The sequence below is a fragment of the Blennius ocellaris genome, assembly GCF_963422515.1.
Source record: "Blennius ocellaris genome assembly, chromosome: 16".
Classification (NCBI taxonomy): domain Eukaryota; kingdom Metazoa; phylum Chordata; class Actinopteri; order Blenniiformes; family Blenniidae; genus Blennius; species Blennius ocellaris.
In genome coordinates this window covers 17,293,174-17,364,480 of record NC_137665.1, presented here as the reverse complement: position 1 = coordinate 17,364,480, position 71,307 = coordinate 17,293,174, and the positions used below count along the sequence as shown (strand labels likewise).

Sequence of the window (71,307 nt, the reverse complement as noted above, 5' to 3'; positions counted from 1 at the left end):
GGACAGCGCTCCTCCGATGAATCGAGTATTAATATAAAAAACATATTTACTGGTATGACAGCTTTTGGGGCTTAACTCTTATGCAAGTAGACATTAAATGCTGCACGAAAAGGTCCAAGAAGAGGACATGGACAACAGAAAAAACCCGCCGGGGGCTCGGAGAACGACACTCAGGAGTGATCTGCTAGCTTCAACCGAGCTACAAGCTAGCCAAGCTCTGGATACAACAGCTGTTCTCGCTGCCATACAAGAAATGAGCAACAAAATGGACAGCAGATTCAAGTCTCTGGAGACTTCTTTGCAAGAGAACCAGGCTACACTGATCGAGCATGCTGGCCGCATTACCGAGGTAGAAAATAAGACGAGCGACCACGAGGACAGGCTACAAGAACTGGAGCAACAGGTGGAGAAGTGGGAGAATGCTAACAAGGCCCTACAAGATAAAGTTACTGATCTAGAGGCGCGTTCGCGACGCCAAAATGTCAAAATCATTGGGATTCCTGAAAATTCCGAGAAGGGGTAACCTGCGGACTTTGTGCCTAATCTATTCCTTTCACTTTTTGGAAGGGAACATTTAGCAAAGCCTGTCGAAGTGGATCGTGCACATAGGCTGGGCGCCTGGGCAGCTAACAATGCTAACAGGCCCCGTGGTTTGATAGCCAGGATTCACAATGACCGAGATAAGGAGCACATCATGCAGCTGGCAAAGCAGCAGGCTCCCCTAATGTATCAGGGCCAACGGATACACATTTTTCCAGACTTTCCTCCCGAAGTTATTAAACGACGGCAACAGTTTGAAGACTCCAGGAAACAACTGAAAGCAGCGGGTATTCGTACAGGTTTCATCTATCCTGCCCGTATGATAGTAACTCATGACAATGTCACGTCTCGGTTTGACACCCCGGAGTAAGCGAGATCTTTCACAGACACTGTGGCCCCTCGAGAAGGTACATCAAACGACTGATACTGGATTCAAGAGTTCTCCCCCGACACTTAAAGACTGTTATGCACAATTAGTGTGATTTCTCAGGTAACTATTTCCTACATGTATATATTGTCTTTGTCATCTTCCGTGACAGTAACTAATTGGAGTTTTCGAATTTTTGCTATATTGAAGAGGGGCTGGGCAGTGTTTTGACAGCTTAGCTTTGTACAGGGGAGTTCAATACTGTTTGACATCCCCCTTTAACCGTATGATAGGTGGGGTTTTTTTCCTACTTTGTTTGGGAAAGTGGGAAGGATGGGAGGGAGGGTGTTTGTACATGTTCAGTACAGCTTTTTGTTTCAGTTCCTATGTTTTGTATGGGTGACCATGTTGTCTGTAGATTATTTCTAGTCACTATGGTGAGTTGGAATATAAGAGGCTTGGGTCATCATATTAAAAGGGCTAAGGTTTTCACCAATTTAAAATCTTTATCTTCTGATGTAGCATTTCTACAAGAAACACACATTAGACCATCTGAACAAGCTAGATTAAAGTGTAGCTGGGCAGGGCATATATTTCAATCAACCTTCTCAAGTAAAGCATGTGGGGTTGCCATTATGATTAAAAAGAATATTCCCTTTCATCATATAAACACTATTAGTGACATTAATGGCAGATTTCTTATTGTGATTGGACAGTTGTATTCTATGCATGTTACCTTGGTTAATATTTATGGCCCTAACGTTGATGATGCTGGTTTTTTTCGTAAAACTTTTGATAAAATACCAGATCTTTCAACTACTAATTTGATTATTGCAGGAGATTATAATGTGGTTTTAGACTGGCATTTAGACCGATCCTCACAAAGACAGATGGGTCCCACAAACTCTTCAGTAACTTTGAACAGTCTCATTTCCTCAACCAATTTAGTAGATATTTGGCGATTACAACACCCAACGGATAGAGAGTATTCTTTTTTTTCTAAATTCTTACTCACGAATTGACTTCCTTTTGTTAGACTCTAAGTTATTACCCAGTGTGATAGATACCAAATATCATAACATCGTGATCTCAGATCATGCCCCTACCAGTGTTACATTTGATTTTAATCTGCCAAATCTGGAATTTAAATGGAGGCTGAGACCCTCATTAATTAATGATATGGATTTTTGTAAATACTTTTCAAGAAAAATTGAGGATTTTATGCTAACTAATGATACAGCAGACACATCTGATTCAATTTTATGGGAAACATTTAAAGTGGTTATGAGAGGGCATATTATCTCATATGAAGCTGCACAGAAAAGACAAAGAAATTTACGACTGAAGGAAATTGATGGGAAGTTAACGCAACTAGAAATAATCTACAGACAACATTGTAATAAGCAAAAATTACAGGAAATCGTTAATTTGAAATATGAATATAATACTATCTTAACTAAGCAGGTCAGCGATCAAATGTCCCGGCTCCGGCTACGCTATTTTGAACTTGGAGACAAACCACATACATTGTTAGCTCGTCAACTTCGAGGTCAACAAAGCAGTCGCGCAATTCATAGAATTACATCATCAACTGGGATAATCTTACTCAACCTAAAGCCATAAATGAATGCTTTTCAAAGTATTACCAGCAACTATGTAAGTCAAAGGCAAAAGGAGATACGGATTCTTGGCTTAATAATGTTTCCATCCCAAGATTAGACGACAATTCCAGGGAGATTCTGAACAGGCCGATAACTGTAGAAGAAATAATGGACTCTGTTAAATCATTGACCAATGGGAAGGCACCCGGGCCTGATGGCTTTGGAGCTGAATTTTATAAAAAATTCTCAAGGCAAATTTCACCACTCCTGCAAAGGATATTGTCCCATTCCTTTGTGGTAAATACACTCCCGTCAACATTATATAATGCAGATATCGCGCTTTTACTCAAGCCTGGTAGGGATGATGCAAACCTGGCATCATATCGTCCAATTTCTATGCTGAATCTAGACTGTAAAATTTTTACAAAAATATTGGCTAACAGACTAAACAAATGCATTGAGTCTCTTGTACACATTGATCGGACAGGATTTATCTCAAAGAGATATTAATTTTTCAATACTAGAAGGGTGCTTGACATTATGTATTATAAATTTGACGTAAGTTCAAAACAAGCAGCTCTATGCTTGGATGCTGAAAAAGCTTTTGACCAGGTGGAATGGGAGTATCTATTTAAAGTATTAGACAGATTTGGCCTGGGTGATCCCTTCATTTCATGGGTCCAGCTTGCATATCTTAATCCTACTGCTTCAGCAGTTACAAATCAGGAAAAATCATCACCAATTCAGCTTGAAAGAGGCACTCGTCAAGGGTGCCCTTTATCACCATTGCTCTTTGCGCTAGCAATTGAGCCACTAGCAATTAGTATTCGAAAAAGCGCGTTAATTAGGCCTGTTTCGATTGGGGGGGGGGGGGGGGGGGGGGGGGGGGGGGTGGAACACAAGATATCACTTTATGCTGACACTATAGCTATTTTTGTGTCCGACCCTGAACAGTCTGTTCCACATTTACTTGAATTAATAAACTCTTTTGGAGCTGTGTCAGGATACACTATAAACTGGCAGAAAAGTGATCTAGTGGCATTTGGAGTTGACCTGGATCCTGCTTTTGTGACTTCAACTCCATTCAATATTTCAAACACAGTCAAATATCTAAGAATAAAAATTACAAAAAAATCCAAGTTCACTTTTTAAACATAATTTCCTAGAAAGATTAAATGATTTGAAAAAGAATATAGAGAAATGGAGAACATTACCTTTATCACTTATTGGCAGAGTAAATACAATAAAAATGGTCTCTTTACCTAGATTTATTTATTTATTTCAAAATATTTCAATATGTATACCAAGGTCCTTTTTTAAACAAATTGATTCTACTATTTTACCATTCATCTGGGGTTACAAAGCACATAGAATATCTAAACAGCATCTTCAGAAGCCAAAGGATTGTGGAGGCCTAGGTCTACCTTGTTTTTTGTATTATTATTGGGCTGCTAATATTAGGGCAATGACATATTGGCAATTAAATCAAGCTCAGGAAACAGTAGCTGAGACTCCCTCTTGGTTTGTAATTGAGAATAGTTTAACCTCAAAAACATCTCTCCATGCAATCTTATTTTCAGTCCCTAGACCATCTGCAGCTTGCAAGGGAGAACACTTTATTCTATCCAACTGTCAAAAAATTTGGTTACAAATTAGGACATTTTGTGAACTACCAAACACTTCTGTGCATGCTCCAATATGGCATAATCATGCCTTTCCTCCTTCATTTACAGACTCAGTCTTTAAAGAATGGCATCGTAAAGGTGTAATATCTATAAAGGATCTTTACATCAACAAGGAACTTTGCTCTTTTGATCAATTATGAACTAAATTTACCTTACCCAATACACATTTTTTCCGCTTTTTGCAGTTAAGGAATTATATAAGACAAAACTTTCCGTCGTTTAACTCTTTACCGAATGACAACACTTTGTTTAAACTCTTACTAGGTCCCCAGATGCTTGTTAAAAGTGCCTGAAGCTAGACTGCTCGGGCTTGTCATATGATACCTCAATTGTCAAATGTGTGTGTCTTGTTGCTCGCTCCTCCCCTCCCAGTGACACCCGAGCAGGGAGGGGGAGGCGGGTTTTTTGAAGTAGAAAAAGGCTTCGCACATGCTCTCGCGTCCTCTCTTCCTCTCTCCTCCTGACTGGTAAGCCATTCTGAACATGATTCCATTCGTGGTACCTTGTTTAAGAAAAAAGGAAATTTCCTGTGAGGCCAGTATTTTCTATCTTTTGTAATAAACTCCTGTGTTAATCCATTCTCAAGGTTTGTAGGTCTCTAACTCACTGTTCAGTCCTGTCTCCTTACTCGGGGAGCTGACTTGTCCCTTCCCAGAGACAGGGTCTCTAAAACAGACGGACATGCTAAAGGTCTGATTTCATCGTTGGTAAAGTTCTTCTTACAAAAGATTGCTCAACCTGCAGTTAAGATCAAACAAATGTGGGAGGAGGATCTAAATATTGTAATTGAGGATGACAGGTGGAAATTATCATTAAAAACAATTAATCAATGCTCTATCAATGCCAGACTTCAGTTGATACAATTTAAAGTATTACACAGGTTACATTACTCGAAGACAAAGCTACATAAAATTTTTCCTCAAACCTCACCCCTCTGCGATAGATGCAAGGCAGCTCACTGCACATTAGCGCCTCAATTTTGGCTTTGTCCGTTACTCCAAGGCTTCTGGTGTTCTATCTTCAGATGGTACTCAAATGTACTGAATGTAAATATCGATCCTGATCCTCAGACTGCTTTGCTCGGCTACTCCAGCACTTTGGAAAATTTGGGTCATAATTCAGCCATAATTATTTCCTATGGCATGGTCGTCGCAAAGAGATGCATTCTAAAAGTGTGGAAATCAGACTCTCCACCACAATTTGAGGTTTGGCTCAGGGAATTTGTTGGGATTTTACACATTCAAAAGTTGAGGTATGAGGTCTCAGGAAATTCTCAGAAATTTCAGGCTGTATGGGGACCAATATTAAGATATCTGAAGCTGTAGTTGATCCCTAATATCTATAATTTACGTGGACAATGTAAGATTAGGTGGACATTCACAGATTGTTAAACAACTTTATAACCCCTTTATGAGTCTGTTTTGTTCTGATCTGTTTTATTTTATTTATTTATTTATTTTTGTTGTTGTTTCGTTTGGATCTGTGTATTATTTTTTCCTAATATTTTTCAAAAATACTTGAAGGAATATTATTTGTTCTTAAGGCACCTTGATATTTAATTGTATGGATGCTAATTAAGCAACATTTGTCTCTGCATTCCTACTGTGATGTTGTAATTTGCCTTGTTAAAGTAAAAAATACTCAATAAATATATATATATATATAAAAAAATGCGAGGATTAATGGTCACTGTTCTGACTTCTTGAGGATGGAGAGAGGTGTGAGACGGTGACTCGCTGTCACTGATCCTTTTCACCATCACTATTGAACCTCGGGCAGAAGCCATGTGCACAAAAGTGTATTCTAAATAAAAAGCATGTATCCCAGTGAAATAAAAGAATCTCAACTGACAGAATCACAAAACACATTGAATATCACGCACAAATGGGAATTGGAACTTAATGTTATAATTAAAGATAACGTATGGGAAGAGCTGTGAACAGACAGTCATAAAGGACTAAATAGACAACTATGGTAAGAGTTTGATTGGAAATTAAAAACGCAATATTTCAATACTACTTTTAATATTTCTTTGCAAAGACACCTTTAAGGGACACGTGCTGGAGGAACTGTGGAGAAATTGGTGATTATACACATATCTATCTTTTAGGACTGCACAATAATTCAAGCATTTTGGAAAAAGATATTCAATGAGAACTTGAAAGTATTCTGAAAGTCAATGTTCCCCAGGACCCTGTGGCGTACTTGCTGGGAGCCATAATAAAGAACAGAACAGAGATACTTACTGCGGGTGCTGACATGAATTGACAAGAAAATGATAACCGTGAACTGAAGAACACTAAAACACCACAGATAGCACAGTGGAGCCAGAGACTGAAACCGGTATAAATTATGGAACATAGGCTACAACTGAAAACAGAGATTTCAGAGTCATATTTGGACATTATTTCATTTCATTTCATTTATTTATTTCAATAGGGACAGTACATATTAATGGCCATAGTTCATATGTAAATATGTCAGGTTATCACCATAGGCTAATTTCCATCTGTTGTCCCAAGACAGGCTGATGTAACATGTTTCACAAGTAACAATATGACAAGGTCAGGGCAATACACTACAGGATTACATACACGACAAGGATTGGGGGGATCATTAAAAAAACCAACAAAACAGTAACTTGTCTTGTTTGTCTCCTTCGAATCCGCACAGACAGGAAGCGACAATCTTTCTTCCTGAGAAGAGAGAAAAAGATACACAGTGAGTTAGAAACCTACAAACCTTGAGAATGGATTAACACAGGAGTTCATTACATAAGATAGAAAAAGTACCGGCCTTTACAAGAATATTCCCGGGTTCTGGAGCATTCCACTACGAATAGATCTTGCTCAGAACCACGTCCGCAGAGAGCGACAGAGAGAGAGAGAGAGAGAGAGAGAGAGAGAGAGAGAGAGAGAGACAGAGCTCGCGCCGGAAATGCTGCCTATATTCTTTCTCCTCCTAGTCTCCGCCTTCCTGTGGGTAAAACTCAGTGGCTGTTTGAAGGGGCTGTTTGAGGGGCTGTTTGAGGGGGGACTGTTGTCTTGCCAATGAGCTTCACACAAACAAAGAGTCGCATTCAACCCCCATTGCATGTCAGCGGCCTTCCACCTAGGCCTTCCACCCTAGGCTTATCTTAGCTATTTGGCTTATCTTGGCTATTTATGACAAGCCAGGCCAGGCTGGGTTTGGTCACTTTTAACAAACTTCACATTTAAATGGAGCACTGGGGTCACAACAACTACTCTATCAAGGAAATAGACAGGATAGACAGTAGGGTAAGTGATAGAATAGGGGAGGACAGGGGAAAGAAAAGCAGAAATACTTAGATTTAGTTAAAGGAGTATGTACAGATCCAAGAAACCTACAGTTTTGTGATTAGTCATTGTTACATCAATGGAATTCACTGTATATAAATATGAGTTTAAATTATTAGAAGGTGACATTTTGTCGAGTTTAATTATCTTCTTAAAAGGAAATAACTTATTTAAAGTGCCACAGTGCATTGCAAATAGCCCCAGGGGTCTTTTACATACTTGTGTAAAACTAAGCGGGAGGTCTGGGCATCCCTGCTTCGACCGCTGCCTCCGAGACCCGGCGCCGGATAAGTGGGAGACAATGGATGGACGGTTAGTCACATGCAAGTACAACAAAGAAAGTAGGCCAAAAGTTAAAATATGTATAAGCAGGGATGCACCAATACCGGGATCGGGTATCAGTCCGATGCCAGGCATGATTACTCGTACTCATAAAATTTCCACCTATGCCACTTTAAAGGCCAATTCATGCGCCATAAGAACAAGATGATAGCTCGGCAGTGCGGAGTCCTGTTGAACAAAATTACGTAATTTAACTTTGGCAAGCTTCTTCTGGCCGAGCAAATTTGTTGCAGCGGTGACAACCGTCCTGCCCGAATTGTGTAGGTGCCGCACTGCCCAAACGTCGGCACTGACATGTGCTGCACATGAGTGTTCCAGCTCACGAATCACTATCAGTAATATTTTATTCATATTTGCCTTGTAACATCGCTACTTTCTGAGTCCCGCAGCTCGTTAAAATGTTTTGATGCACATGAACGCATCACTCAAAGCTGTCAGCTCCTGCAGTTAAAACCGGACAAACATCGTGCTCGTACAAACTCTCTCTACTTTAGCCTGACATATTTACATATGAAATATGTTCGTTAATATGCACTCGGGTGCAGTGTGGATTGGGTGGCAGTCGACGGCAGGGGCCTCGACGACCCGATCCCCGGACACAGACTCTGGCTTTTGGAACATGGAACGTGACCTTGCTGGGGGGGGAAGGAGCCCGAGCTTGTGAGGGAGGCTGAGACATACCGTCTAGATATAGTCGGGCTCACCTCCACTCACAGCTTGGACTCTGGAACCCAGCTCCTCGACCGGGGCTGGATACTCCACTTCTCTGGAGTTGCCCACGGTGTAAGGCGGCGGGCTGGAGTGGGCTTGCTTATTGCGAAATTAGAAAGAGACTAACCCTAACCCTAACCCACTAATCTCTGTTTTCAGTTGCAGCCTCTGAACTCAGCTTCCGTCTCTTATGAGGCTGAGGCTCGGGGGTCTCTTCACGCTTCCTTTTGCGGGAGCCGAGGCCTGAAGTTGATGGTGTTGCATTGTCAGAAATGGTCATCTGATATCAATTTCTGTCTCTTTCTAGGATTAGGGTTGGGGCGCTCTTCACGCTTCCTCTTCATGGAGTCGAGGCCTGAAGTTGACGATGTTGTATTGTCCAAATGCTCATCTGAACTCAACTTCTGTCTCTTTCTAGGCTGAGGCTCGGGGCTCTCTTTACGCTTCTTCTTGCGGGAGCCAAGGCCTGAAGTTGAAGTTGACACATCATTAGGATGCTCATCTGAACTCAACCTCCGTCTCTTACTGGGCTGAGGCTCGGTGCTCTCTTCACGCTTCTTCTTGCGGGAGCCAAGGCCTGAAGTTGACAGTGTTGCATTGTCAGGATGGTCATCTGAAGTCAACTTCTGTCTCTTACTGGGCTGAGGCTCGGGTCTCTCTTCACGCTTCCACTTGAGGCAGCTGAGGCCTGAAGTTGACGGCGTTGCATTGTCAGAATGCTCATCTGAACTCAAGTCCCATCTCATACGAGGTGGAGGCTCGGGGTTCTCTTCATGCTTCCTCTTGATGGAGTCGAGGCCTGAAGTTGACGGTGTTGCATTGTCAGAATGCTCATCTGAACTCAACCTCTGTCTCTTTCTACGCTAAGGCTTGGGGCCCTCTTTAAGCTTCTTCTTGCGGGAGCCAAGGCCTGAAGTTGATGGTGTTGCATTGTGAGAATGCTCATCTGAACTCAACTTCCGTCTCGTACAAGGTGGAGGCTCGGTGCTCTCTTTACGCTTCTTCTTGCTGGAGCCAAGGCCTGCAGTTGAAGTTGACACATCGTTAGGATGCTCATCTGAACTCAACCTCCGTCTCTTACTGGGCTGAGGCTCGGGGCTCTCTTTACGCTTCTTCTTGCAGGAGCCAAGGCCTGAAGTTGATGGTGTTGCATTGTCAGGATGCTCATCTGAACTCAACTTCTGTCTCTTACTGGGCTGAGGCTCGGTGCTCTCTTCACGCTTCTTCTTGCGGGAGCCAAGGCCTGAAGTTGACAGTGTTGCATTGTCAGGATGCTCATCTGAACTCAACTTTTGTCTCTTACTGGGCTGAGGCTCGGGGCTCTCTTCACGCTTCCACTTGAGGCAGCCGAGGCCTGAAGTGCATGGTGTCGCATTGTCAGAATGCTCATCTGAACTGAACCTCCATCCCTTATTAGGCTGAGGCTCGGGGCACTCTTCACACTTCCTCGTTACGCAGCCAAGGCCTGAAGTTGACGGCGTTGCATTGTCAGAATGCTCATCTGAACTCAACTCCCATCTCGTACGAGGTGGAGGCTTGGGGTTCTCTTTACGCTTCTTCTTGCGGGAGCCAAGGCCTGAAGTTAATGGTGTTGCATTGTCAGAATGCTCATCTGAACTCAACTTCTGTCTCTTACTGGGCTGAGGTTCGGGGCTCTCTTTACGCTTCTTCATGCGGGAGCCAAGGCCTGAAGTTGACAGTGTTGCATTGTCAGGATGCTCATCTGAACTCAACTTCTGTCTCTTTCTAGGCTGAGGCTCGGGGCTCTCTTCGCGCTTCCACTTGAGGCAGCCGAGGCCTGAAGTGCATGGTGTCGCATTGTCAGAGTGCTCATCTGAACTGAACCTCCATCCCTTATTAGGCTGAGGCTCGGGGCACTCTTCACGCTTCCTCTTGAGGCAGCCGAGGCCTGAAGTTGACGGCGTTGCATTGTCAGAATGCTCATCTGATCTCAACTCCCATCTCGTACGAGGTGGAGGCTTGGGGTTCTCTTTACGCTTCTTCTTGCGGGAGCCAAGGCCTGAAGTTGATGGTGTTGCATTGTCAGGATGGTCATCTGAACTCAACTTCCGTCTCGTACGAGGTGGAGGCTCAGTGCTCTCTTCAAGCTTCCTCTTGAGGCAGCCGAGGCCTGAAGTTGACGGCGTTGCATTGTCAGAATTCTCATCTGAACTCAACTTCTGTCTCTTCTTGGGCTGAGGCTCGGGGCTCTCTTTACGCTTCTTCATGCAGGAGCCAAGGCCTGAAGTTGACAGTGTTGCATTGTCAGGATGCTCATCTGAACTCAACTTCTGTCTCTTACAGGGCTGAGGCTCGGGGTACTCTTCACGCTTCCTCTTGAGGCAGCCGAGGCCTGAAGTTGACGGCGTTGCATTGTCAGAATGCTCATCTGAACTCAACTCCCATCTTGTACGAGGTGGAGGCTTGGGGTTCTCTTTACGCTTCTTCTTGCGGGAGCCAAGGCCTGAAGTTGATGGTGTTGCATTGTCAGGATGGTCATCTGAACTCAACTTCCGTCTCGTACGAGGTGGAGGCTCAGTGCTCTCTTCAAGCTTCCTCTTGAGGCAGCCGAGGCCTGAAGTTGACGGCGTTGCATTGTCAGAATTCTCATCTGAACTCAACTTCTGCCTCTTACTGGGCTGAGGCTCGGGGCTCTCTTTACGCTTCTTCATGCGGGAGCCAAGGCCTGAAGTTGACAGTGTTGCATTGTCAGGATGCTCATCTGAACTCAACCTCTGTCTCTTTCTAGGCTGAGGCTCGGGGCTCTCTTTACGCTTCTTCATGCGGGAGCCAAGGCCTGAAGTTGACAGTGTTGCATTGTCAGGATGCTCATCTGAACTCAACTTCTGTCTCTTACTGGTGTTGGGATTTATGGTTGGTAATTAGCATAAATAATTACTGTAAGTAATGGATTACTGAAAGTAATGGATTACTAAAAGTAATTTAGGAAAAATTGGAATTACTAATGAAGTAAACGGTTAGTTACTCATCAGCAACTCCTAGAGTAATTGAGTAATTACTCAAAAGTTAATAAATTATCAAAAATAATTTATTAATAAAAATTATTAATTTGCATAAATTGGTTATTTATCAAATAATAATTAAATCGGGGCACCACCAGCTAAGCTGGAAATAGCTAATACCAAATTTCAGTCTCGTTTGTCAAAAAGGGTTATTTAAGTAAAGTTAATATTTCTGTGTAAATATAACAATATTAAATAACAAGGAAGGTGTGAGCTTCGAGCACAGACTGTTACAAACCAGTGAATTGTCAACAATAAATACACAATGATAACCAAGAATCGATCAATTCAGTTAAAATGCGTTTATTAACAAAAAGTATTTATTCAAAAATAATTCATAAATTATTTATTAAAACAACACAATTAAGTAATAAACAATCAAACACGAAGATCTAATCTATTAAACAGCAAACACTATGTACAAAGAAAGAGGGTGTGTGTGTGTGTGTGTGTGAGAGAGTGTGTATGAGTGAGTGTGTGGAAGCCTGAGTGGGGTGTAATGACCACGAACGTCCACCAGGTGGCGGCAGGCGTTGGAGGGTCAGTGTGTGTGGGTGTAATGACCTCGAACGGACACTAGATGGCGGCAGGCGTCTAGTTCGAGGCAGTAACCGGAATGACCACTAGGGGCGCGGCGGCGCACGGAGGGAGAATGCAATGACTCGACTTGTCCACCGAGTGGCGGTCTTTCAAGAGATTGCAATCACCAACGCGGCCATCAGAGGCGCTTGGTGCACTCTTTCTGGACAGCGTGACGTCACTGTGCTCGTGCACGGCTCGTGAGCCTGCTCGGAGCGCGCCTGGGGGCTCGTGGCTGAGAAATCCCAGGGACAGTGAACTACACACGGTCACAGAAGCGGGTGCAGCAGCGCGCGGCTGCTTTTACGCGATCGTTTATGAGGAGAGGAAAAATGAAAAGGAGGGAGGGAGAAGGGCAGTGGACAGAATCTGTTCAGCTCTGCACACTGTCTTGGACTCCACAGTCTAGAAAGGGTCTGTGCAGGTTGAGAGAGAGAGAGAGAGAGAGAGAGAGAGAGAGAGAAGGTTCGCGTGGATGTAAATCCAACGCGCAGACACAGATTGGTTGAAACAGGGATCGGCGTCCCTGACTTCAACACAATAATAAACACACAGCAATATTACACAGTCACGTTATTCTCATTGCCTGCCCAGACTCTAAGCCTTACTCAGTTTGATGAGGGTGAACGTGCTGCGGCGGCCGGGAAAGTGCGTTGATTTCCCGGCTGGAGCTTGTTTTCTCTCTGGCGTCCCAGGTAAACAAGCTAAAATGGTCTGTGGACAGGGAAAAGTCCACAAGATGATTCCAGGATGATCAAGCGCTTCTTTTGAGGAGGGGGGAGAAGAAGCGGCTTCAGGTCTGCATGCGGGAGGAGGGTGCGCTGGCAGCTGCACACTCGGACTCCGGTGAAGAAAGAAAAAAAGGAAAAAGGGAAAAGTAGAAGTAGTTCCACGGTGGTTGTCGGCTCGTCCGGCCGGGTGTGGAACTCCGGGCCCGGTCAGCGGGCACACGTGGCACTTCGTCTCCGTGCGAAACGGATGCGTCTGTCTTTACGCAGGTTTCAACATTGGAGAGGCAGAAATCACCCCGGCGGGGGTGTTTTATACCTCTTGTTGTGGTTTCGTGTTACCGGTCGGCTCTGGGTCATGTGGACCAATCCTGACGGAGGGCCCGCCCTGGACCTTCCAGCTGGTGAGGGAGCTCTCAGGCTCCCCCTGCCGTTGGCCTCTAGTATTGCACCTTGGAAGGGGGGGTCCAGGGGGTGATCACGTGACCAATGGCAGACTTTTTCAGTTGTAGGCATGTGGTCCTTTGTTCTCAAAACGTGGTCTCCCCTCCCCCTTCCATGAGGTTGAGTGGCCCCCAACATCCCCCCTTTGGTCCGAAGAGTGGGATGCGGATCTCAGGCTTTGGAGCAAACCTGGGCCGAAACGTCTATGAGTCTGTGAATGTCCCAATGTCCTGTGGAACACAAGGTCATTTTCTGTCCAACAGTTCATACATGAGGTTATTGTCCGAGCAGGGCAAGGCTAGTCTGGGCAGGGTAAGGCTAGTCTGGGCAGACCTACTATTCCTGTTCTAACTATCTAAGCCTTCATACATTTCATTTCTTACAAGTGCATCACCAGAGAAAATGAAAGAGGTAGGAAAGGGCAGGAAAGTTGAAGAACAGGAGGGAGATGGGTTAGTAGGCAGCTCGAGGACAAGTTTACAAAAGCGGAGGTACCGGATACAAGGAGTAGAGTCTGACCTGTAAACTGTGGATGTGGTTGCACCAGTGAGCAAGTGTCCAAAAGCCACCAGCCGTCTGGGGGGTTTTGGTGCACCTGCTCCGGTTTGGAGTGAGAGTGAAGTGTGGTGTGTGGAGGTGCACGTGTGTGTTCCCTTCCAAAACCCAACTTTCACTACAGAGGCTTCAAACTGTACACATTATTTCTGTTAATAATGGCTAAGTTTTGAAGAAATCACAACTCTTGGCTCTGTGGTTTCACAGAGGTTAAAATAGCACTGCCGAGACTGTCAGATGTATCTGTGAAGGTTGTATAACCGTGGTGGTGTTAGTCTTGACAAATTGCTCAACCCGGGTTAGTGGAGCTAAGCAAGGTGGTTCTACCTGTACTGAAGCTGCTAACGGAGGAGCTAATCTCCCTTCGATCTCGTGTGAGATTTCTGACTATACACAGGGGTTATTTCTCCTAAACAATACTTGACTGAGTCTAAGGCATGCTAAGTGGTGTTAACAGAGCTGGATATGCGTTTACAGTGACTATATTTCCCTGAATGGTTCAACTCGAGCTTTGTAACTGCTCACGTTGTCTAAGGAGGCAGGGTTAGATTTCTGATGGTGGCAGGGGTTAGTACATGCACCTGCTGGGAGCTGAGCATGCTGGCACTAAACCCTACTGATTAAAATCTGTTATGCTCCTGGAATGGAGGTTCTCCCCCCTCGCTAGGGGAGGAGTTGACCTTACTCCGAGGGAGTAAATTGATTGAGTGGCTCTGCAGTGCAGGCCGTGACAACACTGACCTCTTCTGGCTGGTCCAGAAGGTGCAGTGTAAGGTCATATCTCTACCAGTCATTCTTTGGAGGGAGTGGAACCTGTGGAGTGGTGTATGGTGGACCGATTGGTCACCAACACCCGTTGGAGGCTCACGTCTCCATCTGCACCACCGCTGTTGCCATACCGGAGTATGTGGGTGGTGCTGTGGTTGACTCGGTCAACCTGGGAAAATGACTAGGAGTGGTATGGTGAATGGAGGTTGGCCTCCATTACCAAAATGTCATACAGGGCAACCATGACACTGCGTGTGGCATGTGTGCCTGTCTGAGTCGACCAAAGATGGGAAGCTCCAGTGGCTGAACGCTTGGTTCAGAAGGAAGGCAGCAGCCGGAATGGCTGTGTCAAGATGGAGGCTCCCAAGTTATGACACGTTAGTCGGGCTCTGAGGTTTTGACTGGCGTGAACTCTCCCTGCTGGGGTTCAGTCCCATCAGCGCCACCTATGAGCCCAATGAATTCAGCTTTGGTGCGGCCTCCCAAACTATGCTGAGAGCAAGTTTGGTTCACGCTACCAGAAGTTGATAAAGGACGTGTCGTGTCTCGGCTAAATGTTCCTCACAGGTGCAGTGACGCATGAGGAAGTCATCCACATAGATGAGATTGCCGTGAGCAGCAATGTTACTCATCATGGTGTGGAGAAGGGTGGTAGACACCGATGGTGGGTCTAAGTAGCCGAAGTGGCACCGGTTCCAGGCGGACTGGCGGTTGCCAAAGGAAGAAACTAGCTGATACTGGTTAGCGGGGACCACCTTTGTGGTTCCGCGCCGCTTTACCACGTATACAGCTAGAAAGAGTATGTACTGGTGTACAGAAGATTGTGGTGCCTCGAGGTCAGTGGGGACGCACGCCAGGTGGAGGTCTGTGACCCCCCTTTCGTGCGACACCCGCGCGAAGATCGTGTGATAATCGCGGAAGACCTCAATGGATGCATCTCCTCGTTTCTGCTGTGTAAAGCGCTAGCTTTAGCAGGGTGTGGCTCGGTCTTTGACTCGAAACCTGAATAAGGTTCTTCTGGTACAGACGCGGTCTGTTTCCCTGAAGTGTCTGTATTCTCTGGTTGAGTCATCGGAGCGTGCACAACCAGGTCACCTTCAGTGCTCGGTTTTGTTCCATAGAGAACCTGTTCGAGGTTAACATGGTGAGCGCTGGTAATGGTTTTGGTTGTGGGAATGAGGAGAGCGGTGTCATGCGTGTCGTCACTGGTGGGGGACGACAGCAGGTTGTCAGTGAGAGGCACCATCAGTTCAAGATTGTGAAATGAACTGTCAGTTGACATCTCTAAAGGTGGAAATGTGGTCACTTTCATCTGACTGTGTGTCAGATTGTGGACCTGCAGGTTGGCTGGACGATTGTTCAGCTCCAGAAGAGGTGTGTCACAGATCACCGGGTCGGGATCTGGACAGCGAGTCGAGGAGGCACATGAACCAGGGACCTTGGTTAAGGTCTGAAGTGACCATGCTGAAAGTGAGCGGTGGCTCGGAACTTTGAGCAGGCCGGCGTCGGTGGCCGATCTCTCGGACCAGCGCGCCAAAGGTGCCTCCGGAACCGAGGTTCCATCCATGTGTGCACCCCCCACGGTGTGGTGGGCGTGCAAAGAAGTACTCATGTAGAAAGAAGAACTCACGTCCTTCAGTGACAAGAGTAAAGAGTGGTGTGCTTGAACTGGGTCTCGGCTCGTCACCTGCAGCGGATGCTGACTGTCAGGGAGCCTTGAAGTGGATTGGCTGGGGTCAAACTTTGGGAGAGACCCAAGTATTGGTAGGGGACCTCTGGACTGGATGGCATCGACTCTGCTGTTTAAAGCTTGGTGGCCTGGTTCAGGGCCAAGGGGAGTCGGGCTGGTGACTTGGGACCAAAGGCGCCATTGGTTGCAGTCAATCAGCACGGCCAGTCGGTTTAAGAGGTCCTGACCAATAAGCAGTTCCTCTGTGTTCAGGTCAGTGACATAGATCGGATGTGTCACCGACATGTCCTGGAAAGTTATGTCGACCCAGACACGTTTAGTGATGGGAGACACGTCCTGAGTGAAGCTTCTGATGTTTATGCTACACTCTTCCACCTGAAGTGGCTTTCCTAGGGCACGCATGGTTCTAGCAACCTGCGTGAAGGTGGCTGAACACATGAGGGTGATTCCTGACCCAGTATCAAGCAGGGCGAGGGTGTCTACACCCCCTACCATCACTGAAGTATATACGCGGTTGGCAGTGCCATTGCGTACAAGATCACCCAAGAATGTCAAAGGGGGCTCCTCTATTGGTTCTGAGGGCCTGTTTGACCTCCTGGATCTCCTCCTCCTCCTCCTAACAAAGCAAACTTTGTGTGCGGAGGGGAGAGGCGACCGGCCTAGTCATGCGGTCAGGGGCCGGGAGTCCGGTTCCTCAGGGGAGCCGGGTTCCTTCTGACCAGGCGGGTTCAGGTCCTGCATCACCTCCTTGAGGCAGGTTTTGATCCACTGTGGGACGTCTGCGTCCCAGTGGTTTTGGGTCTGACCTCGGCCTTGGTTGTGAGACTTACCTCTCCGCTGGGAGTGGTGAGGTCTCGGTCTGCCTGATCTCTTACCTCTGGGCCGTTGTCCACCTCGTGGTCGAGGTTGTGGACATCTAACGGGTCCCCCATCCACAGCAGGTGTGGGGGAGGGGACCTCGTGACCTACAGGTGACAGGTTCGTGTTTCCGGTCGCCTGCGTTCTCAGGACGCCTGCGTCACCATCATGGTTTTCACCTGAACTGTGACGCAGCTCCCACACCATCTGCGCGTGTTTGCGGAGGTCTTTCATGGTGGGGTTTGTAGTCCTGCAGAACAGAGCGACATCGAACCGCACACTGTTGTGGAGGTTGTTAATGAAGAGCGATTTTAAAGTCTGGTCTTCATCCAACCCCGGTGCACTGCGGCCTTGGAAGTAGGCGGCCCTAAGGCGCCTATAGTACTCTCTGGGAGGCTCCGCCTCCTTCTGAGTAATGGCAAGTGCACCAAGGGTTGAAGAGGCAGGATCATTGTACAGAGAATACTCTTCCCTAAGTGCATGACAGAGGGATGAGTAATGGTCTCTGACGGCAGGTGGGAGGGATTCCATGTAAACATGGACGCTCCTGGACGTCGTCTTCCAGAGAAGCTTCAGCTTCTCACGTGACGAAGGATGAGGCAGGTCGAGGAGGCAGCGTTCAACCTCCCGGAGGTAGTCCTCTATACTAACCTCCCGGTTGTTTGGGTTGAACTGCTCTATGTCCTCTGCAAGGGACTCAAGCTGGCGGGTCCGAAGACCACGTTCCCTTGGGGGACCGGAATGGTCCGAGTCATCTGAGCTGGACCCCCCTGGTTCTCTCCGGTGGAGAGAGTGAGGGTCATGATGACCAAGAGGGTCTCCAGTGAGTGGAGGACCAAAGCTGATAGCACGGTGAGGTGCTGCAGAATAACTCCTTTCATTCTCCTGAAAAGGAGTGAAAGAGCTGTGAGAGCGCATTGTGGTGCGGCTAAGCACCGGTGGATGTGTGTCAGAGCACACCGGGACCCTGCGGTCCTTAAAGTGAAAAGCTGGGGGGACTGGGTGTCGGTTCAGTGGGATGCAGTCAACTCCCACAACACTGAGCAGGTGTCTTGTGCCACGCCCCCCTGGCTGTGTGTCAAGCCCCCCCCTCGCCATGGCTGCGGGGAAGCTTGATGCAGTCTGTCCCCCTGACGGGACAGCTCCAAGTCTACACTCACCTGTGGTGGGCGGTCCACCTGACTGGACCACCTCAGGATTGTAGAGACCTGGAGGAGGCTGTCCACCTGACTGGACAGCTTCAAGAATGCGCATAACTGGGGTCATTTGTCCATCTGACTGGACATTTTCCAGACTGCGGAGGTGTGCTGCATCTCTGCTGAGAGCTGCACCAGGTTTTACCCCAATGTGGTTTGGCTCATTGTGCTGAGAGCCATAACCTGACTCATCGTCTGATGAATCATCAGATGATGTGTTTGTTTTGACTTCTTTCGCAGAAGTTCGGATTAGTAACCCAATAGGTTCCGTATAAGGAGCCTGAACATCCCTGGCCTGGATCTCCTGTCGCAGGCGGGAGTTCTCCAGCTTCAGCTGGGCATGGTTAATCCTCAGCTGCGAACTGTAAAGTTGCAGCTGGGAGAGCTGCTCTTGAGCTTCGAGAGCTTGCAGCTCGGCCTTGCGCTGGTAGAGCAGTGCAATGTGGCCTAACACATCCGGAATGGTAAGCTCTACCTGACCAACCGGGTTTCTCACATAGCTTAACAGCTGCCTGATCTCTGCTTCACAGGTCTCTAAGCTGTAGCTGTTGAGGTTTCTTCTCTCCTGTGTGGAGAGGCATAGGAGACCAGCGACCACAGTCTGCAGGGCTGGGTCATGTGGCTCCCGAGGAGTCTCTGCTCCGAGCACGCAGTGTCTCTGACTACTCATGGTAGGAGTCACGCGAAAGCTGTGTTTTGAAAAGTGCCAAAATGTTGTTAATGCACAGGTGATGGTTACACCTGTAGCTTACAACTCTAAAGGTTGCTAATTGCTCTAACTGTAACCTCTCTCAAGTTAACAGGGTGGTGTTAGCACCTTGGGTGAGCAATAGCGGGTTAGTGTACATTTATCTCTATGGCAGAAATAAAAGAATGCATGAAAATGCAAGAAAGAAGGCTTTACCACTTCACAAACACAATTGACTTTGCTTAGCAGTGCTGTAACGTGTTCTTCGAAAAACTAAGTTCTGAGAAAAACAAAGTTATCGATTGTAAAACTAAACAGACAATTCTGGATAAATTATGCAGATATTGTGACAATACTGGTTTTAAAACATCCTCACACGGGCGGCACCATTATGTTGGGATTTATGGTTGGTAATTAGCATAAATAATTACTGTAAGTAATGGATTACTCAAAGTAATGGATTACTAAAAGTAATTTAGGAAAAATTGGAATCACTAATGAAGTAAACGGTTAGTTACTCATCAGCAACTCCTAGAGTAATTGAGTAATTACTCAAAAGTTAATAAATTATCAAAAATTATTTATTAATAAAAATTATTAATTTGCATAAATTGGTTATTTATCAAATAATAATTAAATCGGGGCACCACCAGCTAAGCTGGAAATAGCTAATACCAAATTTCAGTCTCGTTTGTCAAAAAGGGTTATTTAAGTAAAGTTAATATTTCTGTGTAAATATAACAATATTAAATAACAAGGAAGGTGTGAGCTTCGAGCACAGACTGTTACAAACCAGTGAATTGTCAACAATAAATACACAATGATAACCAAGAATCGATCAATTCAGTTAAAATGCGTTTATTAACAAAAAGTATTTATTCAAAAATAATTCATAAATTATTTATTAAAACAACACAATTAAGTAATAAACAATCAAACACGAAGATCTAATCTATTAAACAGCAAACACTGTACAAAGAAAGAGGGTGTGTGTGTGTGTGTGTGTGAGAGAGTGTGTATGAGTGAGTGTGTGGAAGCCTGAGTGGGGTGTAATGACCACGAACGTCCACCAGGTGGCGGCAGGCGTTGGAGGGTCAGTGTGTGTGGGTGTAATGACCTCGAACGGACACTAGATGGCGGCAGGCGTCTAGTTCGAGGCAGTAACCGGAATGACCACTAGGGGCGCGGCGGCGCACGGAGGGAGAATGCAATGACTCGACTTGTCCACCGAGTGGCGGTCTTTCAAGAGATTGCAATCACCAACGCGGCCATCAGAGGCGCTTGGTGCACTCTTTCTGGACAGCGTGACGTCACTGTGCTCGTGCACGGCTCGTGAGCCTGCTCGGAGCGCACCTGGGGGCTCGTGGCTGAGAAATCCCAGGGACAGTGAACTACACACGGTCACAGAAGCGGGTGCAGCAGCGCGCGGCTGCTTTTACGCGATCGTTTATGAGGAGGAGAGGAAAAATGAAAAGGAGGGAGGGAGAAGGGCAGTGGACAGAATCTGTTCAGCTCTGCACACTGTCTTGGACTCCACAGTCTAGAAAGGGTCTGTGCAGGTTGAGAGAGAGAGAGAGAGAGAGAGAGAGAGGAGAGAGAGAGAGAGAGAGAGAGAGAGAAGGTTCGCGTGGATGTAAATCCAACGCGCAGACACAGATTGGTTGAAACAGGGATCGGCGTCCCTGACTTCAACACAATAATAAACACACAGCAATATTACACAGTCACGTTATTCTCATTGCCTGCCCAGACTCTAAGCCTTACTCAGTTTGATGAGGGTGAACGTGCTGCGGCGGCCGGGAAAGTGCGTTGATTTCCCGGCTGGAGCTTGTTTTCTCTCTGGCGTCCCAGGTAAACAAGCTAAAATGGTCTGTGGACAGGGAAAAGTCCACAAGATGATTCCAGGATGATCAAGCGCTTCTTTTGAGGAGGGGGGAGAAGAAGCGGCTTCAGGTCTGCATGCGGGAGGAGGGTGCGCTGGCAGCTGCACACTCGGACTCCGGTGAAGAAAGAAAAAAAGGAAAAAGGGAAAAGTAGAAGTAGTTCCACGGTGGTTGTCGGCTCGTCCGGCCGGGTGTGGAACTCCGGGCCCGGTCAGCGGGCACACGTGGCACTTCGTCTCCGTGCGAAACGGATGCGTCCGTCTTTACGCAGGTTTCAACATTGGAGAGGCAGAAATCACCCCGGCGGGGGTGTTTTATACCTCTTGTTGTGGTTTCGTGTTACCGGTCGGCTCTGGGTCATGTGGACCAATCCTGACGGAGGGCCCGCCCTGGACCTTCCAGCTGGTGAGGGAGCTCTCAGGCTCCCCCTGCCGTTGGCCTCTAGTATTGCACCTTGGAAGGGGGGGTCCAGGGGGTGATCACGTGACCAATGGCAGACTTTTTCAGTTGTAGGCATGTGGTCCTTTGTTCTCAAAACGTGGTCTCCCCTCCCCCTTCCATGAGGTTGAGTGGCCCCCAACACTGGGCTGAGGCTCGGGGTTCTCTTCACGCTTCCTCTTGAGGCAGCCGAGGCCTGAAGTTGACGGCGTTGCATTGTCAGAATGCTCATCTGAACTCAACTTCCGTCTCGTACAAGGTGGAGGCTCGGTGCTCTCTTTACGCTTCTTCTTGCTGGAGCCAAGGCCTGCAGTTCACAGTGTTGCATTGTCAGAATTCTCATCTGAACTCAACTTCTGTCTCTTACTGGGCAGAGGCTCAGGGCTCTCTTTACGCTTCTTCTTGCGGGAGCCAAGGCCTGAAGTTGATGGTGTTGCATTGTCAGGATGGTCATCTGAACTCAACTTCCGTCTCGTACGAGGTGGAGGCTCGGTGCTCTCTTCAAGCTTCCTCTTGAGGCAGCCCAGGCCTGAAGTTGACGGCGTTGCATTGTCAGAATTCTCATCTGAACTCAACTTCTGTCTCTTACTGGGCTGATGCTCGGGGCTCTCTTTTCGCTTCTTCTTGCGGGAGCCAAGGCCTGACGTTGATGGTGTTGCATTGTCAGGATGCTCATCTGAACTCAACTTCTGTCTCTTATTGGGCTGAGGCTCGGGGCTCTCTTCACGCTTCCACTTGAGGCAGCCGAGGCCTGAAGTGCATGGTGTCGCATTGTCAGACTGCTCAGCTGAACTGAACCTCCATCCCTTATTAGGCTGAGGCTCGGGGCACTCTTCACGCTTCCTCTTGAGGCAGCCGAGGCCTGAAGTTGACGGCGTTGCATTGTCAGAATGCTCATCTGATGTCAACTCCCATCTCGTACGAGGTGGAGGCTTGGGGTTCTCTTTACGCTTCTTCTTGCGGGAGCCAAGGCCTGAAGTTGATGGTGTTGCATTGTCAGGATGGTCATCTGAACTCAACTTCCGTCTTGTACGAGGTGGAGGCTCGGTGCTCTCTTCACGCTTCTTCTTGCGGGAGCCGAGGACTGAAGTTGATGGTGTTGCATTGTCGGGATGCTCATCTGAACTCAACCCCCGTGTCTTGCTGGGCTGAGGCTCAGGGCTCGCTTCACGCTTCCACTTGAGGCAGCCGAGGCCTGAAGTGCATGGTGTCGCATTGTAAGAATGCTCATATGAACTGAACCTCCATCCCTTATTAGGCTGAGGCTCGGGGCGCTCTTCACGCTTCCTCTTGAGGCAGCCGAGGCCTGAAGTTGACGGCGTTGCATTGTCAGAATTCTCATCTGAACTCAACTTCTGTCTCTTACTGGGCTGAGGCTCGGGGCTCTCTTCACGCTTCCACTTGAGGCAGCCGAGGCTTGAAGTGCATGGTGTCGCATTGTCAGAATGCTCATCTGAACTGAACCTCCATCCTTTATTAGGCTGAGGCTCGGGGCGCTCTTCACGCTTCCTCTTGCGGCAGCCGAGGCCTGAAGTACCTGGTGTTGCATTGTCAGAATGCTCATCTGAACTGAACCTCCATCCCTTACTAGGCTGAGGCTCGGGGCACTCTTCACGCTTCCTCTTTCCCAGTTGCTGATCAGGAGACCCCTGAGCTTGACAAGCAATGTCGGGAAGCAACTGGGGGGACTGACTGAGAGTCTCAGGGTGAAAAGGATGAGCAAGGGAGCACCAACCCTGCTCCACGTCCTCCCATAACTCCTCTTCATTGTCCAAGTCCTCTTCTTCATTTTCGATGATGGGGATGTTGCCATTTTCGTCTTCATTATCAGAGATGAATATGGGGTCATTCACAACCTCTTCTTGAATAGCTGGGAGGCCCATTGGGTCAGCCTCATCCTCATCCTCTTCATCTTCCTCATCCTCTTCATCATCCGCATCCTCTTCATCATCAGCGTCAGTATCATCATCATCATCATCATCATCATCATCATCATCATCATCATCATCATCATCATCATCATCATCATCACTGGACCTGATGAGTTCTGGTTCGAGGGTGAGGAATCCATCACCCGCTTCTCTAGGATTCAGTCTGAATATGATAGTGAATTGTTCCGGTTCGATAAACAGGTAGTTGTTACCCAATCGTCCAAAATCCATGAGGAACCACTCAAGGCCATCATCCTCATCCATATCATCCCCGAGGTTGTTATGCTCCATGGGAATCTGGATTATTCTTGGGACGTCCTCATCCCCTTCTGGTTCATCCCGGTAAATTTGGAGATAGTTATGTATTTCTCTTGGCATCTCGATGAACCTCAGGACGTTTTCCTCCTCAACTGCATCAATCAGGAAAAATACAGGTATGTCATCCCCGTCAAGAAGATGATTTTGCGGTACATCTCCTTCTCCATTGTACCCGAAAGGTCCATCTGTAATGGAAGAAATATCAAACAGTTAAATTACATGAAGGTCTCAGAACATGTGGGGTCATAGAACTGAAAGTTTTGCAAAGAATTTGATTTGCGTAGGTATGGCTCATGTCCTTCCCAAAACACACATACGTTATCCACAAAATAACCAGCAGTGCAGTAAACAGCTCAATCAAATATAATAGATGACATTGTGCTGCTGAATATTTTTCAATTTACACTTTCAAACAAGAGATCTTAGGATGACCATCACCTGCTGCAGTGATCATGCCTGCATGTTTTAAGACAATAACTCTGATTGCATGGGGACACATGAAGCATCTTTTAAGGTTTAACCCCAGTTTACATATTTTGACCAGTGCAGAACAAATACTAACAACATTTCACCTCACATTCTACTGTGTAATTGTTAGTGACGAATAAAGCACTTAATGACAATTAAAGCTGCAAGCAGCATTGGACGGGACCTCGCGAAAGACTGCCCGTCGGAATGACACAGCGCTGATGGAACATGAAATGTTTTTCCAAAACTTCCACCGACATGAATTTACAGGCCTTTGTCAGTTGTGTACGGATTACAAAAGGAACATGGTCAAAAGTTAGGGGGCGTGAGTTGTAGAGCTCGACGAGACGAACACATTTCGTATTCATTGCATATGTGTACGATATTCCTACAGACCGTGGCAGGCGATTTAGTTTTTATAGGGGGCGCTAGAGAGCCATTTTTGCACCATGGGGGTAGGTTTTGACATTTTAATACATTTTGTGCCAGTCTCTACGATCGTGCCAAATTTGGTGAGTTTTTGAGCGTGTTTAGGGGGTCAAATTAGCGATAATAGACACATTATTTCTGCGCGAAAGAAAGCGGTATAAAAATAATAAGAAGAAACATTTGAAAAACAATATACAATTTCGCCACTCTGAGGGGTCAGTGGGGCCATGAGGGTGACCAGATGAGTGCGGGGCCTCCTTTGGCCCCCACTGTTGGCGACGACGAATTACAAAAGGGACCTGCCGTTGGCTGGGCCTAGGGCCCAGCTGTTGGCGAGGTCCCTAAATATAGCAAATCATCTGATGTTAACTATGTCAGCAAGAAGTCAAACCCTCGGCTTTCTATGAGTCGGTGAGAGCTGCCACTGGTGTTTGAAAGCTGGAGTAAAGAAAAATGTTGAATTCCTACCTTCATGGTTGTCATTGTTTTCTGCCTCCCTCGGGTGTTCCTGCTGTCTCTCATCAGCCATTTCTTGTATATCAGGGTGTCACTGGTCCAGCAGATTTATTTGATCTCAATAAAGATTCAATGTGCAGTAGCTCCTGTTCTTGTGTGTGTCGATTTGTTGTGTGTCACTCCAACAGTGTCCTTTCAAAGAGACTTCAAAGAGGTGTGATGTCACTCTTTCATGTAATTTCTTATGTCAACTGCAGTGTGAGTTCTGCATGTAATTTCTTGTTATGATGTCAGAGATGAAAGAAACATCTTGCTTTGATCTGGGAGGTTCTTTCCTTTCCTTTTTTTCTTTTTCTTTCTGAGTGGTGGGAACTAACAGAGCGATGGAACCAGCAGATGGCGATAATGCAATTTTAATGGATGGAAACTGCTTTTAAATCCAGAAGAAGTTCTCAGAGAGACAATTTGCATTTCTTTCTTTCTTTTTCTTTGTTTTTTTTTTTGAGTGGTGGGAATGGTACGGACTAGCTGAAACCAGCAGATGGCAGTAGTACAACTTCACGTATGCCAGCTACTGTTCAACCTAAGTGAAAAAGAAGAAGTAGAAAAACCCATTTTAAAGACATCAGAGCATGTCTGAGAGGCAGCAGTAAAGTATTTTGTACGGAATTGTCTATGTCAAACCAAAAAATTCAGCAACTGGAAAAGAAACAGTGTCTAAAAGAAAACAGGGAAGCATATTTGTAAATTTCTTAACCCGGGTAGGAGGAATATGCTCTTCAGTATGCTTGAACCACGGCTTCAGATCATGTTGCCCAAACTGCCAATTTGCCAGAAGTGACAGCCGTCATTGCTACTTTGCGAGCCTCTACAGTCTAAACATTCGGGTATAAAGCCGCAAGAGGTTGCCAGATCTGACTCACTGTTTCTAGTCCAAATACAGTGCTTTGGTAATACACTTTAAATACAATGTTGTTGGACCTCTGAAAATATGAAATTGTTGAAAACTGAATAATAAAGGACCTTTAAATAACTCCACTTTACAGCTCTACTTATTGGCAGTGAGAGGTTGTTTGACAAGTTTTTAGACAAGGTGTTAGGAGTGGTGGTGCAAAGGATTCAAGCGCCGACAGGACCAGAAAGGAAAATTGAGAAAAGGATTTCTTAAGAGTTTTTCTCCAGCGGAGCGGCAATCCTTGGTGAGTGGCATTGGAGCAGAGGTGGGCGTTACAGAGACGCGATCTTTCCAGCAGGGCTGAGCGGCGCACACCGGGACCCCCCCCCCCCCCCCTTTTAGATGCAACCAGTGACACAGAGTTTATCCAGCTCTCCACTGTGGCCGGAGTTCTCAGGAATCATTTATAAGTTGTAGCTGCATTTATGTGTAAATGTGCGGCTCAAGTGCAGAGAAATATCGCCTTTTTTCCCCCAAATACCTGGTTATTTGTAAACATGGCCCAAGTCTCATTCTGTGTTTGGACAGGCTGGTGTCTAAAAAAAATTCACGACAATGAGAAGAATTTTTGAATAAATCCTGACATCTACTGTTGATAATCTGTTAATAGCACAGCACATGCAATGTCGGCAACTTTCCTCACCTGTTCCAGTTTGCGATAAACCAAAAAAACGTATAATTTTTCAGTTTTATGCTGCTGTTCTTTGCGTACAGAAAGAAAAGTCTTTGCTTCAGTACAATATAAAAGTTTATTTCATGTTTCACACATTTTAACATATTTTTCTATAATACACTTTGCCATTGTACAAATTAGTCTCCATAAAACAAACTGTACAGCCAGTGGTTTAATCATTTTAATTTGTAAAGGACCAGAGGCTCAGGCCATTTGACTTTCCAACTGATGGAATATTCTGGAAGCTGGGCCCAGCCCAGGCTTTATTTTCTTTACATAATCATTGTACAATATCTCTGTTCACATTTTTGAAACACAATATTTCTTCTGCACAACTTCCTGACACCGGGGATGAGGACAACGCCCACGTGAGAATAATAATGGCTGAATTCCATTTTAGCTGCTTTGGTTTTCAGAGTCCTGCTTGGTTCATTTTCAAAGTGAATAGGAATATTTGGACGTTTTTTCAAGGATTTAGCCTAGCATATTAGCATAGCGCATTAGACGTGTGTACTGCATTCACAAAAGAAACAAAAAAACAAACAAAGCCTGTACCCCCTAAAAATGTAAATCAAGTCAGAATAAGTACCCGTCTGTATGAAATGGCAGCAATTTCAGCAGACGCACAAACTTTAACAAAGACTCAACAAACGTTCGACTCCTGAAAAGTCTTCAGACGTCTTGCACGACCATGGCAGAGACGGCGCGACTCCAGGCAGCGTCCACGTCGGTTACAGCTCATCTCGTCTTCCCTGCTCAGCTTCGCCGTCCACCTGAACTTTTAGTTCGTGTTCCGTTATCTTCCCGTCTTTATCGTGGTCCTGGTTATTAAACATGTCCTTTATGATGGCGTCGGCGTCGGAGCCTGGTCGCAGTCGACCTTTTCCCTCTTTAATTTGGAGCCAGATGAAGGTGGAGAACTGTGCAACGTACCGGAGAGGAGGACGTTAGACGAGGCGAATGTTGACTTGCTGAATGAAATCTTCAAGCCATCATTTTGGCCACTCACCTCTTCAAGAGGAACTTCTTTGTCCCCGTTGAGGTCCATGGCAGGAAAGAGTGGGTCGGGGCTGTCGCCGAGCCACACGAACATGTAGCCGTCGGGGACGCCCTTCTGCAGCTCCACTAACTCCAGTTCGAAGAAAAGCACGGCGCTCCGGGGAACTCCTCCGGCTGTACGAGCCATCACACGGGAAACCCGCCGTCACTCACAGCAGCGCCATAAAAAAAAAAACACAGAAGTCCGAGCGTCTCTATAAAGACTCACCTCCATTTTCACCGTGTCCCCAGTGCGGAGGAACGACCACTTCCCTCCTCTCGCCCACGCACATGCCCCTCAAACCTTCCTCCAGGCCCCAGATCACCTTATTCGCCCCGAGAGTCGTGACCGACGGCGAGTCCATCTGGTCCCTGCAGGAAGTGACGCGTCCACAGTTATTGCGGGGAATTCAGAAGCGGGATCCGTGGAAAAACCTGAAGCCATGCGGCGTAACAGCCAGCGGTGATTACATGCAGAGGATGCAGAGTGAGGTGCGGAGGAAGCTCACGAGGAGTACAGCAAGGTCCCGTCCATCAGGGAGCAGTTGTAGCGGTACTGGATCAGGTCGTCTGGCTCGCTGCTCGCGCTGCATCCCTGAGGCTTGTGGGTAACTCGGACCTCCACGGGATCGTTGGGGTTGTGAAAATCAATGACGTGGATGTCGAAGACCAGAACGGCCGAGCCGGGGATGAGGTCTCCTGAAGCAGACGGAAATAGCACCCTGTGATCAGCTTGTTGCAGAGAGAGACGTCACTCTAAAGCAGAGTTACAGTGGGGGGGGGGCTCACGAAGAATTCTTTGGTAGAATCGTGCCCTTTGGGTTAAAAGCATGAAACTTGACACATAGACGGCATGATTGTTTTGGGATGCGGCTCCACCTCAGCAACCTCCCCTGGTCATCGTGATGGCCATTTTTTTGCAAAATGGCTGCCAAATTAGTAAAATGCATATAACGTTAGAACTATATATTGTGGAATCATGATTTTTGTGTCTGCATGTATAGTTCTGAGGCCAACAAAGCCAATGGACACAAAAACACAAGATATAGTCAATAATACCAAACAGTGCATTCAAAATAAACAGTAATTAATGAACTCACAAGGTCCTTCTTTCAGCAAAACAGACAGCCAAAGCGTTGATGGTTCTCTACTGCATGGCATCTCATTGCTACATATGATAATCAAGTGCGGTCATGGCTTGCCAAGAGTGAACCAGTGAACAGTGATGCATCTTTCAAGGCTTTAGTCCGATAACGGCCGCCTGTTTCATTATTAAAACCCGGAACAAGCGGCCGTAATCGGACTCGCATGGATTCTGCCTGGACACATTAAGTGTTTAATATATATATGATATAAACAGACTTTGGCCCTTATTTTGTGTGTTACAGGTGCAGGAACACAGACAAATCGAAGCAAAGACATAGTGTTGTGGCGTTGGTGGTGGTTTAGACCAAAGACAACTAACCATGTGAAAGCAATATGAGCTTGTAGACATGGCGGCTATAGATGCCCAGTATCATGCTAAATGCTGAACAAAACAGTACAAACAGGCACTCTCAGGGAAGGGCTTGGCAGAAAGTGTTACATGGCATAGCTTTTGCTTTTGCTGAACTCCTCTCATACATAGAAACCAACAGAGTCAATGGAAGCCAGGCCAGGCATGTGTATATTAAATAATACTTCCTTCTTAGATTAGTCTGTTGTTGCATCCACTGGCTTTGTTGACCTCAGAACTATACATTTAGACACCAAAATCATGATTCTACAATGTAAACTTCCAAAATTATATGTATTTCGACCACCAGGGGAGGCTGCCTGCGTGGATCCACATCCCAGAAATAATCAGTAGGGTTCATGCCTTCCATGTGCCAAGTTTCATGCTTTTAACCTAAAGTGCACAATTGTTGCCTTTACCACACCACTATAGTGTCCAGCTCGTCTCCCTCAGGTGTTTTGTTGCCGATTCTTCTTAAAACATTTTTTTTCCTCATAATCTTTTTAAATTGATGATATAATATTTGACATATCATAAGATATTCCACATATTTCATTTAATCCCTAATTAAAATTCTAATTAAACATGAACCCAAGGCCCCTCAGAAGAACAATAGAACGTAGTGTCTTACAGCAACGATAGTAAAATACTACCATATGAGCGGACATAAGACGGTAAAAAAAGATAAATAAAAAATAAAACAAATATATACAGCCATAATAACAATAATAATAATAATTACAGTACTTTAGGCTACATAAATACGGTAAAGGAACAACAATGTCCTCGAGAAGGAAGTTGCTGATTCTTCTTGTTCATCATTAGTAAATAATAGCAAATCGTTCTTTTCAAGACGAGCGACCATCCAGATTAAAGAGCATCTTCCCTCCACTAAGTGACGTGAGCCCAGCTGAAGCTGCGGACACTCTCAGCGTTCACAACGCTCCTCTCACTGAGGGAGACGAAGAGATCGTAGACGGACCTCGTTTCGATTCGCGGGTCAAAAACTCACCGACTCCGTCTTCGCCGTACGCCAGGTGAGGAGGCACCGTGACCCGCCTCTTCTCGCCCATGCACAGCCCCTGCAGGGCCTCGTCCATCCCCCGGATCACGTACCCCATGCCGATGTAAGTGTTGTACGTGCTGTTTCGCTGGTAGCTGTCAAAGCGAGGTAGACGTTGAGGGGGGGGGGGGGGGGCGTAGAGCCAGGATTTGAAATGCCGAGAACAGCGCTGGTCTCGGGTTTACCTGGAGTCGAAGGGCGTGCCGTCCTGGAACGTGCCGTTGTAGTGGTAGCGGATGTAATCGCCGCTCGCCGTCCGGCGGCTGCAGCCTGCAGGCGCCTCCTTCACCTGCACCGTCACCGTGTCGTTGGGGTTGAACACGTCAACCAGCAGCACCTCGAACACCAGCGTGGCCTGAGGAGGGACCGCAGTTCCTGTTCAGAGGGAGGAGGAGTGGGAATTCAGTTCATTCCTTCATTTATGTAACATTTACCAGCAGGCTTTCTGTCTTATTCTGACTTTAGCGTTGCACGAAGCTGTACTGGAGTGCTAGAAGAAGGTGCAAGACGCTGTACGTACAGAGTCACGGTCAATATCAAAATAAAAGCCACCAGCAGACTTTCTTTTAAAAAATGTTTAAAAAAAACAATTTAAAAGTCTGATTTGTTTCTTTTTTTTTTATCGGTAATCCATCATAAATCACTGATAAATACAGATTCATTTACTTTACAAGTAAACGTCGACAGGCCGGACGTGGCCTGAAGGAGAGTAAATCCTTCAAAAAGGATTTCTGCAGATTAGTTTTGTCCTTCAAGCTTCAAACATTTCAAGTATTTCTCTTAAATCAAACCATCTGCTGCTTCTGCCGCTGCCACATCACTCATGTGTTTCACTCACTCCGGCTGGAGACGGATTGTATTTCTCTAACTTTACTTTGAACGCCACTCAGTCGAACAAGCCTTCAGAACAAAACCAAATTCTCTTCAACCACACGAGTGTGGACAAAACAACCTAAACCCTGCAGGTCGTCACATTTCCTTTCCATTTCTCAAAACTAAACTGACGTCTGAAATCCCACAGCCACGACTGGAATATTCGGTATCACCGTGGCCGCTCTCTCCGTATCCCAGGAACGGCGGGACGATGACGACCCGCCTCTCTCCGACGCACATGCCCAGAAGCCCCTCCTCCATGCCCTGGATGAGGTCGCCCTGCCCGAGGTAGGTGTCGTAGGTCGCGTTCTTCGTGTGGCTACATGAAACAAAAGTCAAAGTCGTTGAGGAGCACAGAAACAGAGAACAGAGAGCAACGGACACTCCTGCGACGTCTCACCTGGAGTCAAACGCCTCGCCCGACAGCAGCGTGCCGTTGTAGTGGTACCGGATAAAATCCGACACGGCGGCCGTGCGGTTGCAGGCGCTGGGTTTGCCGAGCTTGCGGATCTGCACCTTGTCCTCGGCGTTCCAGATGTCCAGCAGGAGGACGTCGTACACCAGCACGGCGTCGGGGGGGATGATCCCGCCCGTCCCTATGCTGCCGTAGGCCAGGTGCGGGGGAACGGTGATCCTCCGGCGCTCGTTCACGCACATCCCCTGCAGACCGCGGTCCATCCCCGTGATGAGCCGGCCCAGGCCCACCTGGCTGATGAAGGCTTTGCCTCGGTCGTGGCTGCAGTGGCGAGAAGAGAGAGAGAGACGAAGAACGATGTCCCATTCAGGAAATCACTGTCTTCTGTGTGCACAACATATTTAACACTCTTCCGTGCCCCTCTTTCATATTACCCAGCACATCTGGTGCTGTGTAATACCACTTTCTACCACCAGATGGTGTCGTGAGGCACTGATTTATAACTTTTTTTTTTTTTAACTAAACATATTTGAATGATTTCTTGGAAAAAAATGTCACCTTCAACCAGGAATCCAATCCCAACCTCTTGCCTGGCACCCTGGGATACAAAATTATTTGGGCACCCATTGGGCAAAACAACAAGGCCCCGTTTACACGACGACAACTGCAGCCACAAAATTTTTCTGTTGCACTTAACCAGCTTCCAAGGTGGAACTTTTATTTTCACAATCCCGATTTCCCCCCCATGCACCCCCCCTATAAATCGCTCTTCTGCTCGTACGTGACAAACAAACATGGCGGCCTGCAGAGTGGCGTGACTCCAAGCCTCATCGTCCATATTAGTCATTTTACAGTCCATACAATGTTTTGGTATTCTGTTAACGTTTATAGCGTATTGTTCTCTGCACACATGAATGTGTAATTTCATTACAAAGACAGACAACAGTGCCACCTTGTGGCACGGAATGCCGACTACATCATTTTCAGCATCTCTGCCGTTGCCACGTACACTTTATTTTGTGAAACCAAAGAAGCATCGTGACGTCTCAGAAGAGAGTGAGGGGGTACGAGGGGGGGGGGCACATATCTGTATTTGCACCGGGGCCCTCAGAGTTCTTGGACCGGCCCCGACGTCAATCATACACAAACTGCACATGCTCTCCAAAACGACTAATTCAGGTATTAAGTTATTTTCTGGCTGCAGTAAATCACAGGGTGACTCTGGGTTCTTTTTTTTTTTTGTTCTGCAGTCGCTCTGTCGTGCAGCAGCTTTTCAGTAAACATGTTAAATCTCACTTCACCTGGAGTCAAACTTTTTCCCGTCTACATGGAAGGATCCGTTGAAGTGGTACCGGATGAAATCCTCCGTTTGCACCTCCCGGGGACAGACCCGGGGAACGTGGTACCGATCCACCAGCACGTCCACCAGCAGCTCCCCGGTGCTCCTCGCCCGGAACAGGTGAAGGAGGAGCGGCAGCAGCAGCCCGCAGGACCCGATCGCTTCCATCTGGAGGAGCAGCGGGCTGGAGGGCTTCTATCGGGTCCGCTAACTGAGGGGAAAGTGTCACGACAGTGTGACCGTGACGCTAACGGAGAGCACAGCGACTACATCCGGTTGTCAAAATAAAAACCCTCGAAATAGTATCGATCGACGAAATCGGGGCAAACAAGGCTTTTTAAGGTCACATATTATACAGTTTTTTGTTGGTTTGTTCACATTCAGAAGTCCAACAACATTATATCCATAGTACCTTTCTCCAAATCCAGCCTTAATCTGGAATTTCAGTCCAAGACCATGTCCACATGTGCCAAAACCATCTTTGATTTTTGTTTTTAAATGCATAAAAAGTTTCCCGTCCACATGGGAAACATCTGCATGCATGCCACACCATGAAAACCACGCAAAGTTATGCAGCATATATGTCAGGCCTATAGGTGGCGCTGTAACTCAGCCACACAAATATACCAAAAAAAACAGAAAAAGACATGGAGCCTGCAAAAAACAGATAAATTGACAAATCTATCATCTCGCCTTATTAAACTGAGGAGCATCAGTAGCTTGTGTAGCTCCATCTGGAGCATGTAGTGTAGTTGTTTGTTCATAAGTGACGTAGTGGAGAGGGTCACACAACCCTTATCCTAACAACTTTAACTCTTAAAAGATTAATTTAAGTAATTAAATTTTTACTTCAGGATTTACTCTTAACTTGATGCTAAGCTCGATATTGACTGAAACTGTTTGCTGTTATCAATTAAAGCAGGAGGAAATACATTTTTTTTTTTAAATCTCCCGGAATTAAAATGCTGCTTTTATTCTGAATGACAATTCCTGACTTCCGTCCTGTGTGCTTGTCGTTCTTTTTTCTTTTTTCTTTTTTAACAAAACTTCCAAGCAATGACAATAACTTCGATAATACAGTCCAAACATAGAAGACATACACACACATTAAAAAAAAAAACATACACTAGGGATTTTCATTGAGTTTACATTCTTTTTCAAAAGTATATCACTTTATACTATTTTGCTTCTTCATAAATTTAAGAGATTTAAAGTACAGACAAAGCTCTTTGTGAAAAAAATGTTGAAATTTAGTCTGGTCTTCATATATTTATTTTTGTGAATGAACAACTTCCCCATCATCAGTAAAACATTCAACATTAGGTCTTGCAAGGCTGTCAGCTATAAGTATTCCAAATGAAACATTATATTTGTCCAGATGAACTGGGATGCAAATTTAGATGAAGGTGTGCTTGTTGTTCCGTCTGCTTGCTGCTTCTTCCGGGTGCTGAGCTTCACAGAGCAGCAGGAGGAGGGAGGGTGACCCCGGGGGTCTCCACCCACTTTTTTTTTTTTTTTTTATGGAATCCTGCAAACGTGTAATGCCTGGCTCAAGAGGCCCAGCCCCATGAATCCACGCACGTATGCAATGAGCCTTAAAACCACAACCACGGGACATGAAAAACGTCCCTCAGAGGCAGAGTTTAACACCGACGGCTGGAAAGCCTGACCCTGAATCGTCAGGCAGCCCGCAGGGTGTCCAACACGTCTCTGCGGTTAAAGCTTGCCCCGAAGTCATGTGTCAACTATGCAAATGGTTTAGAAGCTCGCCATGTCTCAGCTTGCCAGTTTTTTACAGGGTGTGTTGGAAAAGTGCCCTTCAGACAAATCTCATTCTTCACTGATGAGTTGTAACTACGTCATTTGAAAGATCTTCTTTGCTGTTTTATGTGTTTCTTTCCCCTCACGGCTGTCTTCATCTTAACTGTGACTGTTTGCTGTTGTATCTGCTGGATGTTAAAACTGTGGGAATCTCGCTCTCTCCCTCCAAAGAGCCAAACTTACCACGTGTCAAGCCACACATATTTATTACTTCTTAAAATGGAAGTAAAGGGCTCCGCCTTTCACAGTAAAGGAACTCAAACTCGTCTTTGACACTTGTCTTATATTTTAGGAGAAAAGTCAAGAGAGACCTGAAAGTTGGCCATTGCACAGAACGGGCCTTCCTGATGCACAGTTATCAAAATGTTAATCAGAACTGGAGGGGCGTGGCCATACCTGAGAACTCGTCATGAAACCGGAAGTGATGTGCAACTCTGCTCCACAGGCTGCACTCTACCTGAAACCTCTCATGTGCTGCCCTGAACACGTCCCAATGCGAATATCCATACAGTCATAGCGCCACCTTGTGGTAGCAGGAATTACAAGGTTTTTTTTGACACTTTGATGTATTATTCTTATCCCGTTTTTGCCAATTTCAGGCTCAAATGTGGCGACATAGACCTTGACAAGCTGATGATGAGCCATGAAGAAAATGGTGACCTGTCTTGGAATGGCGTGTCTGTGGAGGCGCCGCAAATTTCAATGTGAAAATTGACGTGTTTATGACCTCAGCTGCATTTGATCCAACCAAACTTCATGCTGGACATCAGGCCCGGTCTGAAGACGTCCACACTCGTGCGTTTTGACTCTGACACCTCGGAGTTTCAGTTGTCCACGGCAACTCAAAAGAGACACATTTACTGCTTTATCAGGGAGGAGGATATACTAGCAATGGAGGAAAATAGGCAACATAAAATTGGTCTCTGCACCCAGAGTGTGTGTGGCTTGTTAACAACACTGTTTTCAGTGTCCTTGCAATTGCCTTTAAAGGCTAAATCATACTTTCTGTGTCCGAAGAGTCCGCAAATGGTCCACGCCGATCCCTCATGACAATTTTTGGGGACTGTGTGGACCCGTGCACGCTGACGACGCATGTGTCAGAGCCGACTGGGCTCTTTTAGCACCGGTATCCCCGTCTGTACAATCACAATTTAGCAGAATAGCCAGATGGTTCAGAACTCCGTGAAATACAAACAACTTTAGGAAAGTAGGAGGACGCCGGCCACCAGAAGTCGACACGTGTTCGGGATCGGGACATTTTGGAATGCGTACCGACTTGAACCCTGAAGATTCGTATGAATGGAACCACATATGCATCCGAGGTCTGCGTGGAAGTCCGGAGCGGTCTGTAATGGAGAAAGTACGCTGGACTTTGCAGTGGCCTATTCAGGCCCGCCCCTCCCCACACGCAGAACACGCGCTGTGCGTAGGGCCCCGCGAGCCATGGGGGGGCCCCATTTTGCGCAAGTGAATTGAATTTCCCTCGGGATCAATAAAGTATCATCATTCTCTGCAAATGCGCAAAGGATGCGCGTGCATTTTGCTGAGAGGCGCGTAGAGCACCGCCACCAAGTCAGCCCGAGGCAGGAGAGAGAGAGAAAAAAAAGAGACGCAATGATTGAAAGCGCGAAGCGTCACCATCTGACCAATCAGCGGTCAGACGGGCCGGCAGGCAGTTGTTTACAGGTGGAGAGTAGACAGAGAGAGAGAGAGAGACGGCTTCCAAACGTCAATACGATTCGGGAGCTAGCAAAAGAAAGAAAAAGTCCAAACAAGAAGAGGCTCGTGCTTCACTTGAAGGTGGGATGTTGTTGAAATAAAAAGAAAAAACTTTGTGGCATAAGCTGTTTATGCCACAAAGTTTTTTCAGACGTGTGCATCTGTAAAGTTCTTGTTCCACTGTTGATAGAGGCTGTTCATTTGATTCGTTAGTAATTGTAATTTGTTATTATTATTATTATTAATATTACTGTTATTATTGTGTTATTGGAAGGGGGGGCCCAAAATAAAATCCTGCTTAGGGCCCCCACTTGGCAGGGGCGGCCCTGGGCCTATTGGTCCATTTGGGGTTTGGCTTCGGCCAAAAGGTCACATCAGCCACACGTTGCCATAGAGAGCCAATGCTTTTATTTTGAAAACCCTGCCAGACGTTGTAGTTTTAGGTGTTTTTCGTCTGGAACTTTCTCTCTCAGACTACGTGCAAGCAGACATGAAGAAAGAGGAAGCCCCCCCCCCCCCCCCCCACTCCCACACCCCCCTCATCCAGAGCGGCTCAGACTGCTCGTGGCAGCCGGCTGAGGCGATGCTGCTCCTGGGAAGCCTGTGTCTGACCGTCCTGCTGTCGGCCGAGGCTCAGTACGAGCAGTACAGCTTCAGGAGTTTCCCGCAGCAGGACGTCATGCCGCTGGACTCCGCGTACAGCTACGCGCTGGAGCAGTACGCGGCGCAGAACTGGGCGGAGAGCGTGAAGTTCCTGGAGCTCAGCCTGCGGCTCCACCGGCTGCTGCGGGACAGCGAGGCGTTCTGCAGCGGCAACTGCAGCGCCGTCGGCCGCGGGGAGGAGGACGGCGCGCCCGCGGACGGCAGCCTGCGCGTCGTGCGCCACATCCTCCTGAGAGCCGCGTGCCTCAAGAAGTGCAAGGCGGACCTCCCGGTGTTCAAGCTCGCGTACCCGCGGAGGGATTTACTTGAAACCTTCGAGCAGAGGACCCCGTATCGGTACATCCAGTACGCGTACTACCAGGTGAGGCCGGAGATGCGCTTAAAGTCTGGCAGCATAAACGAAAGGTCGTCACGGCAGCCGTGCGTAATGGTGGAGATGCTGACTCAAACTTTCCCCCCCGCTGCTTTGTTGCGCCCTGAAGTTTGAGCGTCTGCCACGTCTCTTTCCAGTGCCCCCCCCCCCCCCCCCCCCCTCCCTTCTTGCACACAATCCCCCCTATTATTCTCCGGATGAGGACTGCTGCCCCTTTTCACTCTGGCTGGAGCGCGCACAGTAATGGCATCCAGGTGACCTCCAGCTTTACAGGCAAATCCTGTTTACTGCTGCTGTGGCTGGAGGTGTGAGAACGTGATGCGCGATATGATAAATCCTTACCCGAAACAATCAGTCGAAATGAGACACAATTTGTCATGTCGAGTACAATTTTTTTTTAAGGTATATGTGCTTCTGTCTAGAGCAAAAGTTGGTAATCATCCTGACTTGTCCCGGTTTGTTCACTCTGGGATGTTGCTCAAAGAACACAAGATGGATTATTACACATAATAAAACAGGTATTGTCATTATTGTGACATCGACATGCGAGGCACCGGCTGAACGGTAATACATTCCAATTCAAAGGGATGGAGGACAAAACACTACAAGGACAAATCTGTCCCTGAAGCCCCATTGACCATTGCAGGTGTCTGACAACACCAGAGAAAGTCCATGTCCAGTCCTGTGGAGGCATTATTATGTCCTGTGCTTTTTTCCCCCCCTCAGCTGAACAATGTGGAGAAGGCAGTGGCCGCCGCTCACACCTTCCTGAAGAAAAACCCCAAAGACCCTCATCTGATCAAGAACATGAACTACTACAAGTCCCTGTTTGACGTGGAGGATCATCTCATCGACCACGAGGAGCAGCCCTACGAGGTATTTAGCTCTACGCTTGCCTCGTTATATATACACATATATATATATATATATATGTATTTTTTTTTAACAGCATCGGTGTACTTTTCTTTTGCCACTCAGAGGCGTGTTCGTGAAGGGCGTGATGCTCTACAACAGCGGCGACTTCAGCGGCAGCGCCAGGAACGTGGAGCAGGCGTCACGCAGTACCTGGAGGTGTACGGCCAGTGTCTGGCTGCCTGCGAGGGCGCGTATGAGATCCTCGAGTTCAAGGACTTCTATCCCACGCTGGCAGGTAAAGCAGAAGTCGGGATCGGCTCCCTTTAAAAAAAAAAGAAAAAAAAAAAGTGTACAAGTCTCGGGTAACCCGACGTCCCCCTCTCCCCCCCTCAGATCTCTACACTGACGTGCTGAAGTGTAAAGTGGCGTGCGAGGAGCGCCTGACTCCCAACGTCGGGGGATTCTTCGTGGAGAAGTTCGTCGCCACCATGTACCACTACCTCCAGTTTTCATATTATAAATGTAAGAGCAAGACGCTGAAAATCTCTACTATTACGAGTTACTTGTTTTTATAAAAGTCGTGGAGTAGTTTTATTTTTAAATAACTCTTCTGTCACTTGTAATGGATTTTTATCGCTTAATTAAGAAAATAAAGGGTGTGGTTGTCTTTTAATTACAAATTAAGACAATAAGACAAAGGATCACTGTTTTTTCTTGAATTATTTTGCATATAAAATATGAAAACAGCTATAATGTAGAACAGGTGTCATCAAGTGATGCTTTCGCTCTCGGTTTCAGAATGTTAGGAAGTTAAGTGTTGATAGATTGTTATTTGTTATTCTAAACATCAACGTAAAGAATTAAAGACTCTTTAGAACATTTAGCTCAAGATATGGCTTTTGCTCCAAAGTTGTTTTCTTGCGTTTAGCGATTTGCTGAATTATCTGTTATAACGGCGATCGACGTGACGTCGAAATTGAATCGACGTGTTAAATTTGTGCCGTTTTCTCGTGTTTTTTTTTTTTTCCTCCAGTGAACGATGCAAAGAACGCCGCTCCGTGCGCGGCCAGTTACATTCTGTTCGACCCAAAGACCAAGTGATGCAGCAGAACGTGGCGTATTACCGTTTTTACCGGGAGCAGTGGGGCTTAAAGGACATCGACTTCGAGCCTCGACCCGTGAGTGAAAACAAACTGGGAAAAAACACATCTTCATCCTTCTGTTCCACTTCAGTATATCTGGATTTCTCTCCATTATCTGAATTGACAAATCCAGACCTGTTTGATAAGCAGTAATTCAACACATTGGGATCAGTGCATAACCCTAACCCTAAACAAAAAGGGGCGGAGCTTGCAGCATCTGACCAATCACACACCCTGCGGAGCAGCTTACGTCATGTCGGAGCAGTTATCCTCCGAAAACATGGAGAATCCAAACACATCGTCCGGGTTCAAAGCAGGAAGAAATGCTCCAGAACAATGACGGCTCTGTAGATATGTAATTAATCAAGCAATATAAACCGACAGCCACTCTGATCAGTCAGTTTCACTTTATGACAGCACGGATGTTTCAGGCTGAGCTTCCGTCGTGCCCTCGTTTAATTAAAGGGGTCATATTGTGCAAAATTCCCTTTCCAATGGATTCCCAACAGTAACAATCGTCTCAATACCTGGAACGACGCCCCAGAAGTGTAGAAAGTGTGTCCTCTCTCTCCCTGGCTTGTTTCTGGTTTTAAAAAAGTGTGTTGCTCCAACCAGCCAATCAGAAATCAAACCCTATATAGTGTCATCAGTGTCAGCAGAGGTCAGCGGAGGTCAGCGGCCCCTGGGTGGGACTCTCTCCTTGTAAGTCTCAGTATAGTGAGCAACTCAAGGATGAAGACAGAGGTGATCCAGAACATAACCGGCTCCGGAGACGTTCAGCGTAAGTTACCGCACTGATTTATCCCGGTAAGAAGTTAACCGGCGTCTCGCGAAGGAAAACCCCGGGTTACTGGCTGAAGACACCTCAATAAGAGAACGTCCCTCTGTGTCCTCCAGCCTATAGCTTCCGCTCAGCAGCTGTGGCAGAACGACACAGCGGGCGGCCTCAGCGTGGGCGTAAACGCGACGCCAGGCTGGCAATTAGAACGTCATATAATGTCTTAGAGGGCAGATGCTGGAGGTTTGGAAGCTTTGGCCCATTAAAAAAACCCCGGCTCTCATGCGGTCGCTTCACTTTTCAAACAACTTTGGTTCTCCTGTAAACACGTTCCGACCGCGGAGGGGAAAATAAGCAGCAAACAACAACAACAAGGACGACGACCACAACACAACAAGTGGAATGTGTGGATTTCTTGTGACTTGCAGCAGAGCTGATGTGTGTTTTTCCTCGTCAGGAGGCTCTGAGGTATTTCAACCAGACCACCAAGCAGAAAGAGATGGTGGAGTTTGCGCGGAACTACCTCCAATCAGACGATGAGGTATGTGCTGAGGACACGGTGACTGACGCTGAACCAGAGTCACATCGACTCACTTGATCTGACGAGACTGACGCCTCAGGGCGACTCCGTCACAAGACGAACACACAAAATCACAACTTTACCCAATTTAGTTTGGCTTTAACAACCAATAATGTCATATTTATTCAAACACCCAATAATTTTCCTATTAATGTAATAAACTAATACATTGTTTTCAAAAGTGATCATATCAGGCTGTACTGTATCATTGCTGTGGTTACTATTATAATTTGTAAAGTGAAGATTGTAGTATTTATCTTGATCTGCTTTATCCAAGTGAATATTTCAGTACTGAAGTTAATCATCATCAGTTTATCATGCATGGACAATTTAGAGCCGGCACTTATGATATTATGCATTGTTTTTATGTGAAGAAACTGGAATACCCGAAGTAGATTTTCCATTTTAATATAATTTAAATCTATTTGTAGATTTTCAGTCTTCATTTATTTTTCAAATCTGATTCAAGAAATGTAAAAAATTTTTTTTTTAAAGATTTACCACTTTACTTATACAAAGGGTGGTGTGCCCAGGAGTAAACAGGCAGAGTCTGTTTCCAAACACGTTTTTGGAAACTCTCCACTGAACTGAACTTCAGCCACGCTGCTCGTTTTTGTCACTTTGAAACGGTAGAAGTTACTCCGTCATCAAACCCAAGCAGATTGAAAACTCCCGACTCGACAAAACGTCACTTCAACTCGACACGAGGTCAAACTGAACGTTCCAGACTTGTTCTTTTAATGGATTTCCTTGGAGTTGTTCCAGTCGTCGGTACGCGGATCAGAGCCGAGCTGCTGTTGAAGAAGAAAAAGAAGAAAGGATGAAAGGGAGAAGCAGGAGATGAAAGGGGGGGGTGGTTGTGTTTGCTGCCAGCAGCGTGTGGTATGTGGCTGGGAGGTGTCGGCCACTGAGACTGAGCCACATCCACTTAACTCCTCCGGGCGGCTCCTCCCAGCCCGACGGGTGGGGAGGGGGGGTTGGGGGGGGGGGGGGGGGCTGTGCTGTGCTGTGCATTGCTGAGAGAATACAAACCGTGTGCGTTTTCTTTCATTCCCAGGACGTGGTGAGTCCCGAGGAAGTGTCCACTGGCCGGTCGGAGCATTCCGACGCCGAGTTCGAGGGGATGGGGGATTACGAGGAGACGTTCTTGGCCGAGTGGTGGCAGGAACCCAAAACAAAGTGGGACACCGGCGAGGTGGAAAACTGACATCGGCCCCCGCCGAACCCCCGGTCCTCCTCAGACTCTGTCCCACCAAACACGTCCGCCACGTTGATCCAGATCAGAGATCGACTTGTTCCGTCTTGGCTGTCATCAGCCTCATGAAACGGCTGCCCGGCCTGTTTTAATTTAATGAAATCTGCCCCCATGCTGTGCGGTAGAGGAAAGGTGATGGTCAGCTTTTCTTGCGCTGAATTATTTGTGATGAGTTTTCTTGTTATTAAAGTGATATTTTAATACAGTTGGTTTGCTTCGGCTCTCATTAAGATAATACAAGAGGTGTATGAAACAAATGGTTGATTATTTTTATTTTATTATCTGTAATGGAGGGGAAAAAAAGAAGAAGCTATTTTTGATTCCAGAAGCTAAAATTGGATGAATTTGGATTTTTCCTTTTTAAATTTCTGTTTTCAGATCAAAATTGTAGATTTTGATCAGTTTGTTATTAAAAAAAACAAGTTCCAATATCATGAGATAAATGATAAAAACAACTAGAGAAGGTTAGTTATCGTGTTCCTGCCTGGTCAATGTACGAAACGTGTCCTTTTTTGCTTCAGTTGGATTATCTGGTAACACATAGACAAAAAGTGCATCAAAACGTCCAGAAATGTTTTTTTTTTTAATAACTTGGCAAGATACTTCTGCAGAAATTGCAAAAAATACCTGCAAGAAACTGGCCAAAAGCGGATTTTGGTGAAAAACAGTCAAACAAATAGATCATCGGGGATTTTGCCGACATTCAGTTTGTTTCTCTCCCAACTGAGGCCCCCTGCATCGTTTTTTGACTTTTCATTTCAGAAAAAGTTTCACACTTATACGAGAAGTTGTGAAAACGTCGTTTTGTTTTCATGTCTTGGTTGTTTTTTGTAATTTTCACACCGTGACAAGAGTCGTCGTAAACCGTCACCCAAAACACAACAAAAGTTTTTTTGGTTTTCACAAATGGTTGCCTTGGAAACGGGCCCTAAGAGTGGACCCTTGTGTCCACACTCACTCCTCCTACTTTCACAGTAGTTCCATGATTTCCTCCTCTCAGTGCAAAACAAAAAAACGTTCATATCTATTGTTCGGTTTTTCAACAGAAATCATTTGTTTTCTCCCTCTCATAGTCTCGTCTCCATGACAACACACACACGCCTCTGTTACTTCTTTAATGAAACTTTCTTCACTATTAGTGATAATTAATTGATACTTTTTCAGTGTTACTAATACTTTTATTATATGTTTTCACTAATACTGATCATTTTATCGATGCTTTTGAACTATTGCTGTTAATCCACATATATATATATGTACATTATCCTCTCTCTCTTGCTCTCATCTCCACAACAGAGGTGAGGCTATTTGGACTTCCTTAGTAGTGGCAGCATGGAGGGGATATGAACCATCGCCACACAATTTATCTCCACAACTAGAAGGGTTTTATACCGACATGTATCTGAGTCAAATATCAAGTGGCCATTTTTATTTATTTGAGGATCCGAATCCCCATTAGAAATATCTTATATAGTGACAATATAGGAAGTATTAGGCTGCTTGACATGCAGCAAAGTATATGCAGGTGTAAGTTTGGAGTTGGAATCAGTTTTCACATCAAGCCTGATGCTTTCACCCAAAAACTGCAACAAGGAAAGGCTACAAGAGGTGAATGTGGTTTGATGTTTTAGTATTTTATTTGTCTTTTCTTTTTTTCAAACCGTCCACAAGCTTTAGTTCTTCCTATTGTTTCAGTTCAAAAAGATAGTGTCTAAAAATATGGGGGAAAGATGCATCATTCTCTCATTGTTCTTCCTTTTTTTTTTTTTTTTTTTTTTTTTAATTCCTGTTCTTTTTCCCAACTCTGGATTGTAGTTGATACCAACTCTGTACATTTTTTGAAGTAACAACCAACAGTGCATTTGCCTCAGTGCAAAGCTCAAGACGAATCCAAATGGACTTTCTCATACACGTGTTGAGTTTCAGGCAAGCTGCCTCCTCAATGATTTCATTTACATGGAGGTGGAGGAGGTGGGGTGTGTGTGTGTGTGTGTGTGGGTGGGTGGGAGGGGTCAATACAAAGTTTCTAGGCTGATACCCCCCCAAAGGTTGTTTTTTTTTAGATATTTTTTTTTTACATTTTTAGATCTATCAACAAATGTACAAAAAGATTCAAGACATTTCAGTGACAGCTTGAATGAGAAGACGGCGAGCTGAGCTGTAACTGCCACACTGAGAGACGTAAGACGGAGGTCGCTATAAGTCGGCTGAAACACATAGAAGTCGTTATTGTAACGTAGCTTTTTTTTTTTTTTTTTTTAAATAACTCTTACATACATTGCAATTAACATTCAGCATCTCTTACACATATTTACACAATCGGTGTGCGTACAGTTGGCTAGTGCTTGTTTTCTGTTACGGGACATTTAAAAACGGTTGGGCTCCATGGTACCTGGCACCATGGTGGCGGCCCACGACGTCATGTAGAAAGAGTTGGATCTTCCCGAGGTAAAAACCCGACCTATCGACCTGTGATAGGAGGGGCGTTAAGGAGTGACGCGCACACGACTGCCCCGAAACGTGGACGTAGACACACGTACATTCTTCTCTTTTAAAAACCTCTCGCACCCGTACATTCACGCGTAAGTAAAACCTCCTTAAAGCGCAGAAACTCTTGGGCCCGAAGGTGACGGCGCTCGCACGCTCAGACACGGATTAGTGGAATGTATGTTGGTCGGTCTGTCGTGGAAAACACTAAGTTGCGGTCTTTTGCTGCTTCATAGTTCAGTGAGTTTTTTTTTTTTTTTTTAAATGATCCCAAAACCATTAACACCGAGTTTCCCCCAATTTTTTTTTTCTCTTTTAACCTGAAAACTTGTGTGATACGTTGGAGGAGGAGGAGGAGGAAGAGGGGGAGGAGGAGGAGGAGGAAGAGGGGGAGGCAAGAGGGTCGCCTCAACTTCTTTGTTCGTCAGTCTTTCTTCAGCCTCTTTTGGAAAACATGCAAACAATCCGATGTAGGATTTCATATATCTTCTCTGTGCTGGCTGAGGAGGAATATGAGCCTCGGGTGCTTCACCCAGAAGAGAAAACATCAGCTCCATCAGCTCCATCAGCTCCATCAGCTCCATCAGCTCCAGTCTGGATGCTGGATGTGCCAGTTCTGTTCAGTTTGTGTGCAGGAAGGCAGAGATCCTCGTCCACTGGTTGATATGTTCTTCACCAGACTGTCCAAGATGTGAGAAGAGGGGCACACACACACACACACACGCACACGCACACGCACACGCACACGCACACACACACACACAACACACACACGCACACACGCACGCACACACGCACGCACACACTCGGAATCGGAAGAGGTTCGGAGAAATTGTGGGACTGTAGTGGAAGACTTTTTTTTCTTTTTCTTTTCCTTCTTAAAGTTCCCCTCTTCTTCGATGTGGAAACGACACAGTGCGAGGAGGAAGACGGAGGTGGACAGAACACAGAGACAGAGGGAGACACACAGAGATCTTTATCCTCCACCAGATCTGAAAGACGAGAGAATTTGAAAAGTCAACGACGGGGAGAAGAGGACAGGGAAAACATGATTCCACCGTGAATGGAAGGAGATGAAGATGGAGATTAAAAGACAAGTGTAAAGAGACGGGAGGAAGAATTGGTCTGCAACCTTAATGACCAAAAGAGACTTGGTTTTTTTTGGTGATTTTACATTAAATTAAATGTACCTGGAGCCGCAAAACAGCTTTAAAATGAGGCTGATGCAGCTTCTAAACTTTTCTATCTGCAGTCGTTCTGAAACAAGAACTGTGTCACATGTCGCATTTTTGAAGGTGAAATTACAATTTCAGATCGTCAACACTGCATGACATTTTAAGCTCCCTGACTTTAGCAGTTTCATCCTTCTTTTACAGAATTTTTTTCACGACAATTTTGATACTTTAAAGTAAAATAGAATAGAAAAGTATAGAAATACATTATTACTCCCAGAGGGAAATTCCTTTAAGGATTGATCCAATGAGGAAAAAATAGAGAGAGAAAGCTGAATATCAAATAAGACAGGATAATTTAATAAATGTTAGATATTAATATGCACAAGACTAAATGGTGACTTGATATAATCACAGAGTGGATAACAGTTACAGAGTCATGGAGGAAGGACATTTTAGTCATTTTATCTGTTTTTCTAAGCAGTTTTACTCTTTTTCTTTTCTTTTTAAAGCTTTTTTTTCCCCTTTTCAAAATTCTCGTCATTTTCACCCCCACCCCCTGCCCTATATTAGTTGTTGTGCTTTTCTTTTAAAGCTTTTTTTTTTTTTTTAAATCAAGAGACAAAAGTCATTTTCAAAATAAGTTTGGTATTCATAAAATCAAATAAAATGTTTGTGTCGGTGTAATTCAGTGAAGGCTTCAGGGAGCCACGACAGACCCACAGACCCCTGCAGTATTAAAACAACACAACGGGGGGAATGTATGAGCCCCTGTGGGAATAAATGAACCAGCCGAGGGATGAGATGAGATGATATGAGATGATAATGGATGTTTAGGAATGTGACTCCGTCAACAGAGCAGACCAGTACCTTCCTCTTCGAATGTTCCTGTTTCCCCGGAGCGTTGGAAAGACAAAGACGAGAAATTGTGTCAGAAAGAGCAGGAAACAATTTTCACATTGTTATCTTAAAGTTTGCCGCTGAAATGTTTTGTCAGAACAATCAGCAGGTTAAGAGAAGAATAATCCACTCGACAGAATTATATGTTAAAAAAATAAATCTGATAAAGGAGGAATAAGTGAAGCGTAAAAATGGTATTTATGATTTTAGCATACTTATTGGATCCTCTAGAACCAATTTCCACTTTCAAAGTAAAACGCTTGAACTCCATCACTGCACATACAATCCAGTATATACTGCTTATTTGAAAACACAATTTCACTGTTTATATGCGCATATGTTATGAGGATGTACGTTTTTATCCGATTTAAAAGAAATGCCTGCAAATTTGAACTCATCCTTCAAAATAAACTTGTCGTCCTCTTCTCAATGTAGCCGTTTTCTCTTATGAATTCATGGTTTTCCAACGAAATGCCGTCACTTGAATCAAGTAAAGTGCATGAAATGTCAAATAAACCTTCTTTCTTCTAAAATATTGGGATGAGATATTTTGGATTAAAAAAAAAAAAGACCAATGAACTTGGTATGACTTTGAGTTTTTTGCAGTATAAATTAAAAGGTTTTAATATAAAATTGAGTGCGATATCCAGCATCAGCCAAAATGAGCGACTAGATTTTCGAGATGAAGGTGTTACTTTACTGAAATACAAGTGACTTGTTTTAGTCTTTTGTTAAATCACCTGGGTGAGATTTGTCCCGTTCCCTCCAGAAAGTCAAGCGATGACTACACCCAGCACAATTAGTGAAAACTGGCTTTAATAGGTTAACGTGAACATGAACCAGTCCTCAGTTTGGTTCTCTGCTGTCGCGGTTGTACGGTTCAGTTCCAGCCATGTGCAGCAGCCGTCTCAGCAGCCCTGATGGCAATGAGACGTCTCTGCTTCCAGCTCATGCACACATGCACAAACGCCGGTCTGTATCCCTGAAAGGAGCGACTGCGTGCCACTGATCACTGAGCGTTGCTTTCTTCTTAACTATCCAGCACAAGCCGTCCTTTGAGGCTCAGGCCCTGTTTACACGACAACGATTACGAGTGTATACGCAAAACTTTTCTTCAGTTTTGGGGGGGGGTCTGTTTACACGACACCAGTGTGTTGAAGCACTGCATCCGTGAAGTTTTGAATCCGATTCTTTCATGGCCGCTGATCCCTCCTGCAGAGACTTGGTTTGTTACTGCGCAACTCTCCCCCTCCCTTCCCCTTCCGTCCCTTGTAAACAAACATGGCCGACTCGCAGTGGTTTGACTCGCGGTCAGTATTCTGGTTTTATCTCCATATTAGTAGTTTGACAGTTGAGACTCTCCCCTGATAGCATTCGAAGCGTCATCAGTCCATACGGTTGTCGGTTGCTCTCAATTGTCTTCACATACATTAGGTGTTGTCATGTAAAACGTTGTCGTGTCAACGTGGCCTTAGACCGTACAGAGTGAACACCAGCCAAGCATGCACGGGTGGAGGAGAGCAGGAGAAGCACTGGAGCGGGGGTGTTTGAGGTCAGGGTGCTGCCTATAGAGAAGACGGGGTGCAGGATCAACAAGAGTGCGAGGACGGGTAACCTCCAGGTGTGGCACCAGTGGATTGAGTAAGAACAAGTAGACCCGCGAGAGGATATATATATATATATATATATATATATATATGTGACGTTACTACATAAGGCTGTGACGGAGGGCGGAGGGAGGAAAGATGCAGGATGAAGCTCGGCCTTGATCCAAACGTCAATAACACGGATTTGATGTTCAGAACAGACTTTTTAAAGCCAAAAGCGGTTCAAGCAGCGGTTTCTCTCCCGGGCAACGAGCTGCAGGTCGGGAGTTTGTTTCCGGAGGAGGGGTGAGAGCGGGGGGGGGGGGGTCCTTCAGGTTAGAAGCAGACAGTTACACAAAGGCATGCCAGAGCTCTTACTTAAATCCCCATCCTGTTCCCCCTAGGACTATAGCTGCCAGGAGAATAGCACCTGCGATGGACCCTATTATGATATTGGTGCCACTGGGACCTGCGCAGAGGAAGGAGGGGGGAGGAGGAGGAGGAGGAGGAGGAGGAAACAAAACAACACCACTAAAAACACACATCAGAGGACAGCATCAACACTGTACATCAACCACATCAACTACAGAAAGAAAGAGAGAGAGAGAGAGAAGCAGATGGTGAGATACCTGCAGACAGACAGAGAGACGGAGGTAACCAGCACGGAGGGTGGAGATGGGAGAACGGGCGGGCGGGCGAGCGAGGCGGTGGGGTGGGGGAGACAACAGTTACATAAAAAGAAAAAAAACCAGAAAAAAAACCCAGAAAGGAGAGAATGTTTGATTACTTTGTTCTCATCCCCCCTCTGCTGCTCTTTCAGCTGGACGCCCTCCTGCTATAAGAGCAGCTGCTCAATGTGTCATTGGCAGACTGCAAGAAAATAAGGAAGACACTTGAAAATGGGCAGTCTCTGCAATACACACACAAATGCACGCACGCACGCACACACACACACACACACACACACACACACACACACACACACACACAAACCGAGATGGAGCAGGAAAGATAGTGAAAGATACAGATAGTGATTCAGCGAGAGCATTCAGGTATTCGTCTTTGTGTTTGGGGGCAAAACATGACATTGTGAACACAGAGAAGCTCCAGTGATGACGGGCAGAGACTATGAAGGGGATATGAAAGCAGAGAGAGAGAGAAAGCAGAGAGAGAGAGAGAGAGAGAGAGAGAGAGAGAGAGAGAGAGAGAGAGAGAGAGAGAGAGAGAGAGAAAGAGAGAGAGAGAGTGCAGAGCTTCTATGGACCTTTCTTCTCGGGGCCTGTCGGGACCGTCGGCTCCGGGATGGGATCAAACACGCTGCAGTCCTTCCCGGTGTAGTCCCGGTCGCAGATGCACTTCACCTCATTGCTGCAGGTCTGTAGGCGTGAGAGAGGAGAGGACTCGATTGCTGAAAGGAAGGGGTGCGGAGCGGACAGGCGCGAGAAGTGGAGCCAACGATTTTCTTCAACCGTGGGCCTTCCAGTCTCAAGGTCTGCGGTTTCACTCATCCGTCTCATCCATATCTTGAAACATCGAGACTAAGGCGACGTTCACACCGCGAACGCGACCCCATTCCCATTTTCTGCTCGATTCTGCCTCGGTCGTATGAGCGACCAAATGATGTGTTTCAATACTACCGCCGTCTGAACGGTCAAGGCCGATGCATTCAGCCATGGAGAAGCTGTGGATGGACTCTGGGCGAGAGGCCGCCGTTAAAGGCTCTTCTCTTCTCGACCTGCTTCTCCTCCGATCTCAGCGAGAAAGTGGAATCAAGTATCACGACGTGGAGTGTGAACACAGCCACGGCCACGGGATTGGTTCAGACATCGCTTTCCTAAATCAGCAGGAGGCTTTTTTTTTGGAAGAGTCCGGATCTACTTGTTTGGTGTACCCCGATGTTTTGGATGTCTGTGCTCACACCTCCACCAATTACGAAAACTAACCAAGCGGCTGCGCCAGAGTTTGTTTTGAGCCGAGCCTGACAAGGTGTGATCACAGAGTTTATTCCACCCAATGAGCAGAGACTAGGTGTTTGGTGAAACGTCCTGTTGAGTCGCGGTTTCCTCCAACTTGAGGATGGATGGACTAAATACATGACGGACTGAACGTTGGTCTGTATTGAACCCGGACGTCATCTTCCTCAGTGTGATCTTATATGGCAGGCCTATTCAACTGGCGGCCCACGGGCCAACTCCGGCCCGTGGATGACATCAGACCGGCCCGCAGATCAGTTCTGTTTACTTTTTTTTTTTTTTTAGTTCAGATGTTTCAAATATGTGTTTATGGGGCTGTAACAGCCTTTGTTCCAAAACAAAAGCAGTATGATGTGTATAAAGTCAGTGATTTGTACTTTTTTCCCATGAACCAAAATAAAACACTTTTGAATTTGGAAGAGCATTGTGTCAGGTTGAGATCAGGAATAATAGCTCAGGGAATTGTCTGGCCCCCGGGTCCTTCGCTTTCTGAAAATGTGGCCCTCCCAAAAATATAGTTGAATAGTCCTGTTATATGGTTTCACTTTTACCCCGTGATCAGAGCAGATGCGTCCAAAGTTGGATCCGGAACACGAGCTGAGGTTGAAGGCGGCCACGGGGAGGCAGCGTCTTTCCAAACACATCATGTTGGGGCCGCAGGGAGTGCCGTCCTCCACGTATCCCAGGTCTGAGCCATCCTCCAGCAAGGCATGGCCTCCCCTGTGCAACGGAGCCGCACGCGTTACAGAACGGCGGGACACGGATCAACCGGTGCTGGGGGGGGGGGGGCTTACCTGCAGTCCAGGTACTTGTTCTGGTGGTAGAGAGTGAAACTGGTCACTTCCCCCTGCAGGTCTCCAAACTTTGGCTTCATTGTTACATTGGCACAGAACAAGAAGCCACATAAAACGTCCCTGAAGCAACGAGAAGGGAGAAAACGGTGGGCGTCAAACCGTCGCTTCATTCAGAGGCTCAAACCTCAAAGAGTTTGAATTTATATAATTTCTTTTACTCTTCAAAACAAGTTCATACTGACATACATTTTTAATTTACATGAAAATACTTTTTTTTTAAATATTTCTACTAGAATTGGAGTATACAATATACAGTATATGAATTTAAACTTGAGTACAAATTTCAGAATTTATCTCTGGTAATCACTCATACCTGAGGACCTGAACAGTAAATCTCATATGTTCTATAAGTTGATCAAATCAGACATGCAGCACATAGAGACATATATTCAATCGTAGGATTTTGGAAAAATCAGTGCTGTCAAATGATACATTTTTTGGATCAGATTAATCACAGGATTAATGGGTTAATATAGAATAATCACAATCAATTTTTAATCTGTATTAATCATGTTTCATAAGCAAACATACTCAAAAAGTAGGGAGAATATATCGCCACTTAATGTGTTTATTAAATGTCTTTAACAGTTCATGTTAACCAAAAAAAAAGTCTCTTTTATCCACGTCAATGTTCCCGTTCCTCCTTTATCAGCAGCCACTGAGACAAAAACGAACTTCAGCTTCAAGTGAACTGGACTGAGAGGTGTAACTCACGGCTTGTTGCACTGCAGCCAGCCTTGACCCTCTGGACCCGGGCCACAGTTCCCTTTCTCCGTTCCCTCAGCGTTCAGCTTCTCGTAGCAAAACCTGTCTGCCGCATCTGGGGAGGCAACGAGTAGAGTGCTGGACTCCCAGACAATGAAGAGTGACGAGGAGCCGCGCGACGGTGAGTGGATTGTTTACTCACTGTAGCCCCACAGGCCCCGGCACTGGCCGTCACGAGTCCTGCATCGCCCGCTGTAACACCGGCCCTGTCAAACAGTCGCAGGTCAGCGACGTACAGAGGAAACTACAAGCTGGAGGAGACAAACCGGCTCCTACCTGACTGCTGTCACACGTATAACCATCCAGTTTGTGGACATTGTGAGGACACTGTAAGCAGATAAACACACATTACGCATGCTACACAGTTTAATGTAATGAATGTAGTTCTGTTTAATAGGTTTTTGTTGTTTTTTTCCCCCAGAGTTATAAACAAGAAAAGGGGCGACCTGGCTGGAGTCTCCGGTGCAGGTTTCAGGGATATCACAGTCGTTCACAGCCTCTCGACACACAGCGCCTCGCAGCTCGTACTGGAAGGAGAATCCTTTGTTTTATCGTATGCGTGACTTTTTTTTTTTTTTTTAGAACTGAATGTAATGTAAAGGTCAGGAAAACAAATAAAAATAGTAAACAGAGCAGTAGTGAACAATCAGAAGGGACTGCAGGAGGCTGCTGAAGCCTCTGATTTGAATGTTTCTTCGACTACACAAGCTATAACAACAAAATGAAAAACAAAAAAATCATTAGAGACTCTGAAATATTTGCTACGTGTGAAACTCCAGAGTTTCACTCTTCATGCAGGAGCTCTAGCAGGTTTACTTGCATTTGAAATTGAATTAGTCGATGTGATGCAGTGGCCTCAGTGGTTGTGAGATTAAATCCCCTTTATAGAAACAGTCGTGCTTCAAAACATGTAGGGTTCCATTCCCTGTCTGTCCCAGTGGAGGGTTGGTGCGTGAATGTGGGTTTGAATGGGTGAATGTGATTAACAATGTAAAGTGTTCATGTGGTGGAGAAGCACTATACAAGTGAAATCCATGTATCAGTTCATACACGATCATTTCTGTGGTATACATTAGTCAGATCACACACATAAGGCCTCACCTTGCAGCCCCTGCAGCAGAGCCCGTTACTGCACATGGCATCGTGGGTAAGCGTGCACTTTTTACAGCAGGCTCCTCCGCTGCGAGCACACTCCTGCACAAACACACACACACACACACACAAACTGATATATAAGTCGTGCGCCGTCTGGAGCCCGTACACGGACATGATGTGGCGGCGGCGCCGCCCCGTCCACAGGGGGGGTTACAGAGCTGGTGTTCACGCCTGAAGTCAACATGGCTACTCACCACCTGGGAGCCGCAGTCACACTCCTCCCCTGGCTCCACGAAGCCATTCCCACACTCAGGAGGGTCCAACAGCTGAGAGGAAACACATGTTTAAATATATTATATTGACAGTCGCCATCCGGGGACGGGCCACTGTGGGCATGAATAGACGGACATGGAACAACACTGAGGGGGGCTGTGGTGTTTAAATGATGCTCATTTGATGTTAAGGGACCCAAAGTGTGTCAAGAAAATCTCATCCAAGCCACTACTAACTGGCAGAAGCAACCTTGAATTGTTGATGGATTCATGTTGTTTATGCCTAAATCTCAACCTGACTCATCAGACCAGCCATGTTTTATTTTGCGGACCAGTTTCTGTAAATCCCAGGAGCTCAGTAGTTGATGAAATAAGAAAATGTGACCATGTGCATTGATACGCTGAGTTCATGTTATGTAATTGTCCGATTGGCTGTATGTGTTTCAACAGGTATACCTAATAAAGTGGCCCGTGCAGACGCATGCAAAGATTTGTCTGCCTCGTTTTAATCAAGTAACTGGTTAGATAATCTGAATGACGACTATTGTCAAGGATTGTTGATGATGAGTCGCTGTGCTCAAGAGATTTTGCAAAAGCAATGTTGGTGTAAACATGCATTTGAAAGTGATAAACAAAGCACATGCCCATGTGGGCCTCACCTTGTTGGGCTTGTTGAAGAGGCAGCTCGCCCCCCCCTGGAGCAAGAACTGGATGTACTCGTCGACGCTGCAGCGAGAGAACTTTCTGGGCAGATAGAATCTGCGATCGCAAAAAAAAACACACACACACACAGAGATCAAGATCAGATGCGACGAATTCGATCGGATGAAAACAACACAATGTTTTCGTGTCACTGTAGGATGCCAGATCTGTAGTGGGCGTCTGCGCCGTCAATCTGACAGCAATGTTACCATCTGTAGTACGGTATTATCAAACGTATAACTGAAACCTGCACTGTTCCACCAGCCCGGCAGTACTTACATTAATATGTTTAATTCAGCGCTTGTCATTACTACACCTCCACGCCGTCGTCTGACGTTTTTGGCAAATTTGCCGCGGGCGTCAAGCACAAGCTGTGAATCTCGTCGGCTAATTGGGGAGCGAGCGAAGTCACAGCGTCTCTCTCTCTCTGCTACAGGTGCTTAATTGTTTAACCGAGTGAAAGGCATGCGAGGAAAATTGAAGGTTCCGGGGGTTTTTACCCGGTGTCTTCCATGATGCAGCCCACCCAGGCATCTGGACAGCGGCAGTCTCCTACGAGGGACAGACAGAAGAGGAGTGCAGGTAAGACCGTGTATATATATATATATATATATATATATGAAAAAAAGAGATATATGTCAAGACAAACAGAGACCAGGACGTATGGCACGAGGAGCTTTTATAAATAGCAAAGAAGACAGCCTTTCTATAGAGCTGATTCTGGATGTGTTCAGCTGGTCTCCCGTCCCGGCGCTGAATAATGGAGCTGACAGTTCCTCCACATTAATCACACAGCCCATTGTTCAGTGCCAGCGAGGCTTCAACCACCGTTCGCTCCTTCTTGGATGCAGGTGACGAATCACCTAACAGAGAAGTCTAATTACAGAAGAAAACGGCCGGACAGGGACACCGGCACCCGACACCTCCACCCCCGACACCTCCACCCCCGCCACCTCCACCCCCGCCACCAGCTTCATCTGCCGCCGTCCTTCTCACACTCGTCTCAGGCTCCCAGGACTGAAACAGTTCAGACACTAGATTCCTTCTTCCATGGCGTCACGACGGCTTCCCGTTGCTTTACCTGCAGAGTTACGGATGTTGTTCCACCTCATCCCGATGTTCTGGCCGAGACTCTGGCACAAGGTGATCGCCATGGCGCCCACATTACCGTACTGAAGGACGGACACACAAAACACCTTGAGTCAAATCAATGATTGCTTCTTTATTGGAATATTAAAAAGATCTGGATGAGGACAGTCACAAACTCTCACACTGAAACAGGTGGTCAATTTAGAGACTCCGGTTCACCTAATGTAAATGTAATCCCCCCCCCCCCCCCCAATGTTTTTGAAATTTTATATTAATATACAAAATATTATACATATAATATATTTCTTTTTTTTTTTAGAAAGTGAAGCATTGAAATCATAAACTTGACTTGAGCAGTCATGATCATCGGAGGCTATATATGAACACCTATATTCCTATTGGATACATCTTCTATTTCAAATTTAAAGCGTGTAACTTGCATGACAATAGTATTGCCTTTTATTGTCTGTTGCTCGTAACAACTATTTATCTTTTATACGGCTGGTTAAGCCACATTTCTTTCAAATTAGACATTATTAGTTATTAACAACTACAGAACAAACACATTATGGTGAACGATTTTTGAAGACAGCAGGAATTTGGATATATTTATATTTCTGCTATAACCATATATTGTGGTGAGTTTTACACTTTCAATACTTTCTACATCTCCCCCATGTGGCCACGATAATATCTTTTATTGTGAAAACCATGTGGTTTAAGCTCTGTGAAGTCACAGTCATCCTCCAACACATGAGATCACAGTGATTGATTTATTCAACACTTCAGGATTTATCACATTACAGGCGCAACAAAGCAACTTAAAACTGTTAATTTTATTTCTATTTAAAAACTACCAACATGTCTGAAAGTACTTTTTCTAGACAACATCTGGAGAAAAGCTAATGTTGATGGACTATATCTCTGATCAGGAAAGAATTTAGATTCTTTGGAAAGTATTTGAGCAGGTGTGATAGATAATAATACGCTTGTGCAATATATTGAACATTTCTTCCATCTGCATGAACAATATACAAGTTGTTCCCTTCCCCTTTTAAAACATCATCCAGAAACAATCCTTCTGTCAAATCTGTGTCTCTTACCTGTTTAGTCTCTTCCTGTTTTATTTTGATACCCTCCTGTGACGTCTGTCTTTACTCAATAAACTGTAAAAACTCTTGTTTGAGTCTGTTTCTGGATTCAAAGCTTTGAACGGTTTGTCGGTGAAGGAGTTTTTCCTCACCTCGTTGATTCCTCCTCCTCTGGAGAGTGAGCACACGCCTCCCGTGAAGGCCGTCCCACTGCGGGTGCTGTGAAACGTTCGCCCTCTGAGGGAGAAGGAACAAAATTAATAAATCAAAAAAATCAAAAATCAAATTACAACAGAAGTAAAAATGTGACTTGTCTTACGAGAAGAGATGGACAACATCACTCTGCTCTCTGATGTTGTCTCTCCGGTACTTCATGAAGTTCTGCAGCGTTATCAGCGGGTCCTCCACCACCGGCATCATGTTTTTAGAGGACCACGTCTCCATGGCAACCAACACGATCCTGGTGTTCAGCTGTTCCTGATAGATCTGCGAGACGACAAAGTGCCCATCAGGATGCTGCTTCGTTTTCACACGCACACGCACACGCACCCACACACACACACACACACACACTGGTCGACAGGATTACATTCCTCCAAACAAAGATCTTACCGTGTCTGCTGTGTTTACCACAGCTTTGGCAAAGTTCTTGGTTTGGCTTCTCGAGTTCCGCAGCTGCACAAACTGTGGAGAGGCGAAGACGCACAGATGGCTTAAAGCAGGCGCCGTGTACGCACAGGCGTGCACGCACACACAAACGCATATTCCCGCAATGTTGTGCAAAGGTTTAAGGCATGTGTGACAAAAAAAAAAAAAAGCGATGTATTTATGATGCAAGTCTTTCGGGACAGTCTTCAGGAGGGAGAAAGACAAATGGGTTACCGGCCCTCAAAGAGCCCTGATTAAATATAATGTGGCGTCTGTCTGGTATTACATGAGGAGACTCTCAGACGTTTGGACACCCCTGACAAAAACTGTCTGCACAAGAGGAGGAGGGATGTCAAACATGAATTCATGTAACCTTATCTAACGACGTTTCGTTGCAGAACAGAGTAATAAAGGCGCAGTAGCCGCCAGGAGTCACACACTCTACTTTCCCTCACCATGTCGTAGTCGTTGACGACCATCAGTTCGATGTATTTGGTCTCCGTCTGGACGGACGGCTTGCGGACGAATCGCTTCGATCGCCTCAGACCCTGCGGCTCCTCCCCAGTTCGGTCCGTCCCGTCGTCTCCTCTGCCGTCGCCGTCCTGGTCCTCTGTACATTCTGCACACAAAGACAAGCCGTCAGCGGGACGTGACAGATCACCACCGTACAAAAAACTAAACGTCCAGTTTTACATTTATCGCCGCATCTAATCTTCTCATTTAAATGTTCTGCTATGTATTACAGGTAATGACTGATTGGCTCAGCTCCGGCATCAAATGCATCATTTTTATTACACGTTATATTTGTTGTTTGCTATATTCGGTGCAATCACAGTGGCAGGGCTGCAAATTAATTGTAATGTTAACTTATTCTCAGGGACCAGAATCTAGATTAGATTGAACCCGTTCAGTTTTCTCCTTCTTTTATGATGCTAAAAATGTTGCTGCTTTAAAACATTATGTTGATTAAAACAAACGTTTCCACAATCACAAGACATATATATGAACAAAACTAATTTCAACAAGTTATAAATGTATTAACTGTGTAATTTTAGAGATAAATATTGTATATTTGAAGGTACTCCAGACAAGTTTCATATTTTAAAAGATATTTTCAATCAATATTTTCTCCCAGTGTTTTTTTTTTTTTTTTTTTGAATTGGCATCAAACGTAAGTTTAATTTACTTAAAGAACTGCACGTTTTAATATCTTGTACACGGGTTCTTTTTCTGACGAATCACAGGTGCGTTTGTTTTTGTGTACCTGGGCAGTGTGGAGACAGTCTGACATCAGGCATTCTGCGGATTAAGTGAACACCATCACCCTGAAGCAGAAGACGCCCAGATGAAGTCGTAAAAAGCAACGGCGACGGCGACACTTCCCGCTAAATATCTACCTGATTGCTGCCATTGCGGAGGGGCTCGATCCCGTAGGAGAAGAGGCCGTCGGAGAACATCCCGCTGAGGGGAAACAAGGCCACGGCAGTGAAGAGCAGAGCGGGAAACGGGACCGACAGGGTGGATTTGAGTGTGGGACTCACCACAGGCCGTGGCAGGTGGACATGGCTGCCCAGGTGTCGGGTAAACCTCTCAGCCTGCCCTGGTAGTAGCAGTGCTCGCCTCCCTGTGGACACAACGCAGCCAGTAACACCCTACTGCTTTGCTGTTTTGTTTTGTACCCCCCACTTCATTGGAGATCCGCACAGGTCAGCACTGAGGGAAAACCTCCACCGGTGCCACTTCCCTGCTCATCTCCCCTCCAACGACTGTGACCTACTTGTCTCCTCCACCCTCCTCCACTCTCCTCCACTCTCCTCCACTCTCCTCCGCCCCACGCTGGAGGTGAAGCTGCTCTAAGATCTCGTAAATAAATCAACATGGATGTTACGTGCAGTCACAATCTGGAATAACTGCTGCTCCATGCAGAGTGACACAACAGACTTATAACCCTCCCTCTGTCGTTTAAACAACCTAAACTCTCTGGAAACGTCCTGATTTATAATGTTATATTGGCGAATACCAACCAGAGACTCCGACACGGACTATTTCCTGAGGTGTGACAGTTTACATCAATAATGGACTGCAGCTTGTTTGAGCCATTGCATATTAAACTCCTATTTAAACTGCAGGATTGCGGGTAATCTGAAGGACTACTTCCATTGATAGTTTTCTCAGAGGCATTTCGACTTGGACGTTATGGGTTACTTGGTGGGTAGGAAGTAGGAGACTTTTGTATTGGGATGATTCAGATTCATGCTACTTTACTGACAATTAGATGCAAGTGTAACAACCAATAATGTCGTAAATTTCATTGTATTAAAGCCCTTTATGTAACAACTTGCCACTTGTGTAATAACGATATTTGAGCAATTATTGTGATACATTTTTTTTCTTTTTACAAGTAGTTACATAATTGAAGTAGGATTTTTTTTTTTTTTTAAAGGCCTTTTTAAAAGGACGAACTGCATTTCTTGAAAGTAAAACCAACTCAAAATATAGTGGGTGGCATAGCCATACATTGAGTATCCACTCATACACAAGTTTGACAAATATTTTCCTATCTTATTAAATTATTGGGTTTTAATGAGCTTAAAAATGGCCAAAATGATTACATTGTTGTTTCTTAAGTTTTCCTGCACAATTGTTCTTGATTCTAAGTCAACCATTGCGTGAAGTTGCCATCCGAAGGACTAGATTTATGTTACGGACTTCACTTTGAGGAAAATGTGTATTTTTTTACTGCAAAAGAAAAACTGAAATAAACTGTTTGACAACAACCGATGTTGACAAAATGTTTTCTTGTTCTGCACCAATGAAGCGGCACTACTTGATTAGGTCAGTAACTGCACTGGAGGGAGGATGTAGAAGTGAACAAATATGACCAATAGGTTACAGTAATGCTGGGAAATGAAGAATGCATATGTACTTAATTTGCCTTCCTGTACCATAACTGCCTATCACACATTAAACCAACGACAACGCTGGGAAAATGTGCTTTAATTACTTGATGCATGATCACACTGCATGCCCTAAAACAAGCTACTTTAATTTAATCATCATCAAGTGAGGACTTCAAATTTTGAGTTACCTACTTCCTCAATCTCCAATCCAAATAAAAACAATTCATTAAAACACTGTGAACAAACACGAGGTGGGAGTGTAAGCTGCCTGTCAGCCGGTATAAGTGGGGCATCACTGATCTTCAAGATCTGCCCCAGAGCGATCCGGCAGATATTCCCTCCAGACACCAACAGGGCGCATGGAAGTTAATTGCATAATGAGTGTATTGAGATTACTTGTATAATAAACTGAAGTCAGTCCTTTTTTTTTTTTTTTTTTTAATTTGATTTTTCAGGACAGGTAGAAAAAAAAGAAAATCGCCTGGTATGAACAGCTCGGGTCAGTGATGTGTTTTCATCCTGAACCTGACTCAGAGTGTTTTTGACGAGCGGAGAGGTGTGATGGCAGTTTGCCCCGAAGCACATCCCGCCTGCCACGTCCGGCTGAGCACCAATCTGGTCACACTACAGGCCTCCGCTGCCTCCCGCTACAAAACACACCCACAAGGTTAACAAAAAAAAAAAAATAGAATATCACTCATCCCTCAAAGCTCATCCTCCTTTTGCATAAACTGACATTTTACTCGGTTTCCCTCCTCTCACTCCCTCTCTCTCTCTCTATTCTCTCTCTCTTTCCCTCCTTTCTTTCATTCTCATCGCTGCCAAGAACTTAATGACGCTGCTGCGCTAACTGGTTGCTATGGAAACAGAGGAGCGATTGGTCAGGAGGACTGTAGGAGAGAGTTGGGAACAACTGTGGGTGGGTGGGGGGGGGGGACACGTAGGGCTGGGGGGCTGGATGGTGGGGGGGGGGGGGGGGGGGGCGCTCAGCCGGTGCTCTGGGATGTAGGGGTGGGGGGGGTGGGGGTGGGGGGGTTCCAGAGAGGAGTAAACAGAAAAAAAAACTAAACACGAGCCGCAGACTGGTGAATGAATTTCACTTATCATATGGTGCTTTTTCCCACCACTTTACATTGTTTCTCACATTCACCCATTCATGCACACCAATGGATGCGGCAGGGAATGAAACCCGCAACCTCCCCGATCGACAGACGACTCGCTCTACCAATGCAGAGGAATGCAGTGATATTCCTCCGCTCCATCCTGATCTCCTGACAAGCACACATCACAGAAGATGTCAGGCTTGGGGGGCTTTTTTCTTCTATTTTTCTGTCTACTGATTCTCCCTCGGAGAGGCTGGAGGCTTTTCAGCCTCTTTGTAGGCCGTCTGAGGAACGGCCACACGCACAAGAAGCAACCGCCATGTATGTCGGAGCCAGAACGCTGTATACATGTTCCATAAATAGATGAAACGGCAGGATGAACTGTAGAAGCATGGCGAAAAAACAACTACAGAAATCACATTAAAAATAGCCTTCAAAGAAAACCCACGAACAAAGACCTTCAAAATGAACCAGAGGAGGAGGGTTGATTCAGGTGAGAAGGGAGCAGGGGGTTATTTCCTCAGCATAATGAATGAAAACAAAAACAAAAAAAACAACTGAATGTGCTGCAAATGTTGCACTTTCAAAGTAAAAGACTCTCAGATTTTTGCCAACGAGCTCGCTTCTACTTGGTGTGAGACTGAGCGCGTTAAGAGAACCTCGGATTTTAAAATAGCTTCAAACACCGAGAGAGATTTGATCAATCCTGCCCACACTTGCAACAAACCCACTTCAAAAGAAGCGGCGAAGCATCGACCAGAGTCTGGGTGCATCCACCACGGCGCTCAAGTATACTGAGCTGGAGGCCGGCTGACGACCAAATCTGACAAACTTTTATTTTAAATGAATTCACTGGCAGCGGCTCCAGTGTAAAAGATGACAAAGTCTCAGTTTTTCTGCAGCCAAACCGCTGAGCAGCGCTCTGGTCGCCTCATTAATGAGCCAATTTCTCTGCCAAAGCACAAGTTCCCTCAGCGAAACTCAAAACTGGAGCTTACCACGGACTGCGAGGGCGTGCCGTCCTGCTTAAAGTGCCGTTCAACGTAGTCCGAAGACAGGAGGTGACTGCAAAGAGAGCAGAGGTCAGCTTTGTCACGATCTTCTTCTTTTTTTTTCTTCGTCTTCTCTCCTCTAATGCAACAAGAAATGACATGTGGTGTTTAATCCAATCAGAGAACTCCATAAACATCCTGCAGTGTGTGCCAAGTCGGTCTTCCCCATCTCGCCTCGTGACAAAACAGAGGCGCTGAGTGCATTTTGCTTAAGTGCGGGGAAATGCTAATTTGTACAGCTGCAGTAAATGAAGAAATCCAACTGATGTGAGCGAGAAATCCAACAAAAACAACAACAACAACAAAAAAAGAACATCTGATGTGATGATTTTTTTTTTGGGGGGGGGCGGAGGGTGATACTCACTGGTTGAGTTCCAGGTCCAGAGTGAAGGTGCGTCCAAAGGCTTCTACCTGGAAACAGCTCTGCGCCAAGTGGACAGGCTGGGGAGAAACATACAAACAAACAGGTGCAGAGGAAGATTGAACGGTTAATAAATTTAAAATGCAACAAAACAAGCCCGCGTGACTCCGACGAGTGAGTCTGAAGGAAAAGTGTCGTGAATAATTCAGGCGGGATCAATAGTGCAACGCTCTGGAAGCACCTCAGTGGCTGCAATATTATGATTGATACGGTGTTCATTGATCAGAGCTGACGGCCGGCGTTCAGGCTAAGCGGGAGTTTTTCTCCAGAGGATGGATGGATGGAGGGAGGGAGAGAGGGTAGACGGAAAGGAGGAGGAGAAAACTTCACTGGTCTCGTCTCTAGTCAGCCCTGTTGTTCCCATGTCCCTGATGGGCCGCCGCCAGAGCCTGGGAGGTGAGGAGGCAGCAGGGGCCAGGAGAGAGTGGGAACAAAAAAAAACCCCACCGCAGACGAACAGCGTGTCTCTTCAGCTGTGCCAGCGTGGCTTTGATGTCCGTCTGGAGCAACCAGGCTGCAAGTGAATCACCGGGCTTTTACAATACAAAACGCATCGCCATCCAGGAATTAGTCCCTCCACTGAGTCCAGGCAGCAGATTTCTTACTACCGTCTTGGAGAGGCTCCGTCACGGTACAGTAACGCCCTGTCGCTGCTTTACATCGGCTGAACATCATAGAAATACTTGGAGCTAAATCTGTCAGAACCTGTGTTGTTCACCTGAAGGTCAGTCTTGGAAAATCACACCTGTACGCCATTTAGCGCCACCTGGAAACACTAACATGGAATGTCGTAGAGCAGGGGTGTCCTGGAGGGCCACACCTCATTGCGGCTCATTATTGGGCTTTTTTTTTTTTTTTTTTTTTTTTTTGTCACAACCTTGGTGATGACATCATCATTAGATCAGGGACGCTGAAGCAGCGAGAGAACATTGCAGGACGCCGGCCTGGACAACCCTGTTGTAGAGAGACCAAACCAAAACTGACTTATTCGTCTCATCTCGACTTAAAAAGTCATGTGCTGACCCTCCTGGACCAAAATCCAACAGGTCAGCAATTTGCCTTCCAAAATAAAATGTACACCCCAACTTGGCCCTTGCACAGACACCGTCTCCTCTGAGGACGGACATGGTATTGTCTTTTAAGACACTATCAAATGACAGAAGAAAAGTGTGGTCGATTGGTTGGATTTTTATTAGCCATCAGATATCTGAGTCCCGAATCCCGCCACCTGCCAGCTCTTACTGAAACACATGGGGAAACTGTTGAAAGCTTTCAAAACTGACCCTGGATCTGCTTGGCAAGAACCCATGTGGCTTTTATGCTCCCAGCAGGTGACAACAACTTGTTGGACATTGGCTGTGTTCGGTAAATCTGGCAGGAGAGTATGCTGAGATAAGTATCCCATCTGTACGATCCCAATTTAAAAGAATATAAAGATAGCCAGACTGCGCAGAACTCCTCGAACTTCAGGAATGTAGGAGAACGCCGACAACCAGAAGTGGAACTATTTTCACAGCCACGAAAGTGACGTGATTCATCCTCGTGAAGCTGCACACACCTCATGGATGCATCAAGCCTTAGTCTTATATGTCCTACTTTACCATAATGTAATATTTTACTTGCCACAACAAACCCTAAAAATGACTTTATTAGGTACATTTGGCTTAGTTTTTTTTTTTTTTTAATTTGTTGTTGATATTTTAATGTGAAATACATCTGTCATGGAACAAGAGCTGCCATAAGAGGTTAAAACGACAGTGTCCATGTCACTTTGGGAACTGCTTGACAAAAATGTCAATTTTTATTCAGTTTCCCAACAATGGGCTGTTTATTTGTGTATTCCTTTAAATAGCATTGATTAATATAGTTTTCTGATAAAGTTAAATCTGGATTTCTCGTCGGTTGTGGGTAATTTCCCCCCCCCCTTCTTTCTCCTTTTATTGTAATTTTCCAATTATTCACACTGACTAATATTTACTGGTATTACTCGTTGTACGGTCATTCCTACAGACCATCGTGTTAATTTCTGCTACCATCAGCAGAAAGTGAGGTTTTAGACTAACAGAGGAATCACCTCACCTATTCACTCCAACTGCTCCCAATACTTCCACTTCCTAAATCTGCCACACAGGAAGAACATGCAAATCTACAGAGAAAGCCACTCTTCCTGATCCAGTGTATAATATGCAACCAAAATGATCATAATAAAAAAAATTTAAATAAAATAAAATCCATCTGAAACGAACCTGCCGAGTCAGCAAATTGGTTGTCCAAAATGCTGTTTCATCTATTTTCAACACAGCGTGATGCAACAGAAAAGAAAGAACACGTTCATCTCGTCTCCCGCTGCTTCTAAATCTACCCCTCCTTAAATATTTAAACAAAACAAAACAGTGCGCAGCGAGAAGTGGGGAATCCGAAGCTTCTCAAACTGTTGTACCTTCCTGTTTTATAACCCTAAAAAAAGGAACGAGGGGAGTGTGTGTGTGTGTGGGGGGGGGGGGTTTTCGGGAACCCGTGGACCGTGGAGCCTGTTTGATAATTAACGGGGACACACTTCAACACGCCACTGAATAATGGAGGTCGGTGGGCTCAGCGCGGCGCCCACGTGACCGGACGTGACGACTGAACGGTTCCAGGAGGACCTGAGCTTTGGCTCAGCACTCGGTTCCAGATGTTGTGATTTGATGTTCAGGAGACAAATTGAGGGGGGGGGGGGGGGGAGTCAAAACTCCAGCATGTCTTGGTAACGTCTCAGCAGCTTTTCAGAGAGACTTGCAAGCAACTAAGTGGGTCAAAAATCACAGGGAGTGAACGATGCAGCAAGACGCCTCCCTGCACTGTCATCCCGGTGTGACAGGCCCGGGCTGCATGGGCAGCCTTAGACAACAACAACAACAACAACAACAACAACAACCAGGCTCCCCCCTGTCCCTGGAGACTGTCCTGGGGGAAGTCACGCCCCAATATGAGGACATATCATTGTTGAATTTGACCCAGAAAACTGACACCGTCCGCCTACAAGGACCTATTTCCGTCTCACCAAGGTGTCCCCTCCGCCGTTCTTCACCCTGGTATCCAGGAAGCCGTGAGCCATTTCCTCCTCCGACATGGTTTGCTGCACCAGCCGCTTTGGATACGTGACCTCGGTGGCGATGTCTCCACTGTCCCCGCGGCCCGGCGGGAGGAACCAGTCCCACATGCTCCCATCCTGCACCGGGGTCCTGTCCACACCTGCAGGGGGGGGGGGGGGGGGGGGGGGGGGGACAGCAGGACGGAGACCTCTCCTGAGTCGGAAGACTTTCCTTTTTAAAAAATGTTTTTATTTTTTTGAAACAACTCCCTATACCGTGAGGAGAACATGAAGGATATTTTCCTCAGAGGCTGATTGTTTTGGTGACAAAATGTATCACACTGTTAATATTGTTTATTCACTTACCAATAATTACATGTGCTTGTTTTGATGGAATATACTGCGTGTCTATGTGTGTATGGAGGTGGATAAGGGCCTGGGTATTACCATTTCAGCAATCAATAATCAGGATTTGCCTCGTGATTGACAAGTTATGTCATTTAAAATGTTTTTTTTTTGGGGGGGGGGGGGGGGGGGGCATCTGAATGGTTGTGGGTAGATCAGGCCAATGGTGGCAATGTGTTGATGCAGCAAATCCACCGGACTGAGCAGCATGGTGGTTAACTGCCTCAGAAAAGTGCTTGTGATGGGGGGAATATGTGGATGCACAGAAGAGGAAAAAAAAAGGGGTGCTTCTGCACTTGATCCCCCCCCCCTCTCTCTCTCTCTCTTACCTGAGACTGCAAGCCTCTCGCCCACTGCAGCAAAGACCATGAAGCACCACACCGCCAGCATGATCTTCACATATTCCCGACGATTACCGCATCGAGAGCCGCAAAAAGGGAGAAAAAAAAATGTCACGACGGAGGATGAGGATTAAAAACAGAAAAAAAGCGCACCCCGGCTCCGATGGCGAGGATCCGAAGTAAATATGCTAAACATCGGACGACGCGCGTCCCCTCATCTCTCTCTCCTCTCCTCTCCCCAGCTACGGATCATTTAGGATTTGCATATCAGAAAAAAGAAGAAGAAGAAGAAGAAGAAGAATCCCGGGCCTGGTGATCGATACAGGCCTGATTGATCAGTGAGGAGAGGGTGACGGACGGGAGATCGCGCGCCGCGGACGCGTCGCTCCGTGAGGGCGTGTGGACGAGGCTGGATGTGTGCGAGTGTGTTTGTGTGTGAATCTGCGCTATGCGGAAACGAAGTGATGGCAGAGCGGAGAGGAGCGCGTCGGGTCTGCGGTGAGGAGGACACGTGGGACCGTGGTACCCTCCCTCATCCAGGACAGCCTCCGCCTCCCGTTGCCATGCAGCTCTGCGCGGGGAGGAGAGAGGATGGAGAGGATGGAGAGAATGCAACAACCCGCCATCAGACCCACACACACACACTGGCAGTTTACTAGTTTTTCTGTGGTAACCAACCAACCAACCCACTAATCAACCAACCAACTAACCAGCCAACTAATAAACCAACCAACCAACCAATCAACTAACCAACCAACCAATCAACTAATCAACCAACCAACCAACCAATCAACTAATCAACCAATTAACCAGCCAATCAACCATCCAACCAACTAACCAGCCAATCAACCAACCAACTAACCAGCCAACTAATCAATCAACCAACCAACCAATCAACCAACGAATCAACTAATCAACCAATCATTCAACCAACTAACCCACTAATCAACCAACCAACCAACCAACTAACCAGACAACCAAACAATCAACTAACCAACCAACCAATCAACCAATTAACCAGCCAATCAACCATCCAACCAACTAACCAGCCAATCAACCAAACAACCAGCCAACTGACCAACTACAGACCAGCGCACACCTTTTATCCATGTCAACACTGTGACGCTCACACTCAATAAATGTGATGCAAAAAAGATGACTTCATCATAATAAACTGCATTACTATGTCTTTTTTATTATTACTACTATTTTCTCTCTGGGTTCTCCTCGTATCCTCCACCGTCCAAAAGCACAAGTTTTCATTTAATTCAAGATATTTATTGTTTTATATATATACAGCTAAATCTGTATCTGGTCCCCTTGTTAACTGTGTCTTTTAGTTTATATTTTTATTTTGAAGAAATATTTTCACTTTGCTGCCAGATATATAGAAGATACTAACTTCAACTTCTACTGTTGATTTCACAGATTAAATTAAGTTAAATTTACTTCTCCGCAGATTGATTTTTCTCATATACATTTACAAATTAGCTCAATTCAGTTGGATAAAGCAGGAAATAAGATGGATAGAAATTGATTACAGCATGCGGGTGGGGGTTACTTAAAAGAAGAAAAAAAAAGTTTTAATTTAGCATCATACTATCTTGGCTTCACTCTTTTTGTTTTGTTCAACTACTTTTATGACTAATATCACTACGACCCATTTTACCTAATGTCAGTACTATTACTGGCATTTTCCCTTTGTCTTATCCACCCTTTTTTTTTTTTTACATTTGATCTCATTTTGTTTAAATGCATCCTATGCATTCTTTGTCACAGACTTATATGAGGGAAACAACAAAAAGTTAAACAGTAAAAAGGTATGCAGGCACTGAAATAATAAAGCAAAGGGCTGCATGCGACGTGTGTGTGAATGTTACCATGACCTCGATCATGAGCTGACTGAACATACAACACGTAGAGATGATGTGAGAGTATTTGGGTTGACTGATTCCTCGGAGCTTCACGGCGGCGCTGCTCTTTGAACGGCGAGGTTCAGTTCTTCATCCAGTCTTCTGGCAGCACATCCCACTAATGGAGGTACAACGTGCGGCGACAGCCCCTTCTGAATATTTCATTTACTCCATTTTTTTCCCCCCCAGACAGTTGACGAGAGACAGAGGGTGGAGATGAAGAGTCCGCTCAGATCCATCGAGTTTTGAACACCCTTCCTCCTCTAGAACGGGAGAACGTTCCAGGGCCTAAACCGACGACGTGGCGATGCACAAACATTGAGTATTCAGCAGACGTTCAAGCTGAGCTATGAGAAAAGTGTAGCCGGAGCTGCCGACGTGATGCTGGCCGACGTTCTCTCAGCGGGGTGGGGAACGTCATGGCGGACGCTTGTGGGGTCTGAGAAACTCCACAGGGTTGGTTCGGAAGGCTTCTACATCCACCGCCAGGCGACGAGGCTGCTGTTCAGTCGTGTGGAGTTTCATGGCGTGTATGAGGAGGTTCAGCACATTGAAGGGAGGAAAACACTTCATCCAGTCATACGTACATTTTTGCCTCACTGCTTTATTCCAACAGGGGTCATGAGGAGCTGGATCCCGGGTGACGCTGGACTCCCTGGAGGTTTCCGGTCCATCAGAGGGTAAAAATAGAGACACCAACAAACTGAACATAAACCCACAGCGACGGACGATTTAGCTTCTGAAGTATTGAGGACGGAGAAGACCAAACCATGTACAATACATGAGAATTCATCATGACAGTGCATCTTGTTGTATTGTTTTCATCATTCATACAGAGAATCCAGAGAAAAACCTTCCGCTTCCAACACGTCAGGCCAAGTTCTCCCTCCGAGCCTCTCGTTCGTTGGGAGATAGTATAAATATAGATAAATATATATAAATTAAACAATGATGAACTTAAACAAATCTCTTTTATATCGCCACTTCATTCTTTTAAAACATGTTATTCTCTCCACCATTGACATGCTTTGTTCATTCCATATTCTTTATCCAAGAACTAGTTGTAGTTGCTGAACTTTTTTTTCCAGTTAAAACCTATTGATTACTTTTTGCTTGCATTATTGAGGAATTCATACCAGTTTATATTGTTGGACCTCCAATTGAATGGCATATGAATATCGCAGTATTATCTAGAGTCAAGAGGAATATGTGGGTAGTCCGTCTTGTTAAATGTCTCACAAAGCTTTTCTCAGCAGACGAGGACATAAAAACATTCTATCAGCCACATGATATTAAAATTGCTTTGCAGTAAAAGTCTGGCCGATTTCTACAAGTGATTCCTAAATATAACTCTCGACAAAGACAAAGACAAGGCGAGGATGAGCTCTTTTAGACAGACGTTCTTGTTTGTGTTGCTCTGCGAGGCAGCGCCCTCTGCAGGAGACACAGCGCCCTCTAGTGTGCACACAGCTGGATCACACTAGTCCTGGATGATGATCTGGGACTTGCAGGGCAAAGAGATCTATTAATGATCAGCTTCTGAAAAGATTAATAGCCGTTTAGTCTTCAGATCAGAAGCAGGGAGGAGGTTTATTGTTGTGTGTAATTAATTAGTGCACGTAGGGTAAAGTGCTAAATAATCTGTAGGCAGAAAAGGCTTCAATAGTTTTCAACACAGTTTTCAACTTATGACTGTCTTTCTGGCTCCTTTTTAAAAAGACAAAATGGCTAAAAATGCAAAAATGTATATTTAACAAAGAGGCTAAAAAGTGCTCTAATTAAAAAAGAAAGAAAGAAAAAAGGTGTTAGAAGGATTACTTGCAAAAACTGTTTGGGTTTGAAACTGCACTGTTAAAAAGCGGAGCCCCAATATGAGATATAAACACTAAATTTCAGAATGAAATCACTTAAAATAACGAAATCATCTGTCCATGCAGTAAGTAGATTTGTACGTGATAGGAAATATTGGAATAACATTGTTAAATCCACACAAGGACTTATATAATAAGTAAATAACCATTTAAAAACAAGTCATGTCTGACAATAAATGGGCTTGTCGTTTGTCAAGAATGGAGGAGAAACATGTCAAACAAATAAAATAACTTATATTTAGTGGAAAGAGATATAAAGTCGGAGCCTCTTGAGATAAAAAAAAAAACACTGTGAGGGCAGATGGGGGGGGGTAGACTGCTTTTGCACAGCTGAGCTTCATGGACAATCAATCAATCAATCAATCAAGTTGCAGCTTTGCAGGTTGAGTCAGTGGATCACCAGACATTACCAATCAACCAATCAGTCTAATCGATCCAGAGACTATAAAAGACCGGGAGGCGGTGAGCTCAGCCTCTCTACTGAGGAGAAGCGATCCTGTTATTGAAGTGAGGTATTAAATTTAAAAAGAAAAAATGAACGGGGTGCCCAGTGGGGAACCCATCCTGCAGCTGTTTAATTGCCCCCATCCGGACTGCGGGGCAACTTTCAGCAGGCAGTGGAAGCTGGAGGAGCATGGCACCGTGCACACCGGGGTGGTGAGACCCGCGTTCACCTGCCACGAGGGAAGTTTCACTTATCTTTTCGTTTTTTTTTTTTATTTAACTGAGGAACGTCAACGCGTTCTGGTTGCCTCCACAGCGGCCGTACCAGTGCACGGTGGCGGCCTGCGGCCGTCGTTTCTCCAGAAGCTCCCACCTGAAGCGGCACGTGCTGCTCCACACCGGCATCAAGCAATTCAAGTAGGCGCGCGACAGCTTTTGTTTTATTATATATATATATATATATATATATATATATATATATATATATATATATATATATATATATATATATATATATATATATATATATATATATATATATATATATATATATATATATATATATATATATATATATATATATATATATATATATATATATATATATATATATATATATAAAATAAAATCTCACTTTTATTGTGCAGATGCAAGTTTTCCAGCTGCACCATGTCTTTCTTCGCCCCGGGGAAACTGAAGAGACACGTCCGCTACTCGCACGGGGAGAAAACAAAGTACTTCAAGGTTTGTCGCAGTTCCCGCGTCCGGCCACCAGGTGGCGCCAAATCAACACCGTTAAATCGCCACAACGTGTTGGGGCTGCAACTTTAAAAAACTAATAGCTGTTATTTTTGCAATTTTAAAAAAAAATCTCCATACATGCAAAAAATTGGGACTCCTTCATGAAGTGCCATACGTTAAATTGATTTAGTGTTTTAACTTTCCACAGCCACTTTTTGCGTTTCCTCGTGGGAACAGCAGTTTTGTCTAAACGAAATCTATTTTTAGACCTTCTCCCCTTTTCTTGAGCAAAGTCTACATGCAATTTCAATTTTATAAATCGTAGCAATTTTTATTTGCCTTAGACCATTTTTGAAA

The 71,307-nt window shown here is 45.6% G+C and overlaps 4 protein-coding genes across 4 annotated transcripts in view; 2 read left to right on the top strand and 2 right to left on the bottom strand.

Moving 5' to 3' along the window:
- Positions 1 to 26,710: 26,710 nt before the first annotated feature.
- On the bottom strand, positions 26,711 to 33,067 carry LOC308141344 (peptidyl-prolyl cis-trans isomerase FKBP10-like). The gene is made up of 9 exons (XM_080511456.1): positions 32,829 to 33,067; positions 31,513 to 31,848; positions 31,286 to 31,431; positions 30,425 to 30,614; positions 30,189 to 30,334; positions 28,191 to 28,380; positions 27,911 to 28,053; positions 27,653 to 27,816; positions 26,711 to 27,563 (listed from the first exon to the last, which is right to left on the bottom strand). The coding sequence occupies exons 1-9, from the start codon at positions 33,032 to 33,034 to the stop codon at positions 27,375 to 27,377; spliced, it is 1,710 nt and encodes a 569-aa protein (XP_080367582.1). The 5' UTR covers positions 33,035 to 33,067; the 3' UTR covers positions 26,711 to 27,374.
- A 3,889-nt stretch (positions 33,068 to 36,956) lies between these two features.
- Positions 36,957 to 42,251, top strand: LOC308141348 (endoplasmic reticulum protein SC65-like). Its single transcript, XM_080511460.1, is given in 9 exon segments — positions 36,957 to 37,430; positions 38,169 to 38,318; positions 38,422 to 38,494; positions 38,497 to 38,592; positions 38,691 to 38,819; positions 39,331 to 39,384; positions 39,387 to 39,475; positions 40,675 to 40,758; positions 41,855 to 42,251. Coding segments are annotated over 9 exon segments (1,266 nt in total). The 5' UTR covers positions 36,957 to 36,989; the 3' UTR covers positions 42,005 to 42,251.
- A 6,320-nt stretch (positions 42,252 to 48,571) lies between these two features.
- Positions 48,572 to 66,030, bottom strand: LOC308141343 (disintegrin and metalloproteinase domain-containing protein 11-like; the record flags this gene model as incomplete). The annotated part of the gene is made up of 24 exons (XM_080511455.1): positions 48,572 to 48,666; positions 49,462 to 49,573; positions 50,722 to 50,890; positions 50,965 to 51,084; positions 51,739 to 51,844; positions 51,932 to 51,995; positions 52,066 to 52,116; positions 52,236 to 52,316; positions 52,891 to 52,983; positions 53,139 to 53,210; positions 53,816 to 53,915; positions 54,359 to 54,410; positions 54,940 to 55,030; positions 56,191 to 56,275; positions 56,358 to 56,524; positions 56,651 to 56,722; positions 57,142 to 57,305; positions 57,951 to 58,011; positions 58,084 to 58,147; positions 58,228 to 58,310; positions 61,688 to 61,754; positions 62,106 to 62,182; positions 65,206 to 65,396; positions 65,970 to 66,030. The coding sequence occupies 24 exons, from the start codon at positions 66,028 to 66,030 to the stop codon at positions 48,572 to 48,574; spliced, it is 2,298 nt and encodes a 765-aa protein (XP_080367581.1).
- Positions 66,031 to 70,299: 4,269 nt separating this feature from the next.
- 42sp43 (P43 5S RNA-binding protein) overlaps positions 70,300 to 71,307 on the top strand; it is a gene marked incomplete at both ends in the record, with an annotated part of 2,438 nt that continues 1,430 nt past the window's right edge. The window contains 3 exons of the mRNA XM_080511034.1: positions 70,300 to 70,422; positions 70,526 to 70,626; positions 70,872 to 70,953. Of these exons, the coding sequence (XP_080367160.1) occupies positions 70,300 to 70,422; positions 70,526 to 70,626; positions 70,872 to 70,953 (306 nt within the window). The remainder of the gene's footprint in view (positions 70,423 to 70,525; positions 70,627 to 70,871; positions 70,954 to 71,307) is intronic.

Coding starts and splice junctions, on each gene's coding strand:
- LOC308141344 (XM_080511456.1), bottom strand. CDS start 33,034: ATGGAAGCGATCGGGTCCTGCGGGCTGCTGCTGCCGCTCCTCCTTCAC. Junction 30,615..31,285: donor ATACGGAGAGAGCGGCCACG/GTGATACCGAAT, acceptor CCCTCTGAACAG/GAACTGCGGTCCCTCCTCAG. Junction 28,054..28,190: donor GGGACCTTGCTGTACTCCTC/GTGAGCTTCCTC, acceptor CACTTCCTGCAG/GGACCAGATGGACTCGCCGT.